The sequence below is a fragment of the Coffea arabica genome, chromosome 5c (genome assembly GCF_036785885.1).
Source record: "Coffea arabica cultivar ET-39 chromosome 5c, Coffea Arabica ET-39 HiFi, whole genome shotgun sequence".
NCBI classification, from domain to species: domain Eukaryota; kingdom Viridiplantae; phylum Streptophyta; class Magnoliopsida; order Gentianales; family Rubiaceae; genus Coffea; species Coffea arabica.
Window position 1 is genome coordinate 8,861,713 of NC_092319.1, and position 72,089 is coordinate 8,933,801.

At 34.3% G+C, this 72,089-nt stretch overlaps 1 long non-coding RNA gene and 1 pseudogene across 1 annotated transcript; both read right to left on the reverse strand.

Annotated features, from left to right (window-relative positions):
- Positions 1 to 18,630: 18,630 nt before the first annotated feature.
- On the reverse strand, positions 18,631 to 22,986 carry LOC140007425 (uncharacterized). Its single transcript, XR_011814735.1, has 2 exons — positions 22,559 to 22,986; positions 18,631 to 18,993 (listed from the first exon to the last, which is right to left on the reverse strand). It is a non-coding gene; the product is annotated as an uncharacterized lncRNA (long non-coding RNA).
- A 22,288-nt stretch (positions 22,987 to 45,274) lies between these two features.
- Positions 45,275 to 46,034, reverse strand: LOC113690113 (cation/calcium exchanger 5-like; annotated as a pseudogene).
- Positions 46,035 to 72,089: the final 26,055 nt, after the last annotated feature.

Consider the following 72,089-nt stretch of genomic DNA (forward strand, 5'->3'; position numbering starts at 1 on the left):
TAAACTTAAGACTTCTAACACTAAGGCCTAATCGGCTATGGCCCACTTGGCTCTTTACAGGCTCTCTTCACGGCTATGTTTTCAGAACCGGACCGGATAGCGACTCGGCCAAGGTCAGGGGTCAGGGGTCAATGGGTTCGACCGGGGGTCGATAGGGGTCAAACCGGATGACGTCATAAATAAAAATTATTTAAAAATTAAAATATTATATATATAATATCCAATAATATATTAATATTAATAAAGGTATATTCATATATATTTGATGTTTCAAATATATTTAACAAGAAAATACAAAGAAATTAGAACAATCAAGTAGCAATTTATATTATTTAATAAATATTAACAAGTTTAGAATTAAAATTATGAATTTAATTGAAAAATAACATCAAATTGTAGGACAATATTTATAAAGTATCAAATATTTGAGATATATCAATAAGTTTTAACAATTTAGGGGGTCAAAACATAATATTATAAAGTTTGAATTTTTTTTTTAAAAAAAATTACTGTTGAACCGGAAAAACCGGTTTTTTCCTGGTCAAACCCGGTTTTTGACCGGGTTTTAAAATTTCCGATTTTTTAATATGACTCGGACCGGCTACCTGGCCGGTTCCCGGTTCGACCGGCCAGTCCGGTCTGAGTTTTGAAACAGAGGTTCACGGGCTTGGATCATCATGTAGACAACTGGGTTATCACCTTCCAGGCCTTCAATGTCTTGATGAACTCTTGTTGGTCTTGAACATTCCGCACAAGAGTTTGGAGTGATTCCTTGAATTGCTTAGCCCGTGCACGTGTGACTGGGCCCAATGGTACTCGAACTGGGTCATTGCGTGGGCCAAGGTCCGTGCACACATCAGCAATGATCTTAAAGATTTTAGGGCTTATGTTTTATTTCTTAAAATAGTCATTTTATAAGTTAATTACCCTAGTATTAGTTAATTATATTATCGTTACACAAATTCCTTGTAAATTTCTCCTTATCGCGCGCGAATTGGAAGTTCGCGTATTTCGAGTCGGAACGGTTAAATAGAGATTTAAGAAATTTATTTTATACCACTAAGAGTAAATAATTATAGTGTTAAAGGAATTACGTTTGGAGGTTTAGTGCACAAGTGAAACAAATACGAGAGAAACGGTGGTACGATACCGCGCGCGTGCACTATTCCTAGTTGACTTTTGCTCAAATTTTGGGCCACAAATCCCTTAAACTTGTGACGCCCCCACTTCTCTTAAGAGCGAACCCAAGGGTATCCACGGAACACTTGCCCAACTCTCGTCAGGACTCGGTACGATTCCCGTTCAACCTTAATACAATAATAACTATTAATACCAGACGACATAAGACAAGAAGTCACTTCCATACATAGATATTCAATCTTATATTACAAGTTTTAAAATACACCCACTTTTCCAAAATAGACAATTTCCATAAGATGTCTAATCAAGTATATTCCCAAAATTCTAGTCAAAAGAGCCATCAAGTAGGCTTCTCCAAAATTCGTTCCATTTCAACTCCTGTTAAGGAAAACAAATCTAACGGAATGAGCGAATGCTCGTGAGGCCAATAAATACACATGCAAGCACGTAGTCCAAGTAGCAAACTCATTTACACAATAAGTAAAAACTATAAAGTTCGAGTATTTAGCATTTCAAGTAAGAAAAGTAAACAGAAATAATTCGAGGATAATATAGCTCTCAGGAGCTAAATTCCACGTAGTCGAGTCAAGGTCTTGATCAATTTCATGTTGACACTCCGTCAATCACATAGTATCAAATCCTGTAGATTCACCAATTTTTTCGAATCTCGTCACCTTTACACCCCCTTACCGGACCCGCTCATCAAATTTTTAATATTACTCGAGTAGATCATGGCAATACTTCGCGATTATGCCAAGCAAGATCTCTCCAATAGATCAAACTTTACGAATATCTCATGGTTTGCTAAGCTCCTCGACCAAACCCATGCTGGCTCGATTCGCAGAGTTAGCCAATGAGTTTGGGCGTCCCCCGAATACGAATACGAATACGAATATAAGTCGATGAGTAGCGCTCAAATCGACGATTCCAAATACGAATCACATCCACATTACTTCGCACAAGGCGAATATGGATTCACATAGTAAAATTCGAATATAATTTCATTTAAAAGAGAACCAGTGCAGTAAAGTACACACTCGTATCTAAAATTCCAAATTCACATAACGGATAAGAAACAAGTCAAGCACTTAGCAACAAATTCATGCACTTGACACTCACCAATCAAAATGAGGGAGTAAGTGCTCAAACAAGCTTTTAGGCGTCCACTTCGAGATCCTTTTGAAGGTCCCCTTGAGCGCCTGAGCAAATAATAATTGACTATCACACACTATTACTTACAAACTCCCTGGCTAACAAGGAAGATTGTATACTTGTATAATACTAAAAAAATGTCATGAAAGAGAGCCTTAATTACTCGAAAATCGAGTCTCAAAAGTGGGGTTTAATAACATAAAAAAAACTGATTTCCTTCATGAAATCAAATTTAAAACGGTCAATCAATATCAAAAGATAGGGAAGAGTTTCCAAAAATTCATTTTCCATCGAGTCGGAAAATTTCAGTTTTGCATGTCAAATTTAGAAAAATCAAAACTTGCGCTCAGTAGGTCCAAAATTGGAAAACTTTATATTGTTGGAATCTTGGTTCGGAGCACTAAAAGTTCCTAAAAGACACTTTTCTAAGATTCTAAATGAAAGACATTCAAATTTCAGCTCAAAGTGGCCAATTTGAACAAGCAAGATAGTTTTGGTCATGTTTTTCGGCAAACTTTGGAAATTCGAAAAAATGTACAAAAAGTGAAATAGCCTTTGAAATTTGTAAAACAATACGAGTCCCTAACAAAGTTTCAAACAAGCCAAACGGAACTAAATTCGGAGTTTTGAGCATCAAGATATAGCCGTTCAAAGTCGGCTGGAATTTGAACACAAATCAGGCATTTTCCAGGTTTGAAAAGCAAAATTTGGGATATCATTTGGGTATCAAAATGGCCTTAGAATAACACCAAATTTGGTATAATTCAACTTCCATATGAGGACTACTCCTCTATCAAATTTCACGTAAAAACTCGTACAGAAAGGTAGTTAACAAAATTACCAAAATTTAGGAAATTCTTAAAGCAAATCTGTCTTTTTGCTTTCTTTTCCTTTTCAAACACTTTTCACTATGAAATCAATCCCATTTTGGTTCATTTGTGAAACCAAGGTCCAAGAAACATTTCATAAGCAATTGATAGTTGGTTGACATCAAAATTTCGAAATAAAACATTTCACAAACAACTAAACCAGTCAGCCAGCAAAAAAAAGAGTTTTCCAGCTTTGCCGCAGTTTGAAAATTGAACCATATTTCACTCAATACAACTTGGAATTGTGAATGGTTGGTGGTGTTGGAAACTAGAATCATAAGGCTACATTTAATTAGAACAAATCATTTTCAAAATCAATTCATAAGTGAGAGAAAATAGAGCCACAAAATGCAACTTTTACCTTTCTCTCGGATGGACCTTTAGAACAAGATAGCAATTTTGCCGAATCACTACGGCTCACTTATTTTGAACTAGAAAATGAATTTTACACCGTTGGAAAGCTACAAGTGTCTAGTTTCAAATGCCATAAATGGCACTCGATTTTGACATCTGTACAAAAAGATATGTTTGATCAAAGAGTCACTGTTCAAGCTGCCAGAACACATTTTCCCAGGTTTCTTCAAGTTTCGAAAATTCAAGTTTTGCTCAACCAATTCAAATGATTTTTGGTAGAAACTTTTTACACACCATATACAACATATATCAACCAATTTCATGGAAAAATAACCCACAAAAATTCGAAACACAGGTACAAAAAGCACTGGACAGATTTGGCCAGCTCTAGTTCCTCACTTCCTTTGATTTTCCTTTCACTTTTCTAACCATAATCAACTCACTTAACATAAAAACAACATTAATCAAGCATTTAATCCTCAAGGCAGCCCTCACATAACTAAGGTGGGTGTTCATAGAGCCCACTTCAACCAACTAACCACAATAATAAGGAAGCTACAAGCTTCAAGGCCAAGAGATGGAACAAGAAAGCAAGAGTTAATGGTTACCTCCTTAGTTCTTGAAGAAACCAGAAATTTTTGACCGAAAATCTCCCAAGAAAACCCGCAAGAATGTGTCTTCCTCCAAGCTTAAGTTGCTCTCCAAGTAGTTTAGGAATTGGGTGGTGATTTGTGAAGGTTTTGGAACAAGAATGGTGCAAGATGAAGGGAGCTTCTTCTCTTTTTTTCCTTGCTGTTTTGGCCGGCCACAAGAGAGAGAAAGAGAAGGATTTTTTGTGTCTTTAGTTTGTGACGAAAGCTTGAATAATGAGTAGCTAGCAAACTTGGAGCCAAAGAATGAAATTTTCTTTTCCCCTCTTGCCCTTGGCTGGCCAAAAATGAGAGATGGTGAGGGAGCGGTTGTGTAGTGAAACTTGGGGAGAAAGAATGAAGAAAAGCTACTTTAAGTTGTGTGCAAAAAAGTCAACACTCACTAGTGGTCGCGCGCGAGTTTCGTACCATCGTTTTCTCTCGGGTTTGATACACTTGTGCACTAAACCTCAAATGTAATTCCTTTAACACTATAATTATTCACTCTTAGTAGTCTAGTATAAGTTTCTTAAATCTCCATTTAACTGTTTGACGCGAAATACGCGAACTGCCTATTCGCACGCGATAAAGCGAAATTTAAAAGAAATTCTTAATATAACTAACTAATACTAGGGTAAATAATCATAAAAATAACTATTTTAAGAATGAAACATGAGTTCTCAAATCTCCAAGATCATTGCACTCTTGATCGAATATTACCTCGAAAAACCTGTATTCGCTATTTCTTACTAAATGAGCCTCGGAAAATTAAATTTGCTAACGGGACGTTTTAAAAATATAAGGCATTGTTCCATGTAAATGGATTTAAAATGGTTGAAATAATTTTTTCAAAGAAAACGGGTGAATAAATATTTAATTAAACTAGTAAAATAAAATAAAAATAAGAAAATTTTTAGATCGTCACAAAGTTTCCAAGGGAAGCTTCACTCAACAAACCACACTCTCACTTCTCTCTCTTTAGCTTGGCCGAAACCCTCAAGGGAAGAAGGAAGAAAGCTTCATCATTTTTACTCCAAGTCTTGCTACCATTTCACTTCAAATTCTTCACACAACTCACATACCACTTGGAGAGCAATTTTAGCTTGAAGGAGGACACCTTCTTGCGGGTTTTCTAGGGAGATTTTTGGTCAAAATTTCTGATTTCTTCAAAATATAAGGAGGTAACCATCAACTCGTCTAATCTCTCCATTTAATACAAGATTTATGGTTGAATTTGCAAGGGTTTGCAACCCTAAACATGAAACTAGATAGAGGACTTGAGGAATCTATTTTCTTGCTTTAAATGTTAGGCTAGTGGTCTTGTGGTGACCTCTAGGTAGCTGGCTTGAGCTGTAATTGCTTGAATATGATTGTTATATGTGTAGATGAAAAGATTATGGTGAGAAATGAAGGAAAGGCCAAAGGAAAATTGCGCATGGATGCTGGCTGAATCTGTCTTCTTATTCCCTTACCTATATTTCAAATTTTTGATGCTCAAATGACTGTGAAACTGATGTATATATGTTGTATATGGTGTGTAGAAAGTTTCTACCAAAAATCATTTGAATTGGTTGAGCAAAACTTGAAATTTCAAAATTTGAAGAAAACTGGAAAATGTGTTCTGGCAGTCTAAACAGTACCACTTTGATCGAACATAACTCTTAGTACAAAAGTCAAAATCAAGTGCCGTTTGTGGAATTTGAAACTAGACATTTGTAGCTTTCCAACAGTATAAAATTCACTTTCCAGTTCGAAATGAGGGAGCCTTAGTGATTCGGCAAACTTTGATGTTCTGTTCTGATGGTCTATCCGAGAGAAGATAGGGGCTGCATTTTGTGGCTCTATTTTCTCCTACTTATGAATTGATTTTGAAAAAGACTTGTTCTGATGAAATATATAATTTTCATTCTAGTTTCCAACGCCACCAACCATTCTCAATTTCAAGTTGTATTGAGTGAGATATGGTTCAATTTATAAACTATGCCAAAGCTGGAAATCTGGAAACCCTTTTCTTCTTGATAGCCGACTGGTTAGGTTTGATTTGGGACGATTTGTTTCGAAAATCTTGATGTCCGTTGCTTGTCAAATGCTTATTAAGTGTCCCTAGAACCTTGCTTTCAAAATTGGATAGAATTGGAATTGATTTCATTGGGCAAAATGTTTGAAAAAGGAAAACAAAGCAAGAAAACAGATTTGCTTTAAGAATTTCCTAAACTTTGGTAGTTTTGTTAACTACCTTCCCGTACGAGTTTTTACGTAATATTTGATAGAGGAGTAATTCTTATATCGAAGTTGAATTTTACCAAATTTGGTATTATTCTAAGACCATTTCTATACCCAAATGATGTTCCTAAATTTGCTTTCCAAATCTGAAAATTTGCTGATTTGTGCTCAAATTCCGGCCGACTTTAGACTATTATATCTCAATATTCAAAACTCCAAATTTATTTCCATTTGTCCTGATTGAAACTCTGTTTAGAACTTATATGGTGTTACAAATTTTAAAGGCTAGTTCACTTTCTGTGAATTTTGCCAAATTTCCAAAGTTTGTCGCTTAAGTCAGCCATTTTGAACTGAAATTTGAATGTCTTCCGTTTAGAATCTTGGAAAAGTGTCTTCTAGGAACTTTTAGTATTCTGAACCAAGATTCCAATGGTATAAAGTTTTCCAATTTTGGACCTATTGAGTGGAAGTTCTGATTTTTCTAAATTTGATGCACAAAACTCAAATTTTTCGACTTGTTGGGAAATGAGTTTTTGGAAACTTTTCTCTATCCTTTGATATTGATTGATCGTTTTAAACTTGATTTCATGAAGAAAATCAGTTTTCCTTGTGTTATTAGATCCCACTTTTGAGCCTCGATTGACGAGTAATTAAGGCTCTCTTTCATGACATTTTCTTAGTATTGTGCAAGTGTACAATCTTTCTTGTTAATAAGGGGTTTATAAGCGATAGTGGGTGATATATAGCCAATTTCTATTTGCTCAGGCGCTCCAGGAGACCTTCAAGAGGATCTCAAAATTGATGCCTAAACGCTTGTTTAAGCTCTTACTCTCTTACTTTGATTGGTGAGTGTCAAGTGCATGATTTGTTGCAATTATGTGAATTGCTTCTTGTGGACTGAATGGTTTATAAATATTGAGTCGAGTGTGTACTTTATCGCACTCATTTTCTTTTAACTGATTGAACAATTGAATTGAACTGCTTTGTAACTGAACTGTATTTGAATTGTTTGCATGTCGTTCGAGTGAATCTCCACGACTTATAATTGAACTAGGGACGCCCAACTCTCAATTGGCCGACCTTGCGACTCGAGCCAGCAAGGGCTTGATCGAGAAGTTTGGTGAGCCATGAGGTAACTGTAAGCTTGATCTATTGAGAGATCTTGCTTGACCTACTCGCGTAGTAGTACCTTTTATAGAAGTTCGGGCCCGATACGGTGTATGATGTACGGAACTGTGAAGTAAGTGGAATTCTACGGACTTAAATGTCGACCAGGTTGATGGAGTGTCATCACGGGAAGGTATTCGATCGAGACTTAGCGAAGCAAGTGGAACTTAGCTCCTGAGAGCTCCTGTATCCTCATTGAATGTGTTTCATTGAAAATTATGAATTGCTTGAATGTTACAGCTTTAATTCTTGCTTAAATGCCATTGCTACTTGAACTATGTGTTTTGCAAGTTTTCTTGGTCTCGCTGAGCGTTAGTTCATCCCATTAGATTTATTTTCCTTAGCAGGGGCCGAGACGAAAAGAGTTATGGAGAAGCCGACTTGAGGCACTTTTGATTAGGGTTTTAAATGTATTGGACTAGACATCTTTTGAAAGTTGTATATTTTGAAAAAGTGAATGTACTTTGAAACTTGTGATATAAGATTGAATATTCATGTATAGAAATGACTTCTTGTCTTTATTTCGACTTTGGTTATTAGTCGTTATCCTTTAAGTTTGAACTGGAATTGTACTGAGTCCTGGTGAGAACTGGGGGGCGTCCCGCCAATATCCTTTGGTTCGCCTTAGGGAGAAATGGGGGCGTCACACAAATAATGCGTGGAAGTCATAAATGTAGAGTAAATAGAACCATGCAAAACATGAGATAGTTACAAAGGATGGAAAATAACTCATAAGACAAAGTAAGGATTTAAAGGAAAAACATGAATTAGTGTAGATTACCAGTTCTATAATTGCAAGCCAAACAAAAAGTTGAAACTCCAAAACAGGCCGAAAATCGGAGAATTGTAGTAGAGGAAATAAAATGCAATACTATTGTTATGATAATAACTAAGATAGTGGAGCTGCAGTGCAGTAGATGGAAATGATGGTGACCATGCAAATGGGAAAATAAATGTTGGTTTCCTATTTTAGCCCATTCAAAGTTCTATAGTCCAGGTAAAAGGCATCTTGAGAGATTACATATTAAATTAGGACACATAATTACTATTTACTTACTGAACTCAGTAATCTAATCAAGGGAATTAACAAACAAATCCTCTACTTTATTACATCCAATACACCATCCAAGGAGGATCTTTGAAGGATAGAACAAAAAAACTATTACAAAGAAGTGCATAAGATACAAACCAAGGGTACAAATGTAACTTTGGGTCCCAAAATATCTGTAATCCTCTACTTTATTACATCCAATACACCATCCAAAGAGGATCTTTGAAGTATAGAACAAAGAAAAACCATTATAAAGAAGTGCATAAGATACAAACCAAGGGTACAAATGTAACTTTGGGTCCCAAAATATCTATAATTGTCCCCACAAAGGTGCATTAGCATGATCAAAAAGTTGGTCCAAAATTTCCAGAAATAACCCTAGAAGTGTAGATGAAAATCCAATGCAACAGCAAAAGAGCAAGTCCTCCTTATCTAGTATAAGGATACATAACACCCACAGAAGGGATTCTTTTTCTCAAGTCCAAAACTAACGTGAACGTCGGAGTGAGTTTGGGGATTTGATCTCGAGACTCCTCACGAATTGGTCTTTTCCTTCCAAATTTTGTTGAGAGTTCTACCTTCACATGATTGAACTCCCTCCTTATCTATCTAGTTTAGCTCGGTGGAAAGAAATATTGTTTCAACAATTGGCATCGTCTGTGGGAATCAAAATGAAATAACTTCCTTATTGCAAAGATATTCTCTAAGAAAACTCCTAGCAATACCAATCAAAATGATCCTAAAGAACCTCATAATGACCCTGGGTAAACTCAGGGTGACAATAATGATCATATTCCAAAAGAGAAGAAAGAGCAAATTATAAAGTTTGTATCAAATAATCTTTCTTTATTTGAGGATATTGTTTCCCAGATGAAAGGAATAAACAAGACAGAAAAGGTGCAAAATTCAAAAGCTGTGATAAAGAGGAAAGAAGAGCAAGTATCGTCCTTAAAAAATAGCTCAGATAATGATCATTTTCCTAAAAGAAATGGGTTCATTCCCTTTTTAGGGAGCACATTTATATTTCAGAAGCTGGTCAGCATTGTTTTCATCGCTCTCATGCTTGGTCAATAAAGAGTCATTTGGAATACCATGAGTCAAGGATCCAATTCGGGATGAACTCGATATGATCCTATGGCTAAATCAATATGAAGATCTTTATATAGTTTCCCTAAAGATCTTTATATAGTTCCTCCCTTTATTAAGGAAATTGAAGAATATTCTCTACCAAAAAGATTCAAAATTCCAATTGTGGATATGTATGATGCGTCTACAGATCCAAAGGATTATCTATTTATGTGTTTTTACTCATAGACGGCTGCAAACCACTGTAGACAAGATTTGTTGCATGATCTTTCCCAAGTTCTTAAAGGGAAGGGCTCAGCTTTGGTTCCAAGGATTACATCTAAGATTAGTCGAGTCTTTCTTTGAATTGGCTAGATAGTTTGCAGCATGATTTATCTCTTCCAAAGTCTACTCTAAGAATGCAACACATCTAATGGTGATAAAGCAAAGACATGATGAGTCTCTTAGGAATTATATGGCTCATTTTAATAACGAGAGTCTCCAAGTGCGAGATAAAGATGAGAAGACGGTGATGGCAGTGCTTATAAATGACTTGAGAATAAATGAGCTATATTATAAACTTGTTAAGAAATCACCTAGGACGTTGGAAGAGCTATTGAATAGAGTTTACGCTGCTGCTAAAGCAGAGGAGGCTGCTCGTCTCAAAATAGAATTTGAGAGGGATCTTGAGGATAGGTGAAGGAAGAATGGAAATGTCGACCCTAAAGATGGGCAGACCAGGAGATACATTTTTTATCACTTCTCTGAGGGGAAGAGTCCATCTCAAGAAAAGGATTTCACACCCTTAGCAGCACCAAAATCTCAAATGTTGGTAGTAATAGAGGTAGAAGGTACTAAAAAGAGGCCTCCCAAGATGTCTGGCTCCAAAAATAAAAGGAATAGAAACCTCTATTGTACTTTTCATAGAGATATCGGCCATGACAATGAGGAGTGTAGGGATCTAAAAATATAAATAATGGAGTTGATCAAATGTAGAAACCTAAAACAGTTCTTTCAAAATAATCAAACTTTTCAAGAAGGAAGAAGGGATTATTGTTTGAACAATCAAGATGACAGAGCGGGAAACAATGAATGAGATCAACAGAGACTACCTCGAGATCATTCACCTAATCCTAACCCATAAAACCTAGTTGGGGTAATCAATACAATAACTAGAGGACCCACTAGCAAAGACAGTCATTCAGTTTGAAAAAATAATTGAACTCCACCAAAAGAGGATAATTCTACGAAACAATTGAAAATATATGAGGAAATCATATATGGACTTGAAAATTCTACTCCATTGGCATCAAATAATCATGAGGCAATTATCATAGATGTAATCACTAATAATTTCAGGATAAAGAAGGTATTCGTAGATCTGAGAAGTAAGATGGATGTACTGTATTATAAAACCTTCGAGGAATTTAAACTAGAAGATAGGCAACTTACTGCAGTTAGGACGCCATTGGTGGGATTCACAAGTTTTTCTATAAAACTTGAAGAGATGATGACTCTGATGGTGACTGTTGGAAGAGCGCTAAATGCTAAATTGTTCCAATCAATTTTGTGGTTCTTAAAGAACCTTCGTCATATAATATATTTATCGGTTGACCTACTCTCGGCTGACCTTGACTTTATTATCTCGTTTGCCAAGTGAGTTTTTTGAGTGTTTGTCTAAAATTTGACTGTAGAAGTTTTTAAAAATTTTTTTGAAGTGTGTTGTTTTGAATATTTTGAATTGTATAGTTTAAAAATTTTGAAATGTTTTTTGAGGTTACTGTAACTAAAGTTTTTAAAAAACTTGTAGCAGACAAACTTGGCAAAAAACTTGTCTGCCAAACAAGGTCTATATTTGAGCATGAAATTTTTTACCCTTAGTCGGATAGTAGAAGTTTATGCGGTTCCTAAAGTGGATAGGGCATGTTATATTGCCACTCTTAAAGGGAAGAAAAAATTGGTTGCTTAGATGACCAGTTTGGATCCCTTTGTATAGACGAAAAAAGATAATAGATTAGAATTGAGAATACTATAGAAAAATTCTCATTAAAAGAGGTAAGGCTAGATCAGATGATTAAGATTTGGGTCTTCTGTTCTCCAGCATGAGAAGAAGTAGTTGTTAGAACTGCTAAGGGAATGTGCTGAAATATTCACTTGGATAGTTGATCACATGCCGGGAATACCAGTAGAGTTAACAGTCCATAAACTAAACATAAACCCAAATGGTAAACTAGTAAAGTAGAAGAAGCGAAATTTTACCTTGAAAAGAGATGAGGCCATTATTTAGGTGGTGGAAAAGCTTTTAAGAGTTTTAGATTATAATTGAGATATAGTATCTGAGTTGGCTAGCTAATCCAGTATTAGTGAAGAAAGACTTAAATCTTGGAGGATATGTAGATTTCATTATATTGAATATGGTGTGTCTAGAGGATTACTATCCACTTATCCGGATGGACAGGTTGGCAGATTCTTCTATTGGATATGATGTTCTTATTTTCTAGATACTTTTAAGGGATATCACCAGATAGAGATGGAGCAAGATTTAAGGAGAAGGTTTTCTTGATTATGGAGGATGGTACATATTGTTATAGAATCATACTGTTTGGGTTAAAAACTGCTGGACCTACCTGTCAAAGACTGGTGAGTTGTTTTAGAAGTAGAACAACAAGAACATAGAGGTGTATGTAGATAACATGTTGGTGAAGAGTTGAATTACTATGATATTGGCTTATTGCTAACGAAATCGTTTGATTGTCCCACAATTTTGAACCTCTTGATTTTTATGTAAATTTAAAAATTAAACTGGTTATATCAAATGGGTCATATTAATTTGCTTGAATTAACGTAGTTGGTAAAAGAAAATAAAAAATATTTATATTTAACTTCCCAATACCTAGTAATTGTTAGCCTGCAAGAGTTTCTAAATTGAACTAGTTATTAAAGTAGATAAGTTCTAAATTGTTTAGTTAACCAATTAAACCAATTAAGTATATTGATTTTATTATGTAATTTTTTATTCCATGGTAATAAATTCAATGTGAAATTTTGTGTTTGAGTAATAGTAAATAAACTATTTTTTAAAAAATATTTTGCCACCTAATTGATTTTTTTTTCTAATTTTTCTCCAATAAGGAATGGGAGGGATTCAAGAAATGGGAAGGGAAAAGTGGGGATTGGAACTCAAGACCTCTAAATTCAAATACCTTAACTTTGGGCACTATCAATGCCCCCTTAACATCTAATTGGTCTAACGTTGAAACCCGTTAAGTACAAACTCATTTTGGATGAAAGTGGAATTAGTTGTGTTATATAAGTTAATTGGTTGTGTTATATAAGATTTTTCTTTTTTTCATGTTTAAGAATAATGAATTATTTCTTAAAATAATATGAAAGTACATTCTAGATCTAGTATATTTAATTAAAATGTTTAATTTAATACAAGGAAAATAACCTTTCTTTGAGAATCTAAATAAAAAAATAAAACTAAAAATTGGGCCAAAATTTTCGTTCAAACAGAAAGAAAAATCAATAGCGGGAATTGAAAATTGGTAGAGGCATTCTTTAAATTGCAAATTTCAAAATGAAAAAGTACAAGTCAAAGATTTTATTGGGCTAAGTCTAATACACTTCTCATAGTCAAAGTACAAGATTCTGTAAATTAAATCAATTATAAAAGTGGATAAGTCCAACACTAGATCTGTAGTTAACTAATTACAATAATTTATAAATAGCAATTATAATTGATATAAAGTTTTAGCATCTATGAGAACTAGTAGAATTTTATTAACAGTGCTTTTCCATTTGTATGAATTTAAAAAATTTTACCACTCATACTAAAAATTTTAAAATTGTGACACAAAAATAATGAATAATAGTGAAATCTATGCTTCAAATACAATTATAAACCAAAAAATTTCATAATTTTTTCTTGTGTAGAAAGGGGGGAATTATGATGTCCAAATCTAGGGGACGTTTGGTAAAAATGTATCGGAATGAAGGAATGGAATAAACTCCATAGTTGATGTTTGGTTCACTGAAATGGGAATTGAAATCTTGGAATGATTTCTAAAAACTTGGCATCCCTCCATTCCTTAGTAAAAGGGTGGGTTTTGTCTAAAACCCAAGGGCCTATTTGGAAGTGAGTTTTTTGGCCAAGTTTTTTAACTACTAGTTTTTTAACAACTTTAGCTACAGAAACCCAAAAAAACTTATCAAAATTTTTAACCTACACACTTCAAAATATCTAATACACAAAAAACTTCTATTTTTTCTTCTTTTTTCTCCCCCACCCCATCCACCATACCTTCATCGCCGGCCACCACCTCCGCTGCCGGCCACCTATTCCGGCGCCGCCGTTCCCTTTTTTTTTTTTCCTTCCTTTCTCTCTCTCTCTCTCCTTCCCTGAAAACCTCCTCTTCTTTAAAAACCCTGTTCATTATGCGATCTTCATTAGCAGACTGCTAATCAAGAAGTCTTACCTTAACCACTATTGCCCCTTCCATCAGTGGTGAAGGGGGTGGCGGGGCAGAGGGGAAGGGGTGGCGGGGGGAGGGGGTGGAGGGGAAGGGGTGCACGAGCTAGCCGATTCGGATTGAGAGAAAAACGTATCGCCCACTTCCTACAATCCGGCCGTCCCTGAAGGGCAACGAGGTTTGAGCAATTTTGCCTCTTTCGACGAGCCACAGGCTGTTCCGCCGCTTCTCGTTTGGCCAGAGAATCCAGCTATCGTAGTCCTAGCTCTGCCCTGAAGGGAGGCTAGCAGCTATCGAAGCAATGAGTCCCGGCTAGCTTGCTTCCACTGGTGGTGAGCGGGGCTGATTCACTGAGCCTAGCTGCCCGCAATCCGTATGGGACATATTCCTCTGAGCTGGTGAGGGGAGGAGGAAGAGGCAGCGGGGGAAGGGGTGGCGGGCCAGAGGGGGAAGGGGCAGTGGAGGAGGGGGTGGCAGGGCAGAGGGGGTGGCGTGGAGAGGGGAGGGGGAAGGGGCAGAGGGGGTGGCGGGGGGAGGGGGTGGCGTGCAGAGAGGGTGGCGATTACCATAAGATTGCAATTTGATGCACTGAAAAGTTATTAGGTAATATATGGTTTCACCATAAATATGAAAACAACCTAGTGTAGAATTTTTATTGAGTGATCTCTCTTATGTTTCCGTTTTCTACATCCCCTGATTCATGAGGAAGCCAAGAAAAGATAAAACAAACTCCTGATTCATGTGGAAAACATTAACACCAAAAAGAAACAAAATTCTTGATCTACTAGGTAATTATAAACTATTCGAAAGGCCCTGGTCAAGGATAGGATAGCAATACATCATTATACTATGGTTCATGTCTATTACAAGGGCAGTCCAGGTGGATGGAGATCAGCATCCTTCATGGTAGGTTAGTAAACATATAAAAGTACATACATAGTCCTACTAAGGTATTTTCCAATGATTGCTAAAGTTCTTTAAGCATTACCTTCTTTTTGTCCAATTTTCTAAGAACTATTAATGATTTAGAAGCAAAACAAAGTTATGTGGAATTCAACCTGATCATTATGATTTGACTGGGTTGGCTGTAATCTATAGCTGGAGGATCTCTTGAGAGGTTTGCCTATTATGGAGTAAAATCTAATTTGATTAGCTATCTTACTGGACCACTTGGAGAACCTGTTGCAACAGCAGCAGCAAATGTCAATACATGGATTGGTGTAGTTTCACTTGTACCAGTTTTAGGAGCATATTTGGCTGATTCTTTCCTTAGCAGATATCGATCAATTATCATTGCTTCCATTCTCTATATCTTGGTCAGTTCACAATTTTACTTTTATATAAATTGTTATTGGCATTTCCTTGTTTGTTAATGTAACTTTTGTGCACTTTTCTCCACATACAAAAAGATAAAGATATCTACATTTTTGTCACTTGAAGTAAAATTTGACTAGATGGGAGAGCTTGTGAATGCAATGAAGTATATGGGTACTTTAATTCAAGTCAAAGGATTAGAACCTCAAACGGAAAGCCAAGTACAAATAAGGGGGTGAAAATAACAAGTCTCCATCTCTTTGGAATTGTACATACTTCAAGCTCTTATTACTCTCTATGGTGATATAGTGCTGAAAATGTTGCAGGGACTTGGTTTTTTGAGCCTGTCTGCATCAAGTAGTCCAACTTTTCTTAGCAGCTCAAGCTATCAAGCCATAACCAAGAAATCAGGCTTGGATACAAGAAACCAAGTATTGTTTTTTGTCTCACTTTACGTGATTGCATTGGCTCAAGGATATAATCCTTGTGTTCAAGCTTTCGGAGCTAATCAATTCAACGGAAAACATTAGGAAAAGAGCAAAGCCAAGAGCTCATTTGTCAATTGGTGGCTCTATGGCCTATGCATTGGTTCTATAGCAGCACATTTGATCTTGCACTATATTCAAGACAATATTAGTTGGACAATTGGTTTTGGGATTCTACGTCTTGTTATGATTCTTTGGCTAATTCTCTTTTTACTTGGACATAGAACTTACTTTTTTGATGTTAAAAGAGGTGATGAAGAGAGCCCTTATGGGAGGATCAAGTGGGGCATAGCTAAAGAGGGTGATGCTTTGAGCAGTAGAGCACAGGCGTCAAGCAGTCAAGAAGAGTGCCAAGAATATTTGTTGTCAAAAACTCAACAAAGATCTCAAGATTATAGGTAAGGAAATATTACTAGACCAGAAAGAAATTTTCTGACCATACAATAAATTATGGAGTCCTTAAATAGATCTTCCTGAACAATTTATCCAGTTACCAGAGAAGGTAACTCACTGTTTTACCCTTTAAGAAAGGAAAATGAAATAGATCCAATTTCTTTTGTGAACAGAAATTTTGCATTTTGTAGCCAACCTTTTCAAGAATCTTCTGTGCTTTCCCTTTATTATTTTACATTCAATTATGTCAAGTAAGTAAAGGTCTAAAAAGCTAATCAAAGTTACTTTTACTGTAATGTTTTGCTCGTCTCCATATTTACTACTTATTTTTCTTCTTTAATGCAGAAAAAGGCTGTTCATTCAACTTTATTGGAAGATCAGTGAATAATACTAAAATTCCCAACACTTGAGTCTATGGCTTTGACTGACCGACATTGGAGATGGAAGATGTCTTTTTTCCATGCAGCTCACTTACGAGTTTCTACTTCTTTATTTCAATAGCCTTTTGTAAAACTACTTTATTTTGATGTAAAATTTGGGACGCCTAAACCCCTTATCGAAACATTTGTTTTGTGATGTAGAACTTATATGACATTTGAAGATAATTTGTGGTATATAGGCATGCAGCTTCTCATGCAGCTATTTATTTTATTTGTTAACATGTCAAGATATATTGTTTCTTTTTATTTTATCATGAGTACTGTTGGCAATGAAAAAAATTAATTGAAAATTTTCATTGACAAATTAAGTTGTCACAAAAGAAACGCCTATCTAGCAAAAGGAACTTCCTTTTACGCAGCATAATGTCGTCATTAGCATCGAATCATATTATTGACAAAAATTGCTGTCGGTAACATGACAATATAAGTGACAACCATCACCAATTTTCAGTGATGACCCGAATCCAGATATTTCTGACAACAGGTTCAAGTTGTCAATAAAACTGGGTTCATAATGTCATCAGACTCATCACTAAAAATGATATTTCATTGACGACTTTTAAGGTCGTCACTGCTTCCTTTTACTGATGGAGGTATAGTGACGACCTTTTCAATAATTATCATTTGTGATGATTTTTTACTGTTCTGTGACAATTCTGTGCTATTACTGATGACTTATTTTCTTGTAATGAGTTTATCATTAGCCTCTCTTAGTCAATGCCCTTGGCTTTTTGCTCAATAGGAAATAGATCTACTTAGACCCTTTCCCCCCAAAAGGCTATGAATATTTGGTCGTGGACATAGACTATTTTACTAAGTGGATAGAGGTCGAACACTTGAGTTTCATAACAGGGAGAAAGTGTGTGGCTTTGGGATACCACGTGTTGATCTCGGATAAAAGAAAATACACAGAGAATTCCTTTAAGGAGTGGTGTGAAGAGCTGAAAATAAAATAGAATTTCACGTCGATTGGTAGGTGAAAATATGAATAGGATAATTCTGCACGGGTTGAAAATTAGAATGGAGCAAGCGAGGTGTGGTCCTATCTAAAAGGGTATAGCCTTCATTACCGACGTGATAATTTTACGGGCACCGAAATGGTTTCAGAGCCCAATGATCTCATAAATATTCCCCTAATCCCCAATGATTTCATGAATAATCTCACTATTGTCATAAATGATCCCCTAATCCTCATAAATAATCCAACATTGACCATAGACTATAGACAAAATAATGACGATGATTATATTTCAGACGAAGACTTTGAGACAAATCCAGTACCCATTAGATACTTTAATAATGAAGTAGAATATGACGATTCTGATTGGTACTATCCATCTCCTTAAAATGGAAGAATGTCAAATATGTGACTCTATTTTATTCCTTATTAAAGAATACGCATATCAGTTGCAACAATTAGATAAAAGAATTTCATATTATCAAGAAGAATGGCTTCATGTCATTTTATACAATTGTAACCCAGTTACTTGTCATGATAGATACAAGATTTTGAGAGATGCAGAACATGAAAAATATTTAATAACCAATAGATATGCAGAAATCAATAAAGAATTTACTGTACATTATAGAGAAAATCATTTAAATTCACCATGAATAACTCAGAAAGAATAACTTATTGTCTAGAATGTCAAAAATTTATTAGCCAAGATCTAGCAGCTAAAGCTAAAATAAATAAGATAAGAAAACTTATTGTAAAATATTCCTTTGAAGAAATAATATTAGAAGCATTAAACATATTATTGGATATTGAAAAAGAAATTTAGAGAAAGTTGTTTCAAATCGACATTTACATTTAGTAAGAACCCATACATGAATTCTGATAACTACAAACTAATAGAACCTACATATTTAAAAATAGAAAAAGACCTATTTGAAATACAAAAACCAATAATATATATGTGTAGAGATCTAAAGAGAGAAATTCGAAAAAATAGAAAAAACAGGAAAAACTGAAAAAATAAATTCAAAAAAAAAAAAAACTACCGAAACAAGAAATAAAACCACCATTGAATATTTAACAGAACATATTGCTAAAATAAAATGAGTGACTCTGAAGAAAATTTTACTTGCCTTTCAGATTCCGAGATAGAAAATATAAGTAATAAACTCAATAATTTAATGATAAATATAAAACTAGATATAAAACCAGAGATGAATCCAAACATAAGCGATCTCCCTTCAACCAGCAGACCCGCATCTTCATATGCTCGATGAAAGCCTGGTTCAGGAAATTCTTTCGTTTCATCACTAATGAATATAGCAAAGCAAAAAGACTATTTAAATAATGAAGGCTATACCCTTTTAAATAGGACCACACCTGAAGCCATATATCCTTTTGGTACATTTTTAGATTTAGACTGTGTAAAAAATACTGAAGAAGCAATAGATAAATGGAAAATTGGATTAAGATTAGCTGTTTCTATAAACAAATTAACATATGAAGAGGCAAAAGGATTTTTAGAGAGATCACTGGTAAATAGTGTTTCTCGATATTGGAAGACATTACCAGAAGAAACTAAGTCAATAATATTTGGAGAAGAAGAATACATAAATGGTATGGTAACTAGAGCACTTGAATTAATTCGCCTTGAATTTGTTGGTGCTAATTCAGTTAAAAAATATACCGATGCACTATTTAGATTAACACTTTGTGATATGTGTGAAATAGATAAATATATCTGTGTTTTTTAAAATTATTATTATAGAACAGATTCAAGGAAAAGAGAAACATATTTAGAAATGTTTTTCTCAAAAATCCCTGATCCATGGGGTAAAAAATTAAGAGAAGAATATAGTCCTGGAACAAAAGATACATTAGAAAAAAGAATATTCCGTACAGTAGATAAACTAAGTAAATGGTGTGAAGAATCTACACTCTTTAGAAAGACCCGTAATTTGAAATATCAATTAAAATTATGTTGTAATAATCTTAACATGCCTACCCAGATAGGATGTGATACTCCTTATTATTATCATAAAATGAAAAATAAATATAAAAAGTGAAAATATTTTAAAAGAAAATATATGAAGAAAAGAAAGGCAAAATGCTACAAAAGTAGAGAAAAATTTCCAAAAAAGAAAAAGATGTATAGGAGAAATAAAAGAAAAAGAAATATAACAGATTGCCAATGTTATTTTTGTAAAGAAAAAGGACACTTAGCAAATCAATGTCCTAAGAAATTTAATAAAAAGAGATTTGAAGTGGATGAGGATATTGTAGACTTGATTGATAATAATGAATTAATAGAAATAAATAGATTTGCAGAAATACATGAAATTTCTTCCGATGAAAGTATATTTATCTGTATAGATACAGAATATGAAATAAGCAGTGAAGATGAGTGAAATAGAAGAAGAGAAAAATAATACTTCTGAAATAATAGATATTCATTCAGAAAAATTAGGAGAATATAGTCAAGAAGCACTCATAGATAGAAAAATATTAACAAAAATTCAAAAAAGTAATTTTTCAATAAATTCTTATAGTGGATTTAATGTACCTGCATTAGAAAAAATAAAATTTTATCTAAGAAAACACCATATGTACTATGGAATAAATCTCAAGGAGAAAGCTTTAGAATTCAGCCTTACTACCAATAAAATAATGATCCCATTAATATCTAAAAAAGATATTTACAGCAAATTAGAAAAAATACCAGAAAAAATAAGAGAATCAATAGGATGGATTCATATAGGTTCTATCCAAATGATTATTAGATCGACATTTAGAGAAGGATTGAATACACCTATAGACCTTGCTATAGTTGATAATATAATAAAAAATAGAGAAGAAGCAACTCTTGGAATCCTTAGAGGAAACCTTAAATATCAAAAACTAATTTTTAATATATATCCAAAAATCTCTTATAACATACAAGATAAAGATTTTGATAAGACACTTTCCTTAATACAAGATTTCAAAAGAAAAGATTTCTTTTTTAATGGAAATAGACCATATTCCATTACATATATGATTTCTTATGCTTTATCAAATACACATCATACTGAACATTTTTCAAAAACTGAATTTATTGATCTCCCTAAATTATTTTCCAAAGTAGGAAAAATATATCCTCCAGAAATTACTAATATAGAATTAAATGAGGAATTCAATTTAGATATAAGTCAAAAACCTCTATTAGACAAGCCAGATGCCTTGTTATCAAGATTATCTTATTCAGGAAAAATGGTTAGAAGTAATTCTTACCGTTTACCGAATATGAATACTAATCAAAAAATAACAACAAATTATAGAATAGAAGCTAGATATTGGAATGGGAAAAATATGACAAATTGTAATATTTTAATAGATACAGGAGTTAATGGAAATTATATATCACATAGACTAATTGAACACTTATCCATTTTTCAATTAGAAAACCCTTATCAATACACAAATTTTAATGGAGAAACTCATGAAATAACGGAGACTGTAGAAACAGAAATTGAATTAACTGGTAATCGAATTCCTATTCAACTCCTAGTTGAAAATGAAGGATTTAATAATACTCTTGAAATAATGTTGGGAACAAGTTTTTTAGATTCAGTATCCCCTTATAATATAACTTCAAATGGGATAGTTATCACCCATAATGATAAAAAGATATATGTAGAAAGAAAATGACAAGTCAGTATAGTATTTATATTCCCATAGGAATAACCTATAAAGATTATAAAGCTGAATATTTTGCAGCATATATTGATAGTGGATCTGGAACATGTTTATGCAAACCAACATGTTTTCCACAGCAATATCATGAAACATTACCCGATCGAACTGGAATAGATATTTCTAAAAACCCTATTATTTTAAATTCTGGAATACCTAAACCTCAGATATTACTTGGTTCATTCCTTGTAAAATGTCCCCCATTTTACTTCTATGAAACAGGATTAGATATACTCTTAGGAAATAATTTTCTTCAATTATTTCATAAAGTTTTATTTGATACTTTACAATCTCAAATACATTTTAAAACTCCTTGTGGACATTGGATAGTAGTTAACCGACTTAAGAATGCTTATGCCCGTAAAATTCCTATTACTTTTCATACTCGCACAGGTCAGCGTGGTGATATTGGATATTTAGAAAAACCAAAAATACCAAAAGGAAATTCCATGCAAAAATTTGAAAAACAATTACATTTAAAACAACTACAATTAAAAACTATATCTACTATTTTAGAAGATATAAAAGAAAAATTACGATTAAGTTATACAGAAAATCCTCTTAAATTCAGATAATTCAGAAACTTTGATATATATTCAGAAAATCCTCTAATAACTATTTTTGCTTTCTTTTCTGATAACCCAATTCCATGTTTTAAACATAAATCAGAGAATATATTTAAATGTTCTAAATGTTCTTCTATCGAATCTGAAGCTATTAATATGTCATCAACATATACATATAAGAAAGGATAATCTTTAAAGATTTTATCCATTTTTCTTTGATATATTTGAGGGGCATTTTTTAATCCAAATGGCATAACTAATGAGATCATTGGGCTCTGATACCATTTCGGTGCCCAAATTTGCGGAATTTGCGGAAACATAATTTAAGATTGCGTTGGCTAACACAATATTTATATTTACTGTTCTTGATTCAAAAGATATTTTTATTTCTAAATTATATTCAGGAAGCATAATATTTATTGATAAAGTACTAAAAAGATTAGACATATTTTCCATAAAATTTTTTGATGAGAGAATAGAGTGCAAGCTATATCAAGACTTAACAATTTCTTATTAACAAAAGAAATGGGTCCAACACGCTTCCATACCTTAGATCTGATTTTCGACTGCAAAAACTCCGGCTACCTTCCCGAGGACTTCTTACTTGGGCGTTGCAGCCTCCAACCACTGGGATGAATTCCTTTAAGGGCCGCTTCAGAGTTTTACAGCACAGCTTAGTTTCGTTTCCTACCTCTAAGCGTACTCAGATGTAAATATGGAAAGATGTGAAGAAACTTGTTTCTCTTATTAATGAAGAAAGTTAGGTACAAGATGATAGCCTAGCACACTACTCTCTCTCTCTCTCTCTCTCTCTCTCTCTCTCTCTCTCTCTCTCTCTCTTTATTTCTTATACATGAGAGAAAATTTTAAGACCATCGGTAGAAGAACTCTGGTGTTTTTCTCTATTCTTCCTTACTAACACTAATTTCAACTCTAAGTTCCACTCTAAGTTCAACTGCCTTCTTCATATGGCGTCTGCATATTTATAAATGTTTGGCGGACTTCAATGTCGAATGTGAATTGATTTTTCCACGGACTCGTTCCTTCTTCAATTCCGCGGACTTGAGCAATATATTTTGGATTCCGGGAGTGTGACGTAAGTGCTTACGTCTTATTCCATGCTCTGACTGCTAGATACCGTATCCTTATCTTCTTTTTTAGTACATGCTGGACACGTGTTATTTTTATGCTTCCTCATCCTGTACAAAGTCTTGATAGCTTTATTGCTGGATTTTATTCTGCTGCTTTCCAATAAGCGTATTTTCCAATTTAAATAATTTATAGCTGCTTCTGGAGTGTTCCCAGCATATGTAGTCATTATTGAAGAAAATGCTCCATTTCCTCTGTATGTACAAAATCCTTGCTTGGGTGTATTTTCTAGATTTTGCAAAACAATTCTCAACCCAAGTGCTCTTCGATAATGTATTTTTTCTTCCGAAAAATATTCATATTCCTTCCGCGGAGGATATACTTTTATCTCCAAGTCATCATATTTCATGACTTTAATATGAGAAAAAGCATCATATCTATTTGAGTCTTCAAAATCCGGTCCAGCTGCAATAATTTTGAGCATTAATATATCCTTGGGACAATAAGTAGGATTATTTTGATAGATGTGCCTAACTCCATCTTGAATCCACCGTGGGAGCTTGGAAATTTCAACAAAGGTTGGAGTAGTCATATATATGGCATTGATTACTCCAAAATTGTACCGCTTTTGAATAAAATTGCAATCACATCCCTGTACACAATTTATCCGAGGATAGATCCCCGTGAAATCCATATAATATGTATCGGTATTTTGCAAGGCATATAATTCTCTCATAAGAGAATTGTATTTAGTGACGAGCGGATGCTCATTAATTATATTATTTAATATGGGTATCCTCTGAGATGTCTGTTTCCGGCTAAAATCCGGTCTCAAGGATATTCCATCATTGAGAGTATTTAATCTAGAACTCTCGGTCTGTTGACAATCTTCTTGTCCCGGTGAAGGGGGAAGATTTTCTGTCTCATCTTTCTTGAACAGATCATATAATATTTCTTCAACCTTGTCATAAAGGCTGAATATATTCTGGCCTTTTCCGGCATGCTTGATAAGAAGTTTAGAAACTTCTTTATTTAAATCTTGATAATTCACAATATCCATTACGTCATTGAATGACGTCTGCAATTGAGAAATCAGATAACTCTGAGACCTTATCCAAAAGGATAGTTTGCTTATTCATTTGGCTTTCCATCTCTAGTGAGAAAATCTGCAAGGCAATTCTCATCAGACTTTATTAGTTCAATTTCAATCATAAATTCAGATAAGCCATTTACCATCTAATTAATCTTTTATTTTGAGGCAAAGGTTTAATATTATTTTTAATACATGCTCTCACTTGAGAATTATCAGTTCTTAACTTAAATTTCTTGGGTAACAAAAAGTAATAAAATTTATGACAACCTCTTATTACTGCAAGTAATTCTTTTTCATGTATATGATATCTTTTTTCCGTATCTGAAAACATTCCAGATGCATATCTACATAATAAATTATTTTCTTTTTTTAAAACTGTACTCCAAACTTCTTCAGAAGCATCAGTTTCTAATATAAGATTATCTTCATCTGATGGTAAAGTTAAAAAAGGTAAATTTTTACATTTCTCTTTTATTCTCTTTACTAAAGCAATATGATTTTCAGAAAATTCATATTTATTATTTTTCTTCAATAATTTTTGCAATTCTCTTCTTTATCTGCTAAGTTACAAATAAAATCAGATGCATAATTTAATGTTCCTAAAAATCTTTGCAATTGTTTTTTATCTTCTAATTTATCAGGAAATGCTTGTATTTTTTCCAAAATATGCGGTTGCATTTTTATTCCTTCACCATTTATTTCCAATCCTAAAAATTCAATTTCTTTTAGTCCTATTTTTGCTTTCTTTTCTGATAACCCAATTCCATGTTTTAAACATAAATCAAAGAATATATTTAAATGTTCTAAATGTTCTTCTATCGAATCTGAAGCTATTAATATGTCATCAACATATACATATAAGAAAGGATAATCTTTAAAGATTTTATCCATTTTTCTTTGATATATTTGAGGGGCATTTTTTAATCCAAATGGCATAACTAGCCATTCATATTGTCCTTGAGGAGTACTAAATGCTGTATATTTAATACTATCAGGGTGCATTTTTATTTGCCAAAAACCACTTTTACAATCAAACTTAGAATATATTTTTTTTCTTTTACTCATATTTATAAGGGTTTCTTTATGTGGTAAAAAGTATCCATCAAATATGGTTTCACTATTTAATTGTTTATAATTAACAACCATTCTAGGTTTATTTCTTATTATCTCAGCATGGTTTCTTACCATAAATGCAGGTGAAGAATGGGGAGAATTACTCTCTCTTATTAAAGGAATTTCTAATAATTCTTTAATTTGCTTTTTGAATTCATCTTGATCAGTAGGATTATATCTCATGGGTTTAATTCTAATTATTTTATTTTCATCTTTAAGTTTTATTTCAGCATAATCTTGATTTTTATTCCAGTATTTAAGAGGATTTTCTGTATAACTTAATCGTAATTTTTCTTTTATATCTTCTAAAGTAGTAGATATAGTTTTTAATTGTAGTTGTTTTAAATGTAATTGTTTTTCAAATTTTAGCATGGAATTTCCTTTTGGTATTTTTGGTTTTTCTGAATATCCAATATCACCACGCTGACCTGTGCGAGTATGAAAAGTAATAGGAATTTTACGGGCATAAGCATTCTTAAGTTGGTTAACTACTATCCAATGTCCACAAGGAGTTTTAAAATGTATTTGAGATTGTAAAGTATCAAGTAAAACTTTATGAAATAATTGAAGAAAATTATTTCCTAAGAGTATATCTAATCCTGTATCATAGAAGTAAAATGGGGGACATTTTACAAGGAATGAACCAAGTAATATCTAAGGTTTATGTATTCCAGAATTTAAAATAATAGGGTTTTTAGAAATATCTATTCCAGTTCGATCGGGTAATGTTTCATGATATTGCTGTGGAAAATATGGTGGTTTGCATAAACATGTTCCAGACCCACTATCAATATATGCTGCAAAATATTCAGCTTTATAATCTTTATAGGTTATTCCTATGGGAATATAAATACTATATTGACTTGTCATTTGCTTTCTACATATATCTTTTTATCATTATGGGTGATAACTATCCCATTTGAAGTTATATTATAAGGGGATACTGAATCTAAAATACTTGTTCCCAACATTATTTCAAGAGTATTATTAAATCCTTCATTTTCAACTAGGAGTCGAATAGGAATTTGATTACCAGTTAATTCAATTTCTGTTTCTACAGTCTCCGTTATTTCATGAGTTTGTCCATTAAAATTTGTGTATTGATAAGGGTTTTCTAATTGAAAATTGGGTAAGTGTTCAATTAGTCTATGTGATATATAATTTCCATTAACTCCTGTATCTATTAAAATATTACAATTTGTCATATTTTCCCATTCCAATATCTAGCTTCTATTCTATAATTTGTTGTTATTTTTTGATTAGTATTCATATTCGGTAAACGATAAGAATTACTTCTAACCATTTTTCCTGCATAAGATAATCTTGATAACAAGGCATTTGGCTTGTCTAATAGAGGTTTTTGACTTATATCTAAATTGAATTCCTCATTTAATTCTATATTAGTAATTTCTGGAGGATATATTTTTCCTACTTCGGAAAATAATTTAGGGAGATCAATAAATTCAGTTTTTGAAAAATGTTCAGTATGATGTGTATTTGATAAAACATAAGAAATCATATATGTAATGGAATATGGTCTATTTCCATTAAAAAAGAAATCTTTTCTTTTGAAATCTTGTATTAAGGAAAGTGTCTTATCAAAATTTTTATCTTGTATGTTATAAGAGATTTTTGGATATATATTAAAAATTAGTTTTTGATATTTAAGGTTTCCTCTAAGGATTCGAAGAGTTGCTTCTTCTCTATTTTTTATTCTATTATCAACTATAGCAAGGTCTGTAGGTGTATTCAATCCTTCTCTAAATGTAGATCTAATAATCATTTGGATAGAACCTATATGAATCCATCCTATTAATTCTCTTATTTTTTCTGGTATTTTTTCTAATTTGCTGTAAATATCTTTTTTAGATATTAATGAGATCATTATTTTATTGGTAGTAAGGCTGAATTCTAAAGCTTTCTCCTTGAGATTTATTCCATAGTACATATGGTGTTTTCTTAGATAAAATTTTATTTTTTCTAATGCAGGTACATTAAATCTACTATAAGAATTTATTGAAAAATTACTTTTTTGAATTTTTGTTAATATTTTTCTATCTATGAGTGCTTCTTGACTATATTCTCCTAATTTTTCTGAATGAATATCTATTATTTCAGAAGTATCATTTTTCTCTTCTTCTATTTCACTCTTCTTTACTGCTTATTTCTTATTTTGTATCTGTACAGATAAATATACTTTCATCGGACGAAATTTCCTCTATTTCTGCAAATCTATTTATTTCTATTAATTCATTATTATCAATCAAGTCTACAATATCCTCATCCACTTCAAATCTCTTTTTATTAAATTTCTTAGGACATTGATTTGCTAAGTGTCCTTTTTCTTTACAAAAATAACATTGGCAATCTGTTATATTTCTTTTTCTTTTATTTCTCCTATACGTCTTTTTCTTTTTCGAGAAATTTTTCTCTACTTTTGTAGTATTTTGCCTTTCTTTTCTTCATATATTTTCTTTTAAAATATTTTCGCTTTTTATATTTATTTTTCATTTTATGATAATAATAAGGAGTATCACATCCTATCTGGGTAGGGATGTTAAGATTATTACAACATAATTTTAATTGATATTTCAAATTACGGGTCTTTCTAAAGAGTGTAGATTCTTCACACCATTTACTTAGTTTATCTTATGTATGGAATATTCTTTTTCCTAATGTATCTTTTGTTCCAGGACTATATTCTTCTCTTAATTTTTTACCCCATGGATCAGGGATTTTTGAGAAAAACATTTCTAAATATGTTTCTCTTTTCCTTGAATCTATTCTATAATAATAATCTTGAAAAACACAGATATATTTATCTATTTCACACATATCACAGAGTGTTAATCTAAATAGTGCATCGGTATATTTTTGAACTGAATTAGCATCTTTAAAATAACTTCTTTCACCAACAAATTCAAGGCGAATTAATTCAAGTGCTCTAGTTACCATACCATTTATGTCTTTTTCTTCTCCAAATATTATTGACTTAGTTTCTTCTGGTAATGTCTTCCAATATCAAGAAACACTATTTACCAGTGATCTCTCTAAAAATCCTTTTGCCTCTTCATATGTTAATTTGTTTATAGAAACAACTAATCTTAATCCAATTTTCCATTTATCTATTGCTTCTTCAGTATTTTTTACACAGTCTAAATCTAAAAATGTACCAAAAGGAAATATAGCTTCAGGTGTGGTCCTATCTAAAAGGGTATAGCCTTCATTATCTAAATAGCCTTTTTGCTTTGCTATATTCATTAGTGATGAAACGAAAGAATTAATTAGATTAATTAATTAGATGGCAAAGCATTATCTGAATTTATGATTGAAATTGAACTAATAAAGTCTGATGAGAATTGCCTTGCAGATTTTCTCACTAGAGATGGATAGCCAAATGAATAAGCAAACTATCCTTTTGGATAAGGTTTCAGAATTATCTGAAAAAATTTCTCAATTGCAGACGTCATTCAATGATGTAATGGATATTGTGAATTATCAAGATCTAAATAAAGAAGTTTCTGAACTTCTTATCAAGCATGCCGAAAAAGGCCAGAATACATTCAGCCTTTACGACAAGGTTGAAGAAATATTATATGATCTGTTCAAGAAAGATAAGACAGAAAATCTTCCCCCTTCACCGGGACAAGAAGATTGTCAACAGAGCGAGAGTTCTGGATTAAATACTCTCAATGATGGAATATCCTTGAAACCGGATTTTAGCTGGAAACAGACATCTCAGAGGATACCCATATTAAATAATATAATTAATGAGCATCCGCTCGTCACTAAATACAATTCTCTTATGAGAGAATTATATGCCTTGCAAAATATTGATACATATTATATGGATTTCACGGGGATCTATCCTCGGATAAATTGTGTACAGGGATGTGATTGCAATTTTATTCAAAAGTGGTACAATTTTGGAGTAATCAATGCCATATATATGACTACTCCAACCTTTGCTGAAATTTCCAAGCTCCTACGGTGGATTCAAGATGGAGTTAGGCACATCTATCAAAATAATCCTACTTATGGTCCCAAGGATATATTAAGGCTCAAAATTATTGCAGCTGGACCGGATTTTGAAGACTCAAATAGATATGATGCTTTTTCTCATATTAAAGTCATGAAATATGATGACTTGGAGATAAAAGTATATCCTTTGCGGAAGGAGTATGAATATTTTTCGGAAGAAAAAATACATTATCGAAGAGCACTTGGGTTGAGAATTGTTTTGCAAAATCTAGAAAATACACCCAAGCAAGGATTTCGTACATACGGAGGAAATGGAGCATTTTCCTCAATAATGACTACATATGCGGGGAAGACTCTAGAAGCAGCTATAAATTATTTAAATTGGAAAATACGCTTATTGGAAAGTAGCAGAATAAAATCCAGCAATAAAGCTATCAAGACTTTGTGCAGGATGAGGAAGCATAAAAATAACACGTGTCCAGCATGTACTAAAAAAGAAGATAAGGATACGACATCTAGCAGTTAGAACATGGAATAAGACGTAAGCACTTACGTCACACTCCCGGAATCCAAAATATATTGCTCCAGTCCGCGGAATTGAAGAAGGAACGAGTCCGTGGAAAAATCAATTCACATCCGACATTGAAGTCCGCCAAACATTTATAAATTTGCAGGCGCCATATGAAGAAGGCAGTGGAACTTAGAGTTGAAATTAGTGTTAGTAAGAAAGAATAGAGAAAAGCACCAGAGTTCTTCTACCGATGGTCTTAAAATTTTCTCTCATGTATAAGAAATAAAGAGAGAGAGAGAGAGAGAGTAGTGTGCTAGGCTATCATCTTGTACCTAACTTTCTTCATTAATAAGGGAAACAAGTTTCTTCACATCTTTTCATATTTACATCTGAGTATGCTTAGAGGTAGGAAACGAAGCTAAACTGTGCTATAAAACTCTGAAGCGGCCCTTAAAGGAAGTCACCCCAGTGGTTGGAGGCTGCAACGCCCAAGTAAGAAGTCCTCGGAGAGGTAGCCGGAGTTTTTGCGGTCGAAAATCAGATCTAAGGTATGGAAGCGTGTTGGACCCATTTCTTTTGTTAATAAGAAATTGTTAAGTCTTGATATAGCTTGCACTCTATTCTCTCATCAAAAAATTTTATGGAAAATATGTCTAATCTTTTTAGTACTTTATCAATAAATATTATGCATCCTGAATATAATTTAGAAATAAAAATATCTTTTGAATCAAGAACAGTAAATATAAATATTGTGTTAGCCAACCCAAGCTTAAATTATGTTTGCTTAAATTATGTTTCCGCAAATTTGGGCACCGAAATGGTATCAGAGCCCAATGATCTCATAAATATTCCCCTAATCCCCAATGATTTCATGAATAATCTCACTATTGTCATAAATGATCCCCTAATCCCCAGATGGATAGATGAACTACCGAGTATCCTATGGACCTTCCGAACTGAGAACAGTAATTCAAGAAACTCTGATTGCACTAACTTATGAGGCAGAAGCAATTGTACTAGCAGACGTGGACTTTCCCCTATCTAGACTCCAAAATTTTATTTTGAAACTCAATAATAAGAAAATGAGATATAACCTGGATATGTTTGAGTAAAAGAGGGCGAAGCCATAATAAGAATGGCTAAGTATAAAGAACAAGCACTACAAGAAAATTGGCCTTTTGTGATAACAAAAAGTTGTCACTAAAAACCAAAAAGTCGTCGTTACACGAGTATAGTGACAACTTTTTCCATTGTCACATGATTATCACTAATTCTATGTCACAAATAGGTCTATGTGACAACCCTTTGAATGTTGTCATAGAATCTTGTTATTCAATGACGAGGACGAAGTTGTCACTAACGGTCATCATTCTGTGACGACTTTTATTGTCACTGTAGACACCAAATTTTTGGTGTAATTTCTTTTACTTTTTATTCTCATTTGTCGTGGTTGCTTTTAGTTTTTTTTTAGTTTCTAGTTTCTATTTTAATTTTTAAGTTTTAACGTAGAAAAATTATGGAAAAAGAAAAAAAAAAAAGGAAAAGCATTCAAAAATTATGCTTTAGTTGTTTTGATTTAAATTCAATGTTTTCTTGGAAAAACATGAAAAATGAAAAAGGGGGAACCCCGATTGCGGGTTTTGGGCTATTTAAGAAAAAAAAAAAAAAAGAAAAAAAAGAAAAAAAAGAAAGAAAAAGAAAGAAGAATTAGCATTTCATTTTTATTTTTTTTTATGCCTAGTTTCGCTCATTTTATTCAATCTGTCTTCATTAGTTATTTTTCTTAATTAGTTAATTATATTGTGTTAAATTATTTTTTTTTAAAAAAAAAAAAAAAAAAATCAAAAAATCAAAAATCAAAAATCATAATTCCATTTCTGCCGAATCCATTTCCATTTCACTTCCCAATCTAGCACCTTCCATTGCTATTGCCGACCAACCCCACTCACAATAACCTCAATATAAACATTCCATTAACCATACACTCCACAAGATACCATTCCCAATGCACTACAATAGCACTTCCATTTTTTCTTTCGGCCGGGAGCTGTGAAGTGATCAACCTTCCTTAGAAATAACGACCGAGTGAGAGAGCCGAATTCCTTGCTCATTTCTTTTCTGTCCGTAAACTAGAAAGAAAGGAGAGAGACTAGCTGACTATCTTCCTTTCATCCGTGAGTTGGTGAAGAGATTGAGAGCCACATTATCTTCATCCTAGTCGCAGGTTGGAGCAAGGGAGAGGAAGAGCTAGCCGGCTGCATTTCTGGACTGCCGAAGGGAGGAAATATTTTTTGCAGCTAGCCGAGGGTGTTGAGCTCCAAACTGAGGTAATTTCTGGACCTAGACTAGATGTTTATAGGTTGATGAAGTTGTTTAAGGGCATGCATGTGAGGATTGTGTGGCTAGATGATAACTTAAGTTATAGAAAAATCTGTTTGTGAAGAAAATGGTTGCCGAGAGTTTAAGCTGGAAATTTGCAGCTACGGTTGACCAAGTTTTGATGATCTGAGTTATATGTATGTTTAATTAACCAAAGTCTGGATGATCTAGCTCTGCATGAAGCTAATTAACTTGGATTAAACAAGAAAATTGAAGGAATACCAAAAATCCGGTTGCATGCATGTCAATCGAGAGAATTGGGATGAATTTCTGGTTAAATGGTGATTTTGATGACATTTGAACTTGATTTTGGATCCAATCTGATAGATAGTTTGTTATTTGGTCTTGCATGTGATCTTTATGGCTGGGAATTCGGTTGTATGGCTGGAAAATTTTATTGGATGTTGTTGGATTGTTAAACCAATCTTCCAGCTTAGCCGATGGAGTTGTTTTGGGCATTTTAGTATGAAATTTGCTGGAAAGTGCTTGATTCTCACTTGGTTGTATGTTTAGCTAACTAAATACTGGATGATCAAGCCCTGCATGAGATTAATTGGCTGTGTGTAAACCAGAAATTTGAGTGAAACAAAAATCTGTTGCACGCATGTTTATTCCAGAAATTTGCATGATATCTTCTTGGGTTTCTTGTTTGTTTGGATTATGATGGTGGGTTTAGTTGTGGGCTTGGTCTAAAGTTGTGACGTTGAATTTAATTACATCTAATCAAGGTTGTGATAAAAATCTGAGTTTATAAGAAAATTGCTGCAAAGTTCACTCAGGAAATTCTGCCACAGCTTTGGTTTTTTTTTCGGCCATGACCCATTTCTTTTCTTGTTGCTGTTTTCTTCTTTATAAATAGCTCATCAAGTGAGTTTTGTCACATAATGTGTTAGTTAATCTTGTTTTGAAAAAAGAAATTAGATAAGTAGTGTTTGAGTTTGCATGCCTAGGGTCTAAAACACATGAATCATGATCCAACACCTTGCTGAAATGCAAACAAGCAGGTTGCCGAAACCATTTCAGCATGTATGTTTCAGAGTTTTGGTATGATATATTTCCATGTTTTCTGGTCATTTGGATTGTGATCATTATGTAGTCCGTTACTTGGTTTAAGGTTATGATGTTGGGTTGAAAATATCTGATTAAATCCGTATATTTGAATCAAAATCTGGTCTGCACCATGCAAAGGAAAGAAAGGCAGTTGGCTGGAAAATTGCAGAATGTTTTTTGATGCTTTGCATGATCTCCTGTCCGAACTTCTGATGTTTAAACATAAGGGTCTTATGATGGAAAGTGAGATGAATGTTTGGTGATGTGTTTAGATGCTTGAAATAGAAATGTTGTTACTTAAGATAATGAAATGAAAATGCAAATTGCGATGGTCTCTTGGCTGCAGAAATGTTTGTTTTGGTTGCAGAAACAAGTTTCACGTAACTGCATGTTGGTTGCATGAAAATAACTTCTGATTTTTGCACCTTGATCCCCAAGTCTCCCCTTAAGCCACTAAGGCCCAGAAACTTTGAAAATTTAATCAATTGGGTCTCTTGGATTTCGCAGCAATGTACTATGGCCCAATTACTTGACTTATTTGATCAATCTTGTTACTCTATAGTCTTCATTGCTGCTGGTATGTTTTGGTTAGACTCTTGCAAGTTTTTTTTTAGGATGAGATCAAAGGGTTTCAAGAACTTTATGGGGTAATTTGGGCTTTGTGTGGATTTTAGATGTTTTGATGATTCAATCAATAGTTGGGGGCTTTATTTCATGAATATGGAAATCTTAGGCATTTAAATGCTTCTAATTGTTCAATTCCATGTTTATGTGATTGCTTGTGATTGCTTGACCTTGGCTTTGTTTTGAGACCCTTGAAGTTCCCAAAAATGTTTATTTAGGTTTAAGTGCTTGGTTATTTTTCTCAATTTGGTCCTTGGTGGCTTTTAATTCTACAACTTCATTGCTTATTGCTTCAATTAATGATTTAGTGGCTTTAGGATCATGTGAGCTCGGTATTTACACTTTTCTTTTAATTTTCCTCAATTAAAGAGGTACATTGATTTTTTTATTGTTTTGAAGCCATTTTTCTTTCATTTGGACACCATTCCAAGGGGGCGGTATAATTTCTTTTATCCCTTTTTTGTGTCTCTCCTATGTGACTCAACGTGCTAAGTGAATTGCATGTCTACTTTGCTTTCCTAGCTTTTCTTTAATTCCTTTTACTTATGTCATTTATTTTTATTTTCATTAAATTATTCATTATGGGGTATGTGTACACCTCTTGGCTTGTAATAGATAGGGCATAGCAAGTAATTTGGTCCACTTTCCCTTTCCCTTTTGTTTTAATTAGCAAATGTAATGGTTGCATGCCTATGTGTTATATGTTAAACGCTTTATTAGGATTTTGCATCTAGTCAAGCATGCTAAGTGTTATGTGCTACGTGTTTATAAGTGTTTGGCATGTCTACTCGCTTTCCATGGCCATGAATGAATGTGATGGACGAATGTACGTTTCCACTAGTCCAACGCTAGTCGGAATTCATAGAATGGGCTAGTCCAACGCTAGACCCTTAGGGACTTCCCCTCGTTAGTACATGTTTGCATGTTCATTACATGTCATGCATTTTTTTTTAGTTTTATCATTTTGCATGCCCCTCGAACCCCTTTTCCCTCCATTTTAGGATTTTTGCATTTCATGCTAGTTATAGGGTTCATCTGCTTGAGGGTCCCCTTAAATATGGGATATAGACGAGTGTGGCTTTTTCTAAGCTTTAGCACGCTTGTATTCCCTCTATAAAAGGGCAAATTGAGTCACGATTTATGTCTCCCCGTACCCAATATGCATGAATTCCCTAGGCCCATGCATTTTCAAATCCACTCTACCATTTTATACCCTCATCACACTTTCATTTTTCCTCCCATTTTGCACACGTGCACCTTTATGTTTCTTCACTTGCACACGAACACTTTTATCATCACTTGCACACATGCACTTCATATTATCATTTCACATACCGTACCTTGCCCACTCACGTGCACATTTTCATTTACATATTTATTGTTTTTTTTATTATTTTTTTTAAACTCATGTCCTCACATTGCCTACATGCATTTCATTCATTTGCATCCCACTTGCATTATTCGTGACCTCTCCAAAGGGTCATTATTGGGCTTCACAATTAATGTGATTGGCACCATTCAACCTTTGAAGAGAAATTTCCCCCAATACCCCTAGGTCTAGGGTTTGCATTCATATAGTACATCCAAATGTAATAAATTCTTTGGTTAAAACAAGAAAATATTTGATTAAATCATGCAACTAGCCTTGGCTAGGTCAAAGGGGTGCCTTGGATTTTTATCCTTGCCTTCCCCTTCGTCAAATGTGACTCCCGAACCTTTTTCGTTGGTTTACGTGGACTAGGAGTCGTTTAAAAGGGGTTTCTTAATATTTTTTCCTATTTTTCTTTAAAAATTCATTTTTAGGTGACTTGGTACACCTTAACTCATTACCAAGTGGCGACTCCCATTTTTTTTAAAAAACCCTTTTTAAACTATAATTTTGGGTCAAATCGTCGCATTTTCAAACCCCCATTTAAGACCCATTTTTCTTTTAAATCACGATTCATTTTCCAATCACAAAATACATCTTTCTCAAACCATTTATTTTTCTTATCAAAAAATGGGGCGCGACAGTCACTATTTCACGTATTTGTTGTCATTAAAGTAGCAAAAATTGTCACAAATTTGAAGTCTACAGTGACAACTTGAGTTTGTCACTATCAATCCTAGTATTTAGTGACAATAATAATCGTCACTTAGTGAACTTACATGTTAGTGACAACCTTCACCAAGCTTTGTCTTGAAGAGCTGCAATTGACCGTTACAAATACAGCATTGTCATGGCATTTCCAACAATTATGGCAGTACATTCAATTTGACAAAAGGCTTAGTGAACTTGCATGTGCTTTGTCTTGAAACTAGTCTGTATCCAAAAAACTAAAGTATTGAGTCCATATCAGCTCAGTTAGTAACTACCATTATCCATCCAAAAAACATAGTACTTAGATCTCTAAACAAAAATATAGGCTAGTTCAAAAACAGAGTATTAGATCTCTAAACAAAAATATAGACTAAAGCAGCAATCTATGTCAAAATGCAGCCATCCTCATGAGCATATCCAAAGCCCAAGCTATTGTTCATTTCCTCATGAGCATTTCACAGCATTGTACTGCAATGAAAGAAAAGTAGCATGCATTAGAGTAGATTCAATCAGAAAATAAGCCATTACAAACGTACACCATTGAATTTGAATGAATAGTCATACTAAACAAAACTCAAACAAAGTCACCAATGATAAGTGGTAAAAGAATCATACCTACATGCCAATGTATCTAAACCAGATTTCTAGAAAACTATGTAATTTTAATAAGACAGTAGTTGCAATAGAGAATGGAAATGTAAAGAATTTATATCCTCACCTTTCTAATAGGAATGATGTTATCACCGAAATGCATCAAATTCATCTCAATTCCCTTTTACTTCTTATACCAAATTCTGTCATGTTAAGCTGCAAGGAAAACTTTGTTTGGAATAAGTCCATGTACTGTGGTACAGTATCACAAGATACTGTAAGGCCCAAAGACAACCTGAGAGGGGGGGTGAATTAGGTTGATTAAAATCTTAATCAAATTTATGCACTTTTTCTTTAATAAAAATTTACCTTCTTTTCTAGTAATGATCAACCAAGTAGATTAGAAGAAGAGAGCAATGTTGATTAGAAAAACAAGTATAGATAAGCAATGAGAATTTTATTAAACAAAAAGAATAAGATAGAATATCAAACCGATTGTCTACCAAACTTTCCTCAAACTTGAAGACCAATCACTAGGTTGAGCAACTTCTCTTTGATGAAAGATGATCAACTAGATATACAATGGAGGGAGCACTTCCTCCTTGCCCTAAGCCCCACTTAGTCAAGCTAAGAAGTTTTACAATCACTCAGATAACCCTCAACAAAGATACACTAATGAAACTTTCAATCACAAGAGAAATGCTCACAAGAAATTCACACCACTTGGAGAACAAATCTAGATTTGGAGACTATTTTCTAGTTAAAATATCTCTTGAGATCTTGTAAACAAAGTGTGCAAAAGTCCTTTCTTGGTTCAGAACAGTTTGTTTTTAAAGGGGACCAAAAATGGGCTTCATTGATGCTTCCAACGGATAGAAGGCAGATGAAGAGTCAGCTAGCCGTTGGGGCTGTCGGACGTCCGACGACCAAATCATCGTCCGAAAACAGCCAAGTTGTAGTTCGGACGTCCGATGCGTTTTTATCGGCCAACAGCATCAGCGTCCGATCGTCGTCAGAGAGTTGGTAAGTTTTCTTGGAATTTTTCGGACGTCCAATGCGGTTGATGTGCGTCCGAGGCGTGCGTCCGATCCTTCCGGACGTCCGATGCTTTCTTATGAGCGTCCGACAGAGCTTTCTTCTTGATGTTCTTTATCCTTTCGGACGTCCGACAGATTCCTTCGGACGTCCGACATGAGTGTCCTGTTTTTGCTTCTTTTTTTGGTTGATTTTCATTTCTTGACATATTCGTACCTGATTCTTTGATAGGCAAAAAACACTTATATTTGAAGAGAGTTAGATAAACATTTCAAAATACTTTGTGATCATCAAAACCAAGAATAACATTCTCCCCCTTTTTGATGATGACAAAACAATGATTTGAAATGAGATTTGATGATTGCAATATAAGTTCCCCCTTTCTCAATTGACAAAAACTCCCCCTTACTTAGTGGATCATAGAGCAAAAATTTGAAAAACTCCCCTCACTTGGCTACCCTACCGAATTAATCAATTATCCAAAAACATATCAATTAAGCAGCCAACATCCAACATTTTACTAATTCAATCCATCAAGCCAATTCAATTTCAATTAAATCATCAATCAATCCAATCCAGTCCTCTCCCCCTTTTTGTCATCACAAAAGGCCAATCAATCACATATATCACTGAGAACTAATAACAAAAACATTTATCACATCCACACATTCATCATTCAAAATACTTAAACATCCATCCACATATCCATAATCATTACAGCCATAATCATCCATCAAAAGTACTAAACGAACACAACATAAACATAAGCATTACATCTACATATCCATTATTGAACACCACAAACACTAGAAACACATGAAATAGTCAAACAAAATGTAAATGACCCTATGTGATCCTAAATGGTGAACTAGGTGGATCCAGGTGTCCTTCGAGAAAGCTGATATTAGGAGAGGTCCTCCTCTTCAGTTTCTTCATCATTTTCAACAGTTTCTTCAACTGGTGCCTTGCCTTTATCTGATGTGGAAGGGCCATGAGGAGTCACGGGAGTTGATGAGCTCGGGTCTGGAATTGATGAACTTGGATCAGTGGGGCGTGGCTCTTTGCCATGGGAAACTTCCTCAACCACAGGTGGGGGAAAAAGAAGGTTCTTTTTGTCTAGATAGGCTGTTTGTTGCTCAGAGGACATGGTGAGCATTAGATCATGTTCCAGAAGAAGAACATGCTGTTTGAGTTCACGAAGGAGCTCAATCACTTCATCATTGGAGGAGGAAGATGCCTTAGTGGCAGACTTCCTGGGATGAATGGGAGTGAGTGCAACAGATGAAGGAGTGTGTAGTGGATCATGTGCAGCCTTAGACCTAGATTCACTAGATGATGCCCCCTTATAAGCCCATAGATTATCCTTAAAGACAAGATTTTTCCTTTCAAAATATCCTTTGGTAAAGGCATAAGAAAATGCTTCTTTGGGACAAACACCTAGAATTGGTACTTTGTAAAACTCAAAAATCTTTTGAAAAAATTTTCCATAAGATAATTTTCTGCGAGAATCAGTGACATAGCGAAGTAAAAACTTGCACATGACAAAACCAAAATCAATACGAATCTTTTCTCGAAAACAGTAAAAGAGATACAACTCCATTTTGTTTGCATCTGTTCTATGGCCATCAGTAGGCACAAGCAGGTTTGAAATGATTGAAAAGGCAATTAGATTCACAGGGGCAAGATCATTCAGTTTAGCATCAGCAGGGACAGAAAAACTTCTTTTAAAATAAGTCAACATCTTAGCCCCATCAAAATGATTATCAGCAGTAAGATGCTCTTCATAGGAAAAGAAATTTGAAATTTTACTCTTGCATCCAGGTTCAATAGTAGTTTTTAAAATATCATTCACAATTTCAGAATCAAAGACTAAGTCTACCCCATTAACCCTGGACATAATCTCAGTTTGGTCAGTGCCTTTCCTAAGATTGGCAAAGAATTGAAACAGCATTTCAGGATAATAGACATTAGGTATAGAAATGAGATGTGACCATTTCTGGAAAGCAAACAGACTCAGAATGGATTCTAAACCTATTTGGCGAAATTCAGAAGAATTTACGGTGCGTTGAGGGATGACACCTTTCTGAGATATCCAGGAGTGTTTGTCTTTTGCAGCATCATTAAAGAATGTAGGGACTGTGGTTGATTTTGGAGGCGGTTGAGATGAGGTTCCCTGTCCAAATTCAGGCTGAGGGGTGGGTTGTGGTGTAGGCTGTGACATTTGATCCTTTACAGCTCCCCTCTTGACGCGTTTGGATGATCGTTTGACCGTAGGAACATCATCATCCTCATCCCTGAGTGGATGTTTGCGTCCGGCAGTGACCTTCCCTCCTTTTAGATTCACCATTGTGCGAAATGTGTGGAATGAAGGATGCAAATGATGCACACAGTAGTATGGAAGTGAATCACACAGAAATTTTGGGACAAAAAAGCCTTGAAGAAGATTGGATAGAGCGGTTATGAGAAAATAGGGTTTTGAGGGAAATTTGAGAATTTGTGAAATGTTATGCGATTCGATGAAATGATCAGGAGAAACGAATCGCAATCGATCAGGAAAATTTTTGGTTGAGTCAATTTGGGAATGAGAGCTTCAAAATGGTACGAATTTGAGAGTGAGAAACGAGAGAGTTTTCATCCGAGAGGAAATAGAAGAATAAGAGTTTGAAGCAAATGAGGAAGAAAGTTACTTTAAAAAGTGAACCGTTGCATTGTCGGACGGCCGAACAAAGTCGTGCGTCCGACAGCTTCGTCCGAACAGGTGTTTTCTGGAAAGATAGCTGAAGAACATTATCGGACGTCTGTTCATCTGCTTTAGGACGTCCGAAAGCTTTGAACAGAAAAATTTTTAAGATAATTTTTTATTATCCCTAATTTTGATCTTAGATGAATGAATTGATCCAATGGCAAAATTTTTGTAAAGATATCAGCAATTTGATCTTTAGAGCAAACATAATTCACACAAACTTCACCTTTTTTTGAACAAGATCACGAATAAAGTGGTACTTTATATCTATATGTTTTGTCCTAGAATGTTGAATTGGATTTTTGTCAAATTAATAGCACTGGTATTATCACAGAATATAGGTATGCAATCATATAACAATCCAAAGTCATTCAAGATATGCTTCATCCATAAAAGTTGAGCACAACATGCACTAGCGGCAATATATTCCGCTTCGGTTATAGACAAAGAGATTGCATTTTGTTTTTATTTTTTATTTTTTGCTAAACCAAGAAACTAAGCAATTACTAAGAAAGTGACAAGTTCCACTAGTACTTTTTCTGTCCACACGACAACCACCAAAATCTGCATCCGAATATCCATAAAGAACAAATTCACAAGATCTAGCATACCAAAGACCATAGTCTAATGTACATTTCAAATACCTAAAAATCCTTTTAACAGCATTCAAATGTGATTCTTTTGGACAAGATTGAAATCTAGCACACAAGCAAACAGCAAACATAATATCGGGTCTACTTGCGGTTAAATAAAGTAACCTTCCAATCATACCTCTATAGTGCTTTTCATCCACATGTTTACCTTCTTCATCTTTGTCAAGTTTTGTTGAAGTGCACATTGGAGTTCCAACTTGCTTTGAGTCCTCCATGCCAAATCTTTTCAGTAATTCCTTAGTGTATTTTGTTTGATTTATGAAAATGTCCTCTATGGCTTGATGTATTTGAAGTCCAAGGAAGAAATTTAATTCTCCCATCATACTCATTTCAAATTCACTTTGCATAATGGTGAAAAAATCCTTACATAGATACTCATTAGTAGCACCAAAAATAATATCATCTACATATATTTGCACAATAAGAAGATCATCTACATATATTAGTATTGTGTCTAACTACCCACATGCATTTCCCTCCTTTGTTCAGATTTCTTTTAACATAACAATCTCCTTTCAAATGCCCTCTTTGACAACAAAAACTACACAAAATAGAAGAGCCTCTAGCATGTAATGGTTTGATAAATCTCAATGCACTCCTTCTATATGTTGTGAAACCATATGCATTTTTGTTGTGAACAAATGTTCTTTCATAAGCAGTAAGAAAGGTTGATGACATGTTCTTTTTGAGATAATCTTGCTTTCTAACTCTTAAGATCTCATCCAAATTGTCCATCCTTTTATTCAAATCACCATGTCTTTTCTTTAGCATTTCACAAACATTTGTCTTTCTATCAAATTCATTTTGAACATCACATCCGGCTTTTACAAGACATTCATTGTCAGTCTTTAGTTGTTTATTTTGGTGAAAAAGTTTTGCATTTTCTTGAATGAGAAAGACAACTTTCTATTTTAGCTGCTTGTTTTTATCGTAAGATTCCTTTAAGGCATTATGCAATTTTTCAACAAAGGATTCAAGATCATCATCATCTTCATCATCACTATCAGATTGAGAGTGAATGGAAGTTACCTCATTATTTCCAATAACCATGAAAGCCATTTGAGCTGATTCTTCCTCTTCTTCAACTTCCCCTTCGGAATTGCATTCATTCCAAGTAATCTGGAAGTTGTTGAATCTTGGCTTTCGATCAGCTTTCCCATCTTTCATTTTCTTCATGGGGCATTCGCTTGCATAGTGTTCAGGCTGTCCACATTCATAGCATTTGTCCACTTGCTTCTTGTTGAATTCTTGTTTTCCTTTGTTCCTTGCATTTATAATTTTGGAATTGATTGCTAGGTCCTCCCCTTCTAAACTTCCTTTTATTCAAGATTCTCTTGAAACCTCTTGTGATGAGAGCAAGATCATTATCATCACCATCCGAGTCTTCATCATCCAAGTGAGTTGGATCATCTTCACCTTGAGTAGTCTTTAGAGCAATGTTTCTCTTTGCTCTAGCATCCTCTTTCTCCTGCACTTTAGATTTCAATTTCAACTCATAAGAGGTTAGTGAGTTAATGAAAGATTCAATAGGTACAGAATTTAAATCCTTAGCCTCCTCTATTGCCGTCACTTTATTTTCCCATTCTTTGCCTAATGCATTGAGAATTTTTCTGTTCTACTCTCCCAAGGTGTACTCTTTGCCCAACACCTCGAGATCTTTGATCAAGTCATTGAACCTGCAATACATTTTGTCAATATTCTCAAGAGGTTCAATTTTAAATGATTTATACTTTATGACCAAGATAGCATTTTTCTGTTCTCTCACGCTGTCACCACCCTCATGAATTTTTCTTAGCTTATCCTACATTTCTTTGGCCGATTTACAGCCTTTTATTCTAATTGATTCATTTGAATTTAGGGCACTATAAAGAACATTCATGGCTTTGACATTAAATGTGAGATTAGTCCTATCTTAAGCATTCATTTCAGCTCTTGTTTTGGCCGAAGCAAACCTGTATCTGCATCAAGAAAGTTAGTTTCATGCGGTCCTTCACTCACAATAAACCATAGCTCAATATCAATAGATTGCAAAAAGATAATCATCATTTCTTTCCAACTAACATAATTGGAGCCACCAAACATGGGAGGCCTAGTAACAGATTGCCCCTCAACAAACATAGCATGACTGGTTGTCATCTTTATTCCAAGCCGCTTGAGCTTAATCTCTAGGAGACCAAGCTCTGATACCAATTGTAAGGTCCAAAGACAACCTAAGAGGGGGGTGAATTAGGTTAATTAAAATCTTAATCAAATTTATGCACTTTTTCTTTAATAAAAATTGACCTTCTTTTCTAATAATGATCAACCAAATAGATTAGAAGAAGAGAGCAATGTTGATTAGAAAAACAAGTATAGATAAGCAATGAGAATTTTATTAAACAAAAAGAATAAGATAGAATATCAAACCGATTGTCTACCAAGCTTTCCTCAAACTTGAAGACCAATCACTAGGTTGAGCAACTTCTCTTTGATGAAAGATGATCAACTAGATGTACAATGGAGGGAGCACTTCCTCCTTGCCATAAGCCCCACTTAGTCAAGCTAAGAAGTTTTACAATCACTCAGATAACCCTCAACAAAGCTACACTAATGAAACTTTCAACCACAAGAGAAATGCTCACAAGAAATTCACACCACTTGGAGAACAAATCTAGCTTTGGAGACTATTTTCTAGCTAAAATATCTCTTGAGATCTTGTAAACAAAGTGTGCAAAAGTCCCTTTTTGGTTCAGAACAGTTTGTTTTTAAAGGGAACAAAAAATGGGATTCATTAATGCTTCCAACGGATAGAAGGCAGATGAAGAGTTAGCTAGCCGTTGGGGCTGTCGGACGTCCGACGACCAAATCATCGTCTGAACCTATCGTCCGAAAACAGCCAAGTTGTAGTTCGGACGTCCGATGCATTTTTATCGTCCGACAGCATCAGCGTCCGATCGTCGTCAGAGAGTTGGCAAGTCTTCTTGGAATTTTTCGGACGTCCGACGCGGTTGATGTGCGTCCGATCCTTCCGGACGTCCGACGCTTCCTTATGAGCGTCCGATAGAGCTTCCTTCTTGATGTTCTTTATCCTTTCGGACGTCCGACAGATTCCTTCGGACGTCCGACATGAGTGTCCTGTTTTTGCTTCTTCTTTTGGTTGATTTTCATTTCTTGACATATTCGTACCTGATTCTTTGATAGGCAAAAAACACTTATATTTGAAGAGAGTTAGATAAATATTTCAAAGTACTTTGTGATCATCAAAACCAAGAATAACAGATACTCAGAGAAAAGGGAGTGGGGGAGGCATAACCTTTTCACGAGCCATCAACAAGAAGACCTGCTAATTCTACCAGTTCCTGCTCTTTCACATACTCAAGAAACTCAAATCCAACTTCTTTGGTCTTTTGCGCCAACAATCTCACAACATCTAGAGCAGCTCTTTGTCCCAGGAGCAAAAAAAGATGAGATAATTGCTGCAAACATCAATGGTGACACATATTAAAACTACAACCATAATCTGACTTGAATTCTTAATTACTATTCTTATTATCTCTGTGAAACTTGCTTAAAATCTCTTAACTATGCCTTAACAAATCTTGTACAAACAGTTTCATTTACTGCATATATGCCTCCTAGAAAATAGAAGGGAAATCTGTACACCTGAAATGACAGTCTTATTCATATAAACAGACAGGAAAAGAAGAGAAAACGAATGAAACGCAGAACATTTCTCCAATTTCTAATTTTTGGAACAGACAAAGACCATTTGCTGAAACAAAATGAGATTAATTACTAACAAATATTGAGCACCTTAACACAGATTAATGTTTTAAATTTAGATACTTGCACCAAAGCCATGTGCAAAAGTTCTCAAATGGACAAAGTTGAGGGAGGGGAGAAAGGAAACAAGTCGCTGGAAAGGCAAATAGAACCAGAAAGGAAGCAAGTCACAGGAAAGGCAAATAGAACCAGAAGGTGGCTGCTATACTTCTCGGGTACCTTTGGATTACAGACGTGGAGCTAATAATGTATGGTATTTCGATACAATCAAAGCTTTTCCTGTGATTCTTACAAGAATGGAAGGTGACTACCAGAAGTTATTAGTAAGGAAACATAAAATCAAAAGCTGTTTCTCTTCACAGGAAAAGGAACCCACAATTCTGTAATTCTTTGCACTCATCTTTGGTTAGGCATAATTCTTCAAAAATGATCAAATGTAAGTCTCTCAATTCTTGCTTGATCATCCTTTTTCTTCATGAGAACATGTCCTGTAAGTGAGTTCTTTTTGACACATCTAACCTATTTTGCAGATGGTATGGGCAGCAGCTTAGATACTTCACCATCATCAGAATCATACCCAGAACATTGCAATGATCAGGCTCAGTATCGTGAAAATAACGTAAAGCCCAACAAGGTAGAACCCCCAAAATCTTGGAACACGGAATCGGTGCCAAGTTACCACCAAAATGGATCCCATCAAGCTTACAAGCAAGAAAATAAACCTAACATGGAAATAGAGGGCATATGCGTCTGGATAGACATTCGCTGCTTGCATCACCAAAGCTGTACCAAGCGCAAACCGCATGTTAAACATCGGACAAGCAAAGCACCCGCCATAGTTATCGCTGGCTGGCCAGCTTTTGCAAGTGCTACATCAGCAACTAGATCACCAACAAAATTTCCCCATGCAAGCACTGTCAACCCAAGGATTGCTAGGGGTAGTTGTAGAAGTGCTCCAAGAGCTACAAGGCAATTCAGGAACTCGCCAGCAACAGTTGAGATCCAGAATACACTCATCACAAATGCTACAAGTACTACAGGTATTTGCTTAGTTTTGGGGGGTTCCTTTTCGAATATGAAATGAAGAATAGCTAGAGAGCAGCTTTAGCTAAGCACTATAGACCAAAGAGCAAAATGAACATTCGAAAAAAAAAGAACAGGATGATCTAACGGAATAAATGATCTGCAAGAATATAGAAGAGCAAGAGGACAAAGTGCAATATTTGCAGATTGATAGAATCTGCTCCACTCAGAAGTTGAAGTTTGAGGAATGGTGAGTTTGAGAAGCACTGAGACTGGAAGCTCCCATACCCGCGACATCTGTGAAGAACGAAGAAAATATCACACCATAACCCACATTAATGTCTATAAACTAAATATTTCATACTCTCATATGGATCTGAAGTAGAAGAAAACGACAAGTTATACACAACTTAGTAATTGCTCTACATCTACAACACATGGACATAATTTTTACAGAACATAATTGGAAACTATTTCCATGTCCATGTTGAAACTATGTATGTGCTGCTCTAACCGGGATGAAGTCGTGTAAAACCAGCTAATGATTTTTGAAAAGAAAAACAAAACTTTTCACTTAAAAGGACAATTTCCCCATAAAAATCCAATAAATCTATAAGAACAGAACAAAAGGGATTCAAACTTGTTGATGCTTAAATCAGAGACTAACAAGATTGAACCTAAAAGCTAAATTTGACAAGAAACAGAGAAGGTGCAACTAGCCATACCCATGAAAATATGTACCATGCACTGCAAAATCAGACACAAAATATTGAAATTACCTCAAACTATGCCTTCAATCCCTAACTTCTCGTTTTCCCCAAGCTTCAAGTTCTAAACTCCAGCTTTCACCCAAATTTTGAAGCCCTAATTTTCGATTTCTTGCCACCAAGGCAGTGCAACAAGTGAATTAGGGATGTTGATAGTGCAAGCTCGATAAAGTTGCCCAAATTCAAAGTGTTCGCACTAATTGGTTCATGGATGGATTTGTAGTGCAAGCTTGATACATAAGAAGGGCATTCTCAGTGATGTGAGGAGGACAAAAAGAGAGGAAGAAGATGTCTTAAATTTTGGCTAAGTTATTAGGACCTAGAATCAAACGGTGTTGTTTTCCTAAAATCCCTTCAGCCCGCCATGCCACTTGAACTTTTTAGTTTGCCGCTCTTAGTTCTATACATATAAAAGCACGCCTTTTCCTTATTTAGATGCAAGAAGTGCACACTTTCTTTGTCCTTTCACCTATCTCTCTCTTTTTTATTTTTCTCATCTTTATGTAATTAAGTTTTTCAATTGTTTTGAGTTTTATTTTTTTTTACTCTCAGGTTGTGTTAAAATAATAGAATATGACAATTTAGTGTGTTTGGGTAGATTTTTTTTTTTACCAATTTTAACTAATATAGGACTTTTTCTAATTTATTATACAATAAATTAGTTCAAAAAATAAAAATGTTGTTAGAAATATGTTTATGATTCAAAAAAAAATAAACATTCTTTTAATTAAAATCTTTTTGGTACTCATTTTGTGGTGTTATCAATTATGTATGACTTGCAGTCTAACAAGACCTGACGATTGAATTAGTTGATTAAACAATCAAAATAGTTTGCAAATACATGTACGAAATGCTAAATCTATTTATTGGGTATATGTACCAATTCATAAATGATAAATGTGGCTTCCATAATTAATAACAACCTTTTGATCATGCAAATTTTAGGATTAGACTTAATTTCATATTAAGTTTTATTGTTAAATTCTATTATTGACTACCTCTATTTTTAGATTATACAAATTATTAATTTTCCACCATGTTGTCATTTGGATAAATGGGGAATGTATGAATTTTTTTACATTTATAACAAATTATTACCTATGTTTGGGAAAATTATAAAATATGTATACATATATAGTTTATTAAGATACCTTATATATTTTGCTAATAAAAAAATAAAGCTAAATCGCAACACCATAGGGTGCCATAGTACAAATAATGAAATTTGTGTATTACATATAGGGCTAAATTGCAAAAGTTAGAGTGTCATAGTTGATTTAATCAGATTGGCGAATTAGGTATAGGGCTTAATTGCAAAAGTTATGGTGTAATGGTAGAGTTAAAGAAATTGTTATACTACATATGGGGCAAAATTGCAAAAGTTAGGGTGTAATAGTAGAATTAAAGAAATTAGTGTACTGCATATGGGGCTAAATTACAAAAGTTATGGTGTCATATTAGAATTAATGAAATTTTTATTACATTTGGGGCTAAATTCCAAAAATTAGGGTGGCATAGTAGAATTAATGAAAATGATCTAGGAACTAGTACTTCAGATAGTGACAACTGATTGTTGTCACTACCACTAAACCGGTTGAGCGACAGTGACGATGTTGGAAGCTGTTACTATATGGACCATTTTAGTGACAATATTTTCCTAGGTCATCACACAAGTAATTTCCCGATCACTAATTTTTCATGTGTTGCCAAGAGAACTAGATAGGGAGTCCATGATATTGTTTTACCTTCATAACAAGTTACTAACTAGGTTTGGAACAATTATAAAATATGTATACATTTTTATTACAATACCTTCTCCATTTTACTAATGAAAAACATAGGCTAAATTATAGGGTGCCATAATAGAATTAATGAAATTGGTTTATTACACATGAGGCTAAATTGCAAAAGTAAGGTGCCATGGTAAAGTTAATGAAATTAATTTACCACATACGGGGCTAAAATGTAAAAGATAGGGTGTCATAATAGAATTAATTAAATTTATTTACAACATACAAGGCAATATTGAAAAAATTAATGTGGCATAGTAGAATTAATGAAAGTGAGTTAGGAACAATTACTTTACACAGTGACAACTAATATTGTCACTAACTTTGAACCGGTAACCTCATTGTAATAACATTGTAAGTAGTCACTAGAGGACCTATTTTAGTGACAACATTTTTCAAGTCGTCACAATGGTGATTTCCCACCACATAGGCCAGTTGCGCGCCACCCATATTGTGACGATTAGTCCCGTGTTGTCACTGATAATGAGTCTACATTAGTCAACTATGATAACATCAAAAGTCGTCACTAAATTTGCTCAACTATGACAACTTTTTCTGTTGTCACTGAGAATGTTGTCACAAAAGACTAAATTTCTTGTAGTGAAGTAGCTCTATAACACTAAACTTCGACAAAGGAGATATAAAGTAGGAGATCTTGTCTTGAGGAAGAATTCAGTTAGCCGTGTACATGCAACAAATAAATTAGATTCTAATTGGAAGGTTTGTACACGGTTACAAAGGTTGGACGATCTAGATATTATAAACTAGCTCAGCTCAGTGGGGGAGAAATTCTATGCACCTGGCACGCAACTAAATTTGAAACTCTTTGTCCAGTGATAAGGAATTGGATTTGATTTTGTAATTTCCATTTGTTTGAAATAAAGATATCTTTTCTGGTTTGAATTCTTATTGATTGCGAACACTTGTCATTTAAATTAGATAAATTTTTAACTATCTAGTATGCAAGTGACCATATTCTTTTAACTTAGTTTACTTTGAAAAATTTTCTAAGTATAATAAGGGGGCAAGATATATCCAAATATATTATAGAAAAAAATATATACAGCAAGGCAACAATATGAAAGAGTTCATTAAAAGAAGGCAACAATGGAAAATTTTCTTTTGTACAACAAGTATTAAGTACAAAGAAATAAGGCACTAAACTATGGGTTGTTTGTCATTAGCCTTGCCGGTGACCACTTTCTCATGGACAGCGTTATCCTGGTCTGCTTCCTTCTCTGAGTCTTGCTCAGGCTACTTGACCAGCTCAAATTTAGGGTTGGCAAGAACCTCTTCTAATTTGTAGCCTTTGGTGTAGCCATCAACTAATGTGTCAAGCTTTTTGTTAGCCTTGATATCGTAGTTCGGAAACTTTGATAAGTCAAAATCAGGATGGTTCATTTCCTCAACTTCAATTAGTGCCTTAGAGTAGCTATATTAGAAGGTTAGTCTACTGAGAGTGGCTTGGTCTTCCTCAAATTTGGGAGAGCAAATGAATTCTCTGACAGCCCTTCTCTCCCCTTTTTGGAAAGACTTAGCCATCTTAACATTGTGTTTACAATCTAGTTTAGCATAACTTTTTTGAGCCTCTTGTAAGCTAGTTTGAAGTGAGGTAACCTGGGTATGGGAGATCTTGAACTCATCTTGTGCCTTCTAGAACTGAGCTCGAAGAGAATCAAGCTCCTTTTGTGCAGTGCTGAGTTGCTTCTCAAAACTCAAAAGTCTAATTTCTCTTGGTAGCCTTCTCTAGATCAGGCATCAACTTTTCAAAGTGGCGAGCCACCTCTGTACCTGATGCATTTTCCTTAGAAGAGAAACATGGTAATCAAATTAATAAAGAAAAACGAGAAATCTTCTTAAAGGGAAACTTGTTTCAAGAAAACAAAAGAGAGGATCAAAGACTTTGACTTCTTACTTGAGCTTGGGCAAAATAAAAAATGTCTAACAACTCAGAGTTGGAAGCTAGCTCCATGAACCTTTTATCCCTAGGCAACACTAAGTCGTGGGTCAACTCGTGGGCAATGTGCGAATATTGAGCCCCATCGTTGATAAAAAGACCTCATTATGGACAAAAATGATGGGGATCATAGATAGTGAGATGTTGGGGGTTTTAGTGGCACTATGTACTTGACGTGTCACATTAATGGTAGTAGTGCATGGTATACCTACTGTTTAGCTGAGCTAAACCCATAATTCGACATCAGAACTCCTTGTAGTGACCTACTAGGTTATGGTGGAGGTAGCCTTCTTAGACGAAGAAAGTGGGGATGGCCTTTCTGCCCTTCCTCTGCCTCTTATTCTGCTTATCTATCGTGAGTGGTTGTACAAGAGGAAACTAACTTGTCGCCCTATTACTGGTTTGCAGAGGACTGGGGATAAGTTTCGGATGACAGTAGTTGGGAGAATCATCTCACTGTAAAGAGAAAAAATAGGTGTCAAAACACTAAGTAAAAAAAAAAGAAAGGAAGAGAAAGGAAATTTTACAATTCTCATATTTCTCTTGGGATAAATCCCTATCCTGATTATTGGATAGAAGATTAACCAGTCCAACAACTACAATTTGACTATTAGAGAACTCCTTGGTGTATATTTGACTTTAGAATTTAGAAGCAAGTCAAAGGCATCCATGTCTAGGTCGACAGGATAGGGATCGACTTCGACTTCCTCTTCCTTCCAAAAATTGGGAGGAAAGAAGTTGATTTTTACAAAGAAAAATTCATTCTTCCATCTTTTAATAGAAAAGAGAACTCTATAGAAAATATTCTAAGTGCCTTTGCTATCTTTGCTACAAAACACCTAGCAAAGTAGAACCACCTGGTATGAGAAATCTTAAGCGTACGGCACACTCAGAACAAGGAAAGAAAATAAGAAATTACACAAAGTGATAGTAGATAAGGAAGCCTATAATGGTTCTAATGGAGTTGGGGTGAAGTTGGGTGATCCTAATCCCTCAATAGGCCAAGATATCAAAAGGGCAAGAAAAATGGGAAGTCTTAGACCTAAAATGAGTTGTTCCCTATAGATGGAGACATAGTCAGGAGGAGATCAATTGGCTCTTTCATCAGGGCTAACTATCTAGTGTGAGGACTCGTGATTTATTTTATTTTTATTTATTTATTTTATCGATTTATTCACTTATTTATTGGTTTACCCTAAAATGGTTATTTGTATGATTAAGTACTCAAGTATTAGTTACTTATACTATCGTTATAAGAATTTCTTAGAAATTTCGCTTTATCGCGTACAAGTCGGAAGTTCGCGTTTTCGCGCACACGACTAATTGGAGGATTTTAGAAATTATTGTTAAACTAATAAGAGTGGATAATAATAGTGTTAAAGGAAGTGCATTAGAGGTTTAGTTCACAAGTGAAACAAACCCAAGAGGAAACGGGCATGAAACGCGCGGGTACGCGCACTATTAGAGAGTTGACTTTTGTGCACAAAGGCCACCAACCACCAAGCTTCCATGAGAAGCTTCATTATCAGATTTTCACTCCCTCTCACCTCACTCATGCTGGCCGAAACTCCAAAGGAGGAAGAAGACCAAAACCTTTCACTATATCACTTCATTTCTTCCATCAAATTCACTCCAAATTCATACCACAACTTGCAAACAACTTGGACACTATCTTGGACTAGGAAAGGAGCACCATTTCCACGGTTTCTTGGAGCTCAGAGTGACCGAAAATTCTGCTCTAACAACACCAAGAGGTAGTGAATCATCCAACCTTTGAATCTTAGTTTTAGTGAGTTAAATTACACTTAAAAGCTTGTAGCTTCATGTGGGTAACTTTGGTTGGTGGAAAATCATGTGAGTGGGCTCTATGAAATCCCACAATGGACATGTTGGACTGATATGATGATTATGGATGTTATTTATTTTGGTTAAGTGTTAAACTAGTGGTTATATGTTGAAAAAGTAGAAAGAAACTCAAAGGAAACCAAAGGGAAGAAGGGCCGGATTCTGCCCTGTTTGTGCAGAGGCCTTGGTTCGATTTTTTTGGTGGTTAAATTGCCTTGATCTTGATGTAGATATGTTGTATAGGTTTTGTGGAAAGTTTCCACCAAAAGTCACTTGATTTGGTTGGCCAAAAGTTGCATTTTCGAAAATTCTTCAAAGCTGGAAACGGGTAACAGGGGTTACCTGGCAGCGAACTTTAAACGGCCATAACTCTTTGCTCCGACGTCGAAATTGAGTGCCGTTTGCGGAATTTGAAACTAGACACTTCCAGTTTTCTAACTGTATAAAATGCATTTCCCTGATTCAACTTGAGTGAACTGTACTAGCTCTTCAAAGTTACCTATCCTGTTTCACTCCTGTGTTAGAGAGTCAATGAGGTGCTGGGATTTGTTGCTTGAATTTGAGCTAGCTATGGACTGAATTTCAAAACTATTTCTTCTGATAAATTGTAGCCTTATGAATGTAGTTGGAAATACCACCAACCATGCCCAATTCCACGTTGAATTGACTGAGTTATGGCCAAATTACAGAACTGCATCAGTGATTGAAAACCCTAATTTTGGCTAGCCAATAGCCTAGCTCGAATTGGGACTTGTTATTTTGAAACTTTTGGTGTCAATCACCTACCAAATGTGTGTTGGATGTTTCTTAGACCTTTTCTTCATAAATAAATCATGTTTGAGATGATTTCTTTGGCCAAAGGTTCGAAAAAGAAAAGGAAAACGAAAGCATAAGGCAGAATTGCCTTGTATATTCCTAGAACTTTAGTGGTCTTGCTAACTGACTTCCCGTACAAATTTTTGTATGAAATTTGACAGAGGAGTATCCCTTATATGGTAGTGTAATCATACAAAATTTGGTGCTATTCCAAGTCTATCTCGATGCCCAACTGAAGTCCCAAAGTTTGTGTTTCAAATCTGAAAAATTGCCCAATGGTCTTCATTTTGAGCCAACTTTGAGCTACTATATCTTGGCGCTCAAAACTCCGATTCGTGTTCTGTTTCTTGTGTTTTAAACTTTGATTGTAACTCTAATTGAATTTCAAATTTGAGAGGCTAGTTCATATTCTGTGAATTTTGTCAAATTTCCAAAGTTTGTCAAAAACCAACCCCGAATCTGTCTTGGGAATCCAAATCAGCAACTTGAAGCCAAAATTTGAGTGCCTTCCATTTAGAATCATGGAAAAGTGTCTTCTAGGAACTTTTAGTACTTTGGAAGTAGTTTCCAACGGTACTAATTTTCCAATTTTGGACCTACGAAGAGTGAGATATGATTTTTCAAAGAATGCACCTCAAATCTGAAATTTTCAAACTTGACGGGAATTGAGTTTTTGGAGACTCTTCCTATCCTTCAATACTAATTGATCATTTTGGACCTGTTTTCACGAAGGAAATCAGTTTTTCCTTGTGTTATTAAACACCACCTTCAAACCTTGAATTTTGAGCAAGTAAGACTCTATTTCGTGTTATTTTCTTAGATTGTACAAGTGTACAATCTCTCTCTTGATAAGAAAGGATTTATGAGTGATAGTTAACTATTGTTTGCTCAGGCGTTCAAGGGGACCTTCAAGAGGATCTCACAAGGGACGTTTAAGTACTTGATCTGTGCAAACACACTCTCCTTTTGCCTAGGTGAGTGTCAAGTGTATGTGAACTTGTTACGTGTTTAATCGTTATTAGTGATTGAATATTTTGAAAATCCTGAGTCGAGTGTGTACTTTACCGTACTCGTTCTCATTTAAGTGAAGTGTACTTGAATTACTTGAAGTGAATCGCTTGAATTGACTTGTTAAGTGAATTAAGTGAAATGTTTCAATGATTAATTATGCTATGGCTGCATAAGCCGATTGGAGTGAATCTCCTCGACTCCTAGTGATACTAATGGGAGACACACAAATCTCATCGGCCGACCTTGCGACTCGATCCGGTATGGGCACGGTCGAGAAGCTCGGTGAGCCATGAGAAATGTGTGTAAGTTTGATCTAATGAGAGATATTGCTTAGTATACTCGAGCAGTATCGCCTCATATAAAAGACAGGCGGCCCAGTACAGGGGTATGTAATGGTGATGGGGGAACGAGGAGCAAGTGAAGTTCTACGAATTATAACCTACCTGATTGATGAAGTGTCAACTCGTGGAGGTTCTTGATCGTGCAAGTGGAAAATAACTCCTGAGAGCTCTTATATCCTTGAATTGTTTCTGTTTACATTTTCTCGTCCGAATTGTTGTTTACTTGAATATTACTGTTTTACTTGTTAAATGGGGTTGTTACTTGGACAACGTACTTGCATGTGTGTTTCCTGGCCTTACGAGCAATTGCTCACCCCATAGATTTGTTTTTCATAACAGGTGGATTGGAAGATTATGAAAAGCCGACTTGGTTATGTTTTTTATTGAAAATCTTGGTTGTAAATAGTTAGTCGACTTTTAATGGTTGTATTTTGAGACTTGATGCATCTTTTGAGAACCTGATGTAAGATTTGGAAATTGATGTACTTCGAACTTGAAGTGTAAGATTTGGATATTCGGTTATGGAAGCGACTTTTCTTTAATTGACTTGTATTAATTGTTATGTATCGTTAAGCTTGAATCGATTTATCTTGAGTCCTGGCGAGAGCTGGGCAGGCATCCCGCGGATGCCCTTTGGTTCGCCTTAGGGAGAAATGGGGCGTCACATCTAGGCTCCAAAGGACTCTAGGATGGAGTAGGTGACAACTAGTTTGTCTCCATCCCCTTGAGAAAAAGCAGAGGAGAAATTAGGGATGTGGCCAAAGTTAATGGAGTCAGGGTTAGGTAAGTCGGGCTAGACCTCTTGGTGGTAACATCAGTCGTTGGCACCGATCTGATCCTCTTCCTACTCAGTACCAAAATTTTTTAAAGGAGCATGTTGTATAATGGGTGTTGCTTAATAGAGTTAGCATATTCTGCAGGATCTGTCCTAAGGTTAGTAGATGGAGTTCTAGAAGAAGCAGGAGAACTCATGACTTCTATAGGCTCGAATAGTTTCAGGAGATGATTAGAATCAAAATTTTGACAGAAAGAAAGAGAGGATGAAGATGAAGAATGGGAAGAAGAAGAAACAATTTTTACCCTAACAATCTTAGGAATCTGTCTACATCTTGGTGAAAAAGTAGCGATATCAAAATGATCGGACATAAAGAAATCGAAAGAAAGACTTACTGATTAAGATGTAGAGAGGAGATTGTTAATGTAGATGTAGACACCAAAATTTTCTTAATTCCAAGTGTGCTATTTTCACTTAAATTGCTTGAATAATTATTTTAATTGTTTGTAGGTTTTTGCAAAACAATGAAAAAATTTAAAAAAAAATTGGTGGTTTCACGGACACGTACACGTGTGATTTCTCTTTCTTCATGCAACAAACTAGCAATAGTACAGAATAGCTAGAAATTTTGGGCAGATTTTTTGGATGGATTTTTCCTCCTTTTTTTTCTCTCCAAGTTTTGGATAATACAGGAATAGCTCATCACTCAAATTTGTATTAAAAAAAAAGCAACTCCCCCAATTCATTCTCACTCTCGGTCTCTACCTCTCTCAATTTCACACACTTGCCCAGACACCACTTTTTTCTTCTTTGCCTTTCTCAACTACTCAAAATTTCCCCCAATCTCCAAAACTCTCTCGGCTTCTCCCTCTCTTCTCACTCTTACAACATACTAACACAACAACTCCACACTAAAAAAATCATTCCACTCTCTCGGCCATCTCTCTCCCTCTTTCTCAAAAATTTTCTTACAACAAAGACATACCGACTCGCAAATTTTTCCTCCTCTTCTCAGTGCCCTCCTCCCTATCCCCCTCTCAATTTCACACACACACACAAAAGCCAACAAGAAGATAGGATAAGAAAATAAGGAAAGGAGACAAACAAAGGAAACAAATGGACGGTTAATGCCTGGAGATTTCATCAAAAACTTCAACCAAGAGATTACTGCATTCATTGGGATATTTTTCCAGCTTTTTAATCATATGAAATCCGTGTTTTGTTGTGTTAATTTTCTCTTGTTTTGCTGGCTCCTTTTGTTGTTGTGTAGTTAAAATTTGGGGAGGGGTCATAAACATGAGTAAAGAAAGAAAAATAGCTTTTGTGTTTGCCTTTCATGTGTTTGTAAAAATGCCAAAATGAAAAATTGAATTAAATTGGGTTTTTTTTTGTTAATTTAAGGTTACAATTGTATTGTAGAAATTACAAGGAGTATTTTGGTATAAATTTTATGAATTTTGGTGTTAATCTATGTGTTCTTTTAAAAATAAAATCGTGGCTGTAATTTGGGAATTTAACCACTTTTCTTTCATTTTTTTTGTAAAAAATAAGGCCGAAAAAGGATTCTACATGAAAAATTGAGTGAGGGGGGTGTATTTTGGTGAGTTTTTATGACCAGAAATATCACCGGCAACCGCCGGCGTCGGCATCTGCCATGGCCGCCAGTTGCTGAAACTTCAATTTGCTGGAGAAGGAGAAGGAGAAGGAGAAGGAGAGGGAAGAAGAAGAAGAAGAGAAAAGAAAAGAAAGAAAAGAAGGAAAAAAGAAAAAAAAAAGAAAAGAAAGAGAAAGAAAGAAAAAAGGGAAGAAAAAACGTTGGGCCTGCTTATTGTTTCTGATTGGGCTTGGTTCTTGTTTTTCTTGGAGTTTTACTTGGGTTTTGGAAGGATTAAACCATAGTTATTAAACCGACCCGGCCCGGCGGTTCGACCGGTCAACCCGGCTAACCGGCCACTAAACCGGACCGATTTTGTGGGCAGACCGGGTTTGAGGAAAAAATGTTTGTCCAAACCTTTGCTTGGATTTGAACTTCAGACCTTCGGTATTGTTTGTGCGTAGCTCACCACTAGGCCACTTTGTCACTTGTTCATTAAAGGTCATTCTTATGCTATATGAATGTTTTGTTAATTTCATTTTTATTTTTTTAAACTCTCCAAAACAAATGTATTTGGAATCTTTTAATAAAACTTATGACCCTTATATTCTATAAATTATAAAATAGATTTCAAAAATAACATATTACATAATTTATTTTAAAGACAAATATTGTTTTTTAAATATTTTTTTGCATTTAAATATTTTGTTGATTCTTATATGAATTAAATATTCTATAGCAAATTAAATTAAATGAATATTTGTTATGACATTATTTATTACAATTTATCTCATATATCCTATATCAAAATTTATAAAATATAATATTTAAATATATGTAGTGACCCACTGGTTCAACCACTCACTCACCGGTTGAACCAGTGACCCGTTGACCCACCTCCTTCGCCGGTCTCCTCTCCGAGCCGAGTTTAATAACTATGGATTAAACTCAATACATTTGTTGGTTGGTTGGTCGGGCTTTTAGTTGGACTCCTTTGTGTTTTTTTAACAAGATGATCTATATTTTTCTTTGGGCCAAGGTGGTTTCTTGTATAATCAGAAACGAATTTTGAATTTTGGCCCTTAATCTTTTGGGTAACTTTATTCCTTTGCAAATTTTCAAGACTAAGCCCCTACTGCAAATTTTTCCAAGAGTAAACCCCCTCTTCCAATTATAAATATATAATTATAATTATATAATACATATAAATATTACTTATACAAATATTTTTTAATATTATAATAATGTATATTAGATATTAAATTTAATCATTATATAACCTTATATTCATAATAACAAATATAATTGTAATTATATAATTTATTAATATTATATACACATATATATTATAAGGGATAATTTCAGAAACCTCCCCTAAATTAGCTTATGGAAAAATGGGAAAATAGATAATTTATGGAGAAAAATCATAAAGAACTGGTGTTTTATTGGAGAATTGGTTTATTTTTATTTTATCCGATAAATAAATTTATTTATGAAAAAATGGGTACTCTGTTCTTATAATAGAGGAAAATCATAAAGAGCTGGTATTTTATTGGAAAACGAGTTTATTTTTATTTTATTCGATAAATAAATTTATTTATGGAAAAATAGGTACTCTATTTTTATAATGGAGGAAAGCCCTAAAGAACTAGTCTTTTATGGGAAAGTGACACTTTACAGAAAGTGACCGCGATTTGGTTTATAATATTATCCAAAAAAAATTTAGAATGAATTTGTTTATTTAATTAAATAATTATTATATATATTTATATAATGCATTATATAATTATACTAATATATTATATGAGTATAAAGTATATTATATATTAATTATAATTTTTAGTATATGTTAGTATATTTATAAAAATAAATATATTTATAATTATATATTATATTATTACTGTATACACATATATATTAAAATCTATGCACATATAATATTGTTGACTTTGGTTCCTAACTTTTGATGATTACAAAACAAATGGATGTTACTAACATCTCCTCAAAGGCTTTTTCAGAAATGAAACAAATCAGGTTCAAAGATTAAGCACATTTGAAAAAGACAGAGTATGCTGAACCTGTCGGACGCTTGTGATGACAGTACCGGACGTCCGATAATCATTGCACAACTTCGGACGCATGTTTCGGACGTCCGATAGGATCCTTCGAAGTCGACGAAACCATCGGACGCTGAATATGTCTCTACCGGACGTCCAATAGAAACAAGATGATTTCTCAAATCTCTTTGTTTACTGTTGGACGCATAAAGAGCTTGCACCGGACGTTCGATAGAATTGAAGAAAATTTCTTAAACTCTCTGCCTGTTGTCGGACGCAAAAAACAGGAGTACCGGACGTCCGACACTCCAACGGCTAGTTGACTCTTCAACTACTTTCTATCCGTTGGAAGTATTAATGAGGCACTTTTTTGGTCCTATATAAATAGTGGTTGGTCAGATACTTAAAATAACTTTGACACACTGAAGATACAAAAGATCTAGAGAGATTTTAGTGAGAAAATACTCTTGAAAGAAGATTTGTAGTCTTAGTGGTGTAGGGTTCATTGTAAGCTTTTCATTTGTGAGTAAATACTTCATGAGTGTAACTCTGTGAGGATTGTCCTGAGAGATAGTAAAATGTCCTAGCTTGACCGAGTGGAGTTCGGGGCAAAGAGGAGGTGAACCTTCCTTTGTACACAAGAGTGATTTTAATTCATCAACTTGAAGTAGTTTGGTTGAATTAATCTACAAGTTCAAGAGGAGCTGGGTAGTTAATTGGTTTGCAATTCTTTCCTTTTTATTTACTTATTGTTACGTTTATGATCTTTACATTGTTTATCTCTTCCACTTGGTTGTCTTCGATCCTTACAAATATACATTTATAAATATATATAAATATATTATTAGGGTATATACCCTAATAACTATAATATATTTAGGGTAATAACTATAATAACTATACCCTAATAACTATAATATATTTATATATATATATTTATAAATATATATTATATGTGCATATATTTATAATATATATATGTGTATTAGTAATAATATATTATATAATTACAATTATTTTTATTATTATAAATATACTAACATATACTAAAAATTATAATTAATATATAATATACTTTATAATCGTATAATATATTAGTATAATTAATATTTATATTTATATAGTTATAATTATATATTTTATAATAATATTAGTATAATTATATAATGTATTAAATAAATATATATTATAATTATTTAATTAAATAAACAAATTCATTCTAAATTTTTTTTGGGATAATTTCATAAACCAAATCGCTGTCACTTTCTGTAAAGTATCACTTTCTTATAAAAGACCACCTCTTTATGGTTTTCCTCCATTATAAGAACAGAATACCCATTTTCCCATAAACAAATTTATTTATCGGATAAAATAAAAATAATCCTGTTTTTCAATAAAACACCAACTCTTTATGGCTTTTCTCCATTATAAGAATATAGTACCCATTTTTTCATAAACAAATTTATTTATCCGATAAAATAAAAATAAACCCATTTTCTAATAAAACACCAGCTCTTTATGGCTTTCCTCCATAAATTATCCATTTTTCCATTTTTCCATAAGCTAATTCAGGTGAGGTTTCTGAAATTATCCCTTATAATATATATGTGTATATAATATTAATAAATTATATAATTATATTTATATTTATTATTATGAATATAATGATTAAATTTAATATCTAAAATACATTAGAATTATATAAAATATTAGTATAAGAAATATTTATATGTATTATATATTTATAATTGGAAGAGGGGGTTTACTCTCGGAGAAATTTGCAGTAGGAGCTTAGTCTTGGAAATTTGCAAAGGAAGTTGTTGAAGTGAAAGAAAAAGGGGAAGTGAAGACTACGTCATTTTCCACCTGATTTTGCTTCGGATAGCCACATTTACTTAACGGACACGTGATTTTCACGTGACCAGTTCTATTAAAGGTTGGTTAAATTGCCGTCTGAGGATGACATTTGGTTAAAAATTGTTAATTCAGACACCAAATGTGTCATACCCGAAAGATGAGGGACAAAATGTGTCTTGTGCCCAAAGTTTGGGGATGAAAACTGGTATTTTTCCGATTTAAACCTTTCAAATCTTCGCTTTCCCTTTCTTCAACCGTAACTCCCGAACTCATTTTCTCTTGTTTTCAAAAGATCTGGAGTCTTTTAAAAGGGTTTTATTTACTTTTTTTATTTTTCAAATATTTTAAGTGACTTGTTATACCTAAATTCAATACCAAATAGCGACTCTCTTTCTAAAAATCCTTTTAACACTATTATTTTGAATCCAAACCGTCACATATTCTAAGTCCCATTTTAGGTCATTTTTCTTTGTTTTCTAAAATAAAATCAAATACTCATTTTAAACACTTTCAATTTTATTTCAAAAATGGGGTGCGACAGATGAAAAAATGAAAGAAGGGAGTATTTACCGGAGAAGAAAAGCCAAAATTTCCTTAATGGATGGTTGTGCGAAATTGAAAGACTGGAACTGGGAAAAATTGCTGGAAGCTAAAAAATAGTAAAATAGCTATGAGAAGTACCCTATTTATAGAGCAAAAATAAGGGGAAGAGTGTAGACTTTTTTGGACTTTTGAAATTTAAAAAGGTAGTTGCACGTGAAATCTGAAAAGGAATGTGAATTTCTAAGGATGACATGATTAATGGATGCAACTTCTTAAAAAAGTGGTGCTTGAAACGTCGACTGATGCGTCCAGGATGTAATGATAATCTAACTTGGCTAATGACAGATTACCACCTATCTACTTCATTAAAGGTCAGATCCATTCAGATAAGAATAAAGTCTGATTTGGGGGAGATAGTGAAGAGGTATACATTGCATGTATGACACGTGGCCATTGAGACTATTCCAACATCGTATAAATCGAGCTGACGTCAAACCTAAACTCTGGGGATAGGATAAGCTTTCAACTTCTTGAAGATAAGGGTGACTTTAGTCAGTTATTGATAATGACTATCTTTGGGGATAGTTATTGATAATGACTAACTATCCCAAAAAAGAATGAGAATTATCATCTGAAATAATATCTATCCAATCAAATAGAAAGAGGTAATCTTTATCTCTCTATCTCATTATCTCATTATCTCTTAATCTCTTTATAACTCTTTCGTATGAAAATCTATATATATAGAGATACATAACATCCACGGGGAGATTCTTTTTCTCAAGTTCAAAACTAACTTGAGCGTCGAAGTGACCTTGAGGATTTGATCCCGAAGCTCCTCACAAATTGGTTCTTTTCTTGCAGGTTTCTTAGATAGTTCTGCCTTCATGTGACCAAACTTCCTCCACACCTTACTTGTCTAGTTCAATTCGGTGGAAGGAAATATTGCTTTAGCAGTAACTATTATGATTAGGTGATTGCTTAGCAAGCTGATTTGTAGAGCCTACAAATAAAGTCTTACACAAATTCTTACAATCTTGTTGGTTTCTCTTTTTAAATCCCACCCTTTCCCTACTAAAAAAAAAGTATAGATGAAATCATGTAAATCTGTGGTCAAGAGTTAAAGCACAGGAACTAACAAATGACATGACAATAAATGAGTTTCATTACGAGCATATTCAAGATATGGTATTAGCTTAATATCATTTTATAACACAATTTTTGTTTCTTTTGTTTATGAACTTGTTTCGTTGAAACCCAAACCGCACTACCCAGTTGTAGTAGAGAAACTATCAACGAAGTTGATTTTTGGATTGGTCCAAATTTCAGGCCCGTTAATCTTCAAAAATCTTTCTTTTTCATGACAATTACAAAAATTGGACAATTGAACCACTAAATTAGTAACCGAAAAAGGTTTTTGAGAAGGCCAAATACCCTACCATTACGGTTAATAACAATTTGCACCCTTGAAAATGGGGGGTAATGACACCTTGCCCCCTTAATCAAAATAATAGGCATTTTGCCAACTTAAGATATTTTATTTGGTGCTTGTGACAAGCAGTCAATTTGTAAATGTAGAAAATTTGACTGCTTAAATATATTGAAAATTTTATCCTTATGCTATTGATGAATAGTGTACCCTTATATTGTTGGTAAATAACGGTAATTTACAAAGAACATTTATTGAAGAAAATGGACTGTTTAAATATATTGACAATTTATCGTTACGTTGTTGATAAAAAAAGTATCCTTATGCTGTTCATAAATAATGATGATTTATAAAGGACATTTATTGAGAAGAAGCCATATTTAGCACTAGAGATTTTCTTTAGAAACAATACATATATAGAGGTGTTCAAACTTTAGAAAAATCAAAATTAGCCAATCCATTCTAGATCGGATATCAGTCAATTGGAAATTGATGAAACTAATTGATATCCAAACTTTAAAGCTTAGTAAAATAGTTTGGACTGGATATTTAAATTCCATTATTGAATTCTTGATTAAAGTTTAATAAAACAGTTTGAGAATGGACTAATCTATTTCATAAAGGTGTTATAAATTATAACTTATGTGAGGACCCGGATTTTATTTTCTTACTCTTATATTATTTTAATGGCTTAATTAATTATTTATTCATCCGTTTACTCCGAATAATTTATTTCATTCATTTTAAAACCCATTTGTATGAAAAAATGTCTCTTTTATATTTTTAAAACGTTCCGTTCGCGAATTTAATTTTTCTACGGCTCGTTTAGCGAGAAATAGCAAATACACATTTTTCGAGGCAATATTCGATCCGAGAGTACAATGATTTTGGAGATTTGAGGACTCAAGTTTTCATTCTTAACTTAGTCATTTTATACGTTATTTGCCCTAGAGTTAGTTAATTATATTTTAGTGGCGTGAATTACCTTTAAGTTTCGCTTTATCGCGCGCGAATCGGAAGTTCGCGTAAATCGAGCCGGAACGGTTAAGTGGAGATTTAAGAAACTTATACTGGACTACTAAGAGTGAATAATTATAGTGCTAAAAGAACTACATTGGAGGATTAGTGCACTAGTATAACAAATGAGTGCACTAGATACCCGCACGCGACACTATTAAGAGTTAACTTTTGCACAAATTTTGGCCACAAATCCCTCAATCTTCCAAAGGAAGATTCACACAACAAACCTCTTTTTCTCTCTCATCTTGGCCGGCCAAAAACAGCAAGGGAAGAAGGAAGAAAGCTCACCATTTTTTACTCCAAATTCTTGCTACCATTTCACCTCAAATTTCTCATACAACTCACATACCACTTGGAGAGCAACTTTAGCTTGGAGAAAGGCTTCATCTTGCGGGTTTTCTTGGGAGTTTTTGGGGCAAAAATTTCTGGTTTCTTCAAGAGCTAAGAGGTAGCCTTCATCCACCTTGAATCTTTCCATTTTTCTTCAAAGTTGGAGCTTTAATGGCAAAAGTTTGAACCCTATGCATGAATCTAGGTAGCGGACTTGAGGAGCTTAAATTCTTGCTTTAATCTTTAGGTAGAGGTTTGAGGTGGCCTATTGGTAGCTGGCTTGAGGTGTAAATTGCTTGCTTTTGATTGTTATGTGTTTAGATGGAAAGATTATGATGAGAAATGAAGGAAAGGCCAAAGGAAAATTGCGCATGGATGCTGGCTGAATCTGTCCTGTTATTGCCTTGCCTATATTTCGAATTTTTGATGCTCAAATGACTGTGAAACTGATGTATATATGTTGTATATGGTGTGTAGAAAGTTTTTACCAAAAATCATTTGAATTGGTTGAGCAAAACATGAAATTTCAAAATTTGAAGAAAACGGGAAAGTGTGTTCTGGCAGTCTGAATAGTGCCCCTTTGATCGAACATATCTCTGTGTACAAAAGTCGAAATCGAGTGCCATTTGTAGCATTTGAAAACTAGACAATTGTAACTTTCCAACAGTATAAAATTCACCTTCTAGTTCGAAATGAGTGAGCCGTAGTGATTTGGCAAAGATTGCTGTCCTGTTCTGATGGTCTATCCGAGAGAAGGTAGAAGCTGCATTTTTTGGCTCCATTTTCTCTCACTTATGAACTGATTTTGGAAATGACTTGTTCTGATGAAATGTAGATTTTTAAATCTAGTTTTCAATGCCACCAACCATTCTCAATTCCAAGTTGTATTGAGTGAAATATGGTTCAATTTCCAAACTACGGCAAAGTTGGAAAACCCTTCCTTTTGCTGGCCGACTGGTTTAGTTGTTTGTGAGATGTTTTATTTCAAAATTTTGATGTCAATCCACTATCAATTGCTTATGAAATGTTTCTTGGACCTCGGTTTCACAAATGAACCAAAATGGGACTGATTTCATGGTGCAAAGTGTTTGAAAAAGGAAAAGAAAACAAGAAGACAGATTTGCTTTAAGAATTTCCTAAACTTTGGTAGTTTTGTTAACTACCTTCCCGTACGAATTTTTACGTAAAATTTGATAGAGGAATATTCCTCATATGGAAGTTGAATTGTACCAAATTTGGTGTTATTCCAAGACCATTTTGATACCCAAATGATGTCCTAAACTTTACTTTCAAATCTGGAAAATTCACTGTTTAGTAGCGAAAATTTACCGACTTTGAACTGCTATATCTTGATACTCAAAACTCCGAATTAAGTTCCATTTGCCATGTTAGAAACCTTGTTTGGAACTCTTGTTGTGCTACGAACTTTAGAGGCTGATTCATTTTCTGTGAATTTTGCCAAATTTTCAAAGTTTGCCGAAAAACATGACTGAAACTGTCTCGCTTGTTCAAATCAGTCACTTTGGGCTAAAAATTGAATGTCTTCCGTTTAGAATTTTGGAAAAATGTCTTCTAGAGACTTTTAGTACTTTAGATCTAGTTTCCAACGGTACCAAGTTTTCCAATTTTAAACCTATGGAGTGCAAGATTCGATTTTCTAAAGATTGTCATGCAAAACTGAAATTTCTTGATTTCATATGAAATGAGTTTTTGAGAACTCATTACTCCTTCTCGATATTAATTGATCGTTTTCAACTTGATTTCATGGAGGGAATCAGTTTCTCTTGTATTATTAAACCCTCACTTTTGAATCTCGATTTTTGAGATATTGAGGCTCTTCAAAACGTTGTATTAGTTTGAAAATGAACGTACATTCTTCCTTGTTTGGCAGGGAGTTTGTAGGTAATTATGAGTGATTGTTAATTGTTATTTGCTCAGGCGCTCAAGAGGATCTTGAAGAGAATTCCAGAGCTGACTACTAAAGGCCTTTTGCACTCACTCCCTTACTTTGATTGGTAAGTGTCAAGTGCATGTTAAATGCTTATGTGATTGAAATGTTAATTGTACAAGTATTATACATGTTACGTAAACTTGTCGAGACGAGTGTGCACTTTATCGCGCTCGTTCTCCTTTAAGTGATGCTACAATTGGATTGTGCTATGTGAATTGATATTTGAATTGTGTGAAGTGAATTGTTATGTGAATTAAGTGAAGTGTTGCTATTTCAAACCATATTTGTGTTGTGATGTCGAGTGGAGTGAACCTCCTCGACTTATGTGTATACTCGTGGGGATGCCCTCGTCCTCTCTTTCTTTTAATTATGCGATACTTATTACATGAATACACATGATCGGTAATTATTCATAAACATGTTTAACTCGTAAGCCCTGAGCGGATGCATGTACCACACCAATCTGGGTGGGAGATGCCTCTCATACCGTCTCAGTGCTATAATCGGTTCCCTGAGCAATAGCATGTATCGCACTAATTTGGGTGGGAAGTACCTCTCATGTCGACTCAAAACCCTAAATAAATAATCAGTTCTTTGAACGATAGTATGTACCACACCGATTCGGGTGGAAGGTACCTCTCATGTCGACTGAGTACCATAAACAATTGTAATCGGTTCCCTGAGCGATAGTATGTATCACACCAATTTGGGTGGGAGGTACCTCTCATGTCGACTCAGAACCATAATCAAAGTATAAGTCGATTGGAGCGATGTCTCATCGACCACTGAGCGATAGTATGTACCACACCGATTCGGGTGGGAGGTACCTCTCATGTCGACTCAGAACCATAAACGTATAATCGATTCCCTGAGCGATAGTATGTACCACACCGATTCGGGTGGGAGGTACCTCTCATGTCGACTCAGAACCATAAACGTATAATCGATTGCCTAAGCGATAGCATGTACCATACCGATTCGGGTGGGAGGTACTTCTCATGTCGACTCAGAACCATAATCAAAGTATAAGTCGATTGGAGCGATGTCTCATCGACCACTTATTTCTCTGAGCGGTAGCATGTACCACACCGATTCGGATGGGAGGTACCTCTCATGTCGACTCAGAACCATAAATAGAGTAAGTGAAGTTCTATAGAATTAAATACCTACCCGGTTGATGGAATGTCACCACGTGGAGGTATTGGATCGAATTTGGGTAAAGCAATTGGAAATTAGCTCCAGTATCCTACTCAAGTATGTTTAATTGTTAATCGGAAATTACTTGAATGTTATAACTTTATTTCTCGTACATGTGTTTGCTACTTGAACTATGTATTTGCATGTTTTCTTGGCCTCACTGAGCGTTAGCTCATCCCATTCTATTTGTTATTCCTTAACAGGAAAGTGACGTGAAGGAAGTGATTGGAAGATACTAGTGAAGGCTAGTCTTTTGTGTAATTTGGTATGTTGTAACTGATCATTGGGGAAAATGTGAGATTTGGAATGCGATGTATTTGACTGAGATTTGTATCCACGGATGTACTTGTGCAATGAAATATTATAATCATGTTATTATTTTAGTATATTTAGATGAAATCATTGGAATTGATCTGTCTTTCACTTGAGGATAGTACTGAGTCCTGACAAGAGTTGGGTAGACATCCCGCCGATACCCTTTGGTTCACCTTAGGGAGATGTGGGGGCGTCACAACTTATACTTCCATAGGATCAATTTGACTAAAGATAAGATCACAAAATAAGGATAGAATTGTCAGCATATTTAAGTAATTTATTTTTATGTTTTTTCAAATGGAATACTTGACACAAACATCAAACGGAGTATTCTCAAATGGGTAAAGTGCCTATTATCTTTATTGAGAGGGGCAAAATGTTGTTACCACCACTTTTAGGGGGAATTTCTTAGAATATCACTCTTTCTGAGTCAAATGTGATTGTTTATAGGGGGAGTATGGAGTATGGTTCTATACCCATCGTGCGTGGTATGCAAGAAGGTAATTTTTTTAAAAAGTAACTGGTCTTTACGTCATGTTGGTGCGACGATTAGTAGCCTTTTTTTTTGTAAAAGAAAATTGCTGGTTGTGGGCATTATGCATGGTGAGCCATATTGCCATTGTAGGCTATCGGGCCCAGAGCAGCAGAACAAACAACTGGCCCAAACCAGGAGAACTAGCAGCTAGTATTTTGTAGCAAAGGACCTGGCTCATTGTAGTCACTAAGCACAACATGCTACAACAAACAAAAAAGTCGTGCCTCTCTATACATTCCTCGTGTTATTTTACCAAAATCTTGTTTACTACTTCTTAGTGACAGTTTTAGTCATGGAGTTCGTTTCCATTGACTATGTAGGAGCTAGGAGGATAACTCAACCTAAGTAACAAAAAAAAAACCTCACTAAAAACGTTTTAGTCATGAAGCTCAATTCGATTATATTATTTGGAAAAAAATCCTCATTATTCCCAAAACACATTTTTTCAATTATATAAAAGTAATGCTACCATACATAATATTCAAAAAATTATAAACCTTCAATCTAATATCTCAAACAACCGAGGAGGTTTTGGTTTAGTGATTAAAATTGAGGCCTAGCAAGTTATCCTAAATTCAAATACTCCTTCTCCCTTCTTGATTCTACCCCTCTTCTGCTTGGGAAAAAAGCTCAAACATTATGTACCATGTTATTAAGTAGTAGTTGATTAATACCTAAAAACAACATCTCAAAGTTTTCACCGCTTCCCCTAGTTTTTGAAGAATGTCATATTGACCTTCATTAAATCCCAGATTTTCTTTTATAATCAACACAGAAAATTAAGAAAAACACATTTGGAAAACAAAGACTTGTGATAATGTGTAATTTAAGTTTTCATCAGCAATTAGAGTAATCCCAAGCAATTGATTAACTTGCTGCCTGTTATTGAAGATTACAAAGAACTCAATTACTTGGCAAAATATAGTTAGAGAGCGAAGTTAAACATGTCGATCTTTCCTCATAAGACCTACTTAAAGTATGCTTTGATCAAGCATCTACCAGAAAGTTACATTCATGATGAGAACGAGATGTAGAGTAGCATCAAAAAGATTAAAACATTAAATTTTTACGGCTAAAAGAAGTATAAAGTATGACTCCGATGAAACAAAAAGTAAAAAGAGAAAAAACTTGGCGGTTAAATAAGTTTCGAACAACAATTTTATTAACTAAGAAGGTTTCTTGTGTGAGGATCCGAATTTTTATTTTATTTTACTTACTTTTATTTCATTATACCGGTTTATTTAATTATTTATTCACCCATTTAGTTCGAATAATTTATTTCAATCATTTTAAATCCATTTACATGAAACGATGTCTCGCTTATATTATTAAAACGTCCCGTTAACAAATTTGATTTTTCGAAGGCTCGTTTAGTAAGGAATAACAAGTACATGTTTATCGAGGCAATATTCGATCCGAGAGTGCAATTATCTTGGAGAATAAAGGATGATCAATAATAGACTAAGAAAAGTTAATTGACAGATTAGAGGTGAGTGAGTTCAAATTAAGCTTTTACAGCTCGCGCGTCCATATTTTCTCGATAATCGTGCCAATACAACTAAGTGGAGATTTGAGAAATTAATTAATACTAGACTACTAAGAGTGAATAATTATAGAGTTAAAGGAAGTACCTTGGAGAATTAGTGCATGAGTGTATCAAACCCGAGAGAAAACAGTGATACGAAACTCGCGCGCAACAACTATTTGAAGTTGACTTTTTGCACCCAACTTAAAGCAACTTTCCCTCCAATCTTCCCTCACAAGCTAACCACTCAAACCCTCATCTTCTTCCTCTCCATTCAGCCGACCAGCCAAGAAAGAAAAGAAAGAAAATCTCCATTTCCTTTAGCTTCTATTTTGTCTACAAATCATCATCCAACTTTCCAGTTTCTTGGAGATTCATCCTAGCTTGGAGTAAGAAGCAATCTTGGGGAGTTTCTTGGAGAGTTGTTGGTGGGAAAATCTAGTTTCATCTAGGGTTAGAGAGGTAACCTTTCATTTCCTTTACTCTTTCCATTTGTTCAAAAATTAACCGTTAATCTTCATGCGTTTACAACCCTAAGCAAGAAAATAAGTTAGAGGACTTGAGGAACCCATTTATTTCGCTTTAAATCATAGGCTAGTGGACTTGATGAGACCTTTAGGTAGCTGATTTGGGGTTTGATTGTTTGGTTGTGGTTGTTTATGTGATATATAGCTTGATTACGGTTAGAAAGTGGAGAGAAATCGAAGGAAAGGTTGGAAAGGAAGCTGGTCGAAAATTCTGTCCATGTTGTTCTGTCTTTATTTCGAAATTTTGATGCTTGGTTGACTATGAAATTGATGGATATACGTTGTATATTGTGTGTACAAAATGCCTTTCAAAAATCGTTTCATTTGGTTGCAAAAAACTTGAGATTTGGCAAGGTTCAAATCTGGAATTCGTATAGCAGGGGTACTCGGACAGTGCTCCTTTATCCAAACATAACGTTTTGTACAAAAGTCAAATTGAGTGCCATTAGTGGCATTCAAAATTAGACATTCATAGCTTTTCCATGGTATAAAAATCTCCTGTTGGTTCATTTTTAGTGAACCGCAGTGAGTCGGCAAAGTTGGCTGGTCTGTTTTGACTGTTCATACGAGTGAAACTGGAAGCTGCACCTTGTGGCTTGATTTTGTCCTATTTGTGAAAATATTTTCAAAATGATGTCTTCTGATAAATTGTAGCCTTTGGAACTTAGTTTCCAATGCCATCAACCATTCTCAATTTGAGTTTGTATAGAGTTAGATATGGTATGATTTCGAAAGGGCGACAAAGCTGGAAACTGGAAACTTTTCCCTTTCTTGTTGGTCGAGTGGTCAAACCTGTTTTGGGAAGTTATATTTTGAAAATTTTAATGTCATTTAACCATCAAATACTTATTAAATGTTTCTGGAACCTTGGTTACAAGAAAAAAGTGAATTGGGATTAATTTCATTGGACAAAAACCTTTGGAAAGAAAGGAAGAGTGGGTTGGCAGATTTGCTTTGAAAATTTCACGAACTTTAGTCATTTTGTTAACTGCCTTCCAATGTGAGCTTTTGCCTATAATTTGATAGAGAAGTATTTCACATATGGAAGTTTAAGTGTACCAAATTTGGTGTAATTTCAATATTATTTTGATACCCAAATAATGCCTCAAAGATGACTCTTCAAATCTGGAAATTCACTGATCAGTGTGCAAAATTCAGTTGACTTTAAACTGTTATTTCTTGATGCTCAAAACTCCGAATTCAGTTCTGTTTGTTGTGTTTGAAACAGTTTTTGGAACTCTTATTGTGTTACGAATTTCAAGGGCTGATTCACTTTCTGTGAATTTTTTCGAATTTCCAAAGATTGCTAGAAAACCAAGACTGGTTCAAACCTGTCTTCTTGGAACTGAAATTTTGAGCTGAAAAATGAATGCCTTCCATTTAGAATCTTGAAAAGTATCTTCTAAGAACTTTTAGTAATTCGTACATAGTTTCCAAAGGTACAAAGTTTTAAATTTTTTAACTTAAGGAGCTCGAGATACGATTTTTCTAAGTAGTGTCACTTTGAGCTGGGAATTTCCGATTTTCAAACAAATACACTTTTAAAGAACTTCTCACCTTTCTTTACGATTGTTGGACTGTTTTAGGTGTAATTTCATTGTTGAATACACAGTTCCTTTGGGACTTTAAACTTTCATTTCGAATCTTGGTTTCCAAAGGTTAAACCTCTCTTAATGCGTTTTCTTGGTTAATGACACCTTATTTTATACTTGAACCTGAGAACCTTAGCTTTGATATTTTTCTATGAAATGAGTGGAGTTTCGGATATGTTTGACTCCATTAGTTTGGACAAAAAAAATGTGAATACTCTTTACCTTCCAAAGTTTGGACATGAGATTTAAAGTTTTTGAAAAACGAGAACCATTTACTCATTTTCTCGGTTTTCGTGCCAAAAGTAAATATTGTACTTTCTTTTGGAATTGAGATTTACTTACCATGACTTGAATCAAAAACCACTTTCGATTTCTCTTGAGCATTATTTTAACGATTTAACTAGAAAATCTTCTTTAATTTAGCTCGAACTTGTGAATTGGAGAGTGAGTAGCAAAAAAATGTCTTTCTTTGTAACCATGGTCGAGCACTTAGATAATTATGATTGTACATGTCTCAGGTGGTCACGAAAACGCCGAAAAGGCCTAAGCTACCATCTTTCATAGGGAGATAAGGTATT